Here is a 64,196-nt window from a genome sequence, read left to right as displayed (position 1 = left end):
TAAATTATTATATTAACTTGTATTTAATTTTTTTATAACTAGCTTTTTAAAATTTGCATTACATATATTTTGTACTCATTGTACATACTATAATATAATATTTTTATATACACTTTTTAATAATTTTTAATATGATAACTATTATTATAATATATTTTTTTATTATTATGAAAATATAATAATTTTTCATATTTTATGATATGTATGTACACTTATTACTTTTAAATTAAGTTAATAAAAATAAATATATATCAATAAAATAAAAAATTATAGAGGTAAAATTTATTATAAAATATTTATTATTATAATATAATTTTATAATTGTAAGTGTTTTATAAATATATAAATTTAACTATTTATTATTTTGATAGTTAGTATATTTTCACATTAAATTTTTTCAATAATAAAATACATGAATTTATCAAACTAATTAGCTTTTAAAATTATATAATTTTTTATAAAATATGTATAACTAGAGTGAAAATTTTGAATTTTTACTAACAGTTTATATATATAATAATAAAATAAACTCAATTTAGTATAGTTTCTATTAAATTTCTAGTTATTTTTAATTTTATTTGATAAGATTAATTATGAACAATTGTATCAATAAGTATCAATTTTATTAATTTTTATTTGATATATAATATTTTACATAGCTTTATATTTTCTTATGATATAAAGAAAAAACTTAGAAAATAATATTGATAAATATATTAACACTAATAATTATTTATAAATAATAAATTAATAATTAAAATTTTATTTTGATATAAAAAATAAAAAATCAATGCTAATAGAATAAAAAATTAATAATGTTAGTATATTATTATTTTTAATTATAATGATTATATTAAAAAATATATGGACAATTATTCAATTTATAATAAAATATTTTATCAAACTAATTTATAATATATTTTTAAATTAAATTTTTTATAATTATTTTTCTACAAGTAAATATCAAATTTTAATAAAGAAAGTTGTTAAATTCAAATAAATAAAAAATTTATTAAATAATATTTTTATTTTGTATTCATATGAAAATTAGATTATTTTTAAATTAAAATATTATTTTATGTTTATATTTAAATATAAATTTATTTAATTGAAATAATAATTTTATATTCAAAGTATATTTTCTAATTCTTTTTATATGTATTTACTATTTACCACGTTAAGATAAGACTGTAATATTAAAAAATTAAAAATATTATTTTTTATATGTACACAAATTTAGCATTTTTTAAAACGTTTAATAATGTACTATTTTAAAATAAAGAAGTCAGTATTATAAATTTTAATCATTCTATTAATTCTATTAATTTTATAATTAAACTCAAACTTAACCTATTATGTTAATTATTAATTTTTAAATAATACAATTTTCTATTTAATTTTTTTCTCTATATGTAATTTGTTTTATATGCTTTGTATGTAATTATATAATATTTAAAAATTTTAAATTCATATAATTTTATTTTATATTACATACTAATTAAATATTTTTCATAAATCAATAAATATGAATTTTTTTATAATATTTTTCCGTTGTTATATATATATAAAGCTTATTAATAAATGTAATATAAGATTTACAAATTCAATTTTAATTAGAACTAACTTATATATTAATGCAATAATTAAAAATTTTAGAAATATATCTATAATTAAAAGAATATAAAATTATTCTATATAAAATATTTTTGAAATAAACTTATAAGAAATTAAAATAAAATTTTAAAAATATTAATAAAAGAATTCATATGTTTGAGAGGCAAATTTAATTGAGTTTCTTGTTCATTTATATAAATTCAAATATAATTATATTAAAATGTTTTTACTTAAATAATTATAAGATAGAGATAGAAATTTATTTGGATTCATTAAAAAAATGACTTATGTAAATAAAATGTCTTTTCATTTTTATAAATAATATAAATCATAAAGATATTTTTATAAAATTTTATTTTGGATTATATTATAATAAAAATTCAATTAAGTATAATTTAAAAAGATATAGGACTTAAAATTTTAGATTTATATAACTCTAAAATTATATAAATAATTAAATTTTAAGTTTTAAAAATTTTAAATTTATATAAATTATAAAACAAAATTAAATAATAAAAAATATAATTATAAATATTATAAACAATAAAAGACAATTTAGGTAAAACTAATATTCCTCTTTCCTTCACGCATTTATATATTATATAGGTTATATAATTACTATAAATGAAAATTTAATTTATACATATAAAGTTAAAATAATTTATTTTTAATTAAGCTTTTTTATTTATTTAATAACAACAAAATAATTTTAATGTACTAATTTAATCCATAATTTATAATTTATAAATTATAAATTATTAAGAAGCCAATAAAAAATTTGAGGTAGCCAATTAACACAACTAAAAATTTACCATTCCTATTTAATTTTTTTTATATAAATAATTAGAGAAACCATTAATAAAAACTCAAATTTTAGTACGAGTACAAAAATAATTTTTGCAAATCTTCTCCATCGCCGCTTCTCCCATTCTAAATTTTCGAAACTCACTCTAATAATAACATATTATTATTTTTAGTAAAAATTAATTTATTTTTATATTTAAATATTTAATTTTTAATAAAAATATAATATTTAAAATTTATATAATAATAAATTAAAATAAAAAAATAAAATTCTCACAAAAAACTCACTTCACCTACTCTGAAAAATTTAACTAATTATTAAATACACATAAGATATTAAAACATAATATTTTTTTTATAAAAAAATAAAATCTTTTTATAATATAAAAATTAAATATCTTATAATTATTAAAAATAATATATATATATATATATAAATCAGATACACCTAATAATTTCACCCTCACCTCACTTGATCCTCAATGGGTGGAGATAGGATAGTGATAACCCGCCTATTGTCATTCCAACATGCCTATCGAATGGGCAATACTGTAATTGAATGATGAAGTGGAATGAATAATTTGGTGGCGGAATAATTGAAAATGACAGTTCCACAAGGACCCCATACGAGTCTCACGTGGGCCAACCATGTCTTGGTTGTGCGCATACATGGAGAAGATTGTGATGTTACATGTGAACCTCTCCAATCCACAATTTTAATTCTTTTTTCAATAATAATTTAAAAAAAAAGTCTTTTCAATAACAATATTATTAATTTATTATTATAATAAAAAAATTAATTTTCTAGGTCATTAATTCAACTAGCATAATTTTTTTATTTGATTTTTTAATTATTTAATTTAATTCTAATTATACTTTAAAGCAAATTTGACTTTTTAATTCAATTTAAATAATTTAACTAACAAAATAAATAGTAAATTTGCATGTATTATATATATATATTATTTCACATCATAAAATATATGTAAACGGTAAAAAATAAAGTAAATAAATAAAATATTAATATTTATATATTTAATTTCTTTGATATGTCATCTTTTATTATTATGAAAGTTTTAAATTCAGATGTTAGTAAAATCAAATAAATAATAATAGCTTTATGATATGTAATAAATCAAAATTTGTTTAATGTTTTAAAATTAAAAAAAAAATGTTAAAATTAAAGTATAAAATGAATTAAAATTTAATTATAATATGCATAAATATAAATTATACAAAAATGTCTGTTTTATATTTCAGATATATAGAATTATATATTTTTAAGACAAGTAACTATAAATATAAAAAATAAATTTTAATTTTTTAAAAAATATGAAATGCTCCGAGACTTTATTAAGATGACAATCAATTTAATGTTTTCCATGCAAATGCATGTGATGCATGCTTATACAGGCGTCGACTGCGTTCCATGATCATCTTCTTGGACCACATGACCACGTAGGGATGAAAATGGACAGATATTCATAAAAATTATCCTATTAAAATTAAATTTAATTATTATTATTAAAATTTAAATTTATTTTAAAATTATTTAAAATTTATTCTCAACTATACGAATCCGTCACAAATTCAATTATTATTACTATTGAAAAAATTTCAAACCCGTTTAATTTTATATATTTTAATTAATATTTTACATAAAAAATTATTTTAATTAATAATTTATATTTTAAATTTTTAATAATTTCATAAAATATTTTAATTCCATTCTATATAAAATAAAATATATAAAAATTTATAAATATTATTATAAAAATATATATTTTATATTTAATTAAGTATTTATATAAACGAATTCGGATAATGAATATCCAACATGTAAAACTCGAATCCGAACCGAACTCATCACAAGTATTATTTTTTAATTCCGAATTTATTTCAAAACTAATTATATAATACCCAAACTCATCTGATTAGAATTAGATCGAAAGTATCCGTAAAAATTTGATATACTGTCATCCTAACCACATCCTTATCTTCACCCTATGTTTCTTTGTCTATATGTATGTATATATAAGATGTGAACCGATGAGCAATGAATTTTAGATTGATAATACTGAAATTGCTTTATAAAGTTATGAGATTATGAATATAAATTATGGTAGGAAAAAAATAATTTTAATAATTTAAATAAATCAAAATTATTAAAAAATGTAAAAAATTTGGGAAGTTATATCACTGGTCTTGAAGATTTTTTGGTGAGGAAAACTGATAGTATATTTGTGGTCTCAGATCATCAGGGGGATAGAGTTGGTTTGTCAGAACTTGAGTCGAATGGGTCCATAGGTTGGAAAAGCTCAATTAGCTAAAATCGGAAAATATTGATGCATAAGATTGGTCTTGAATCAAAGCAGGATGAAGCCTTTTGAGCCATCGGCAAATGTGGCCACATTGCAAGAAAGCTTCCATTAGCAACCAATCAGACTACAAGCCCCACCAGTCTGCTCCCTTCTTCCATCCTTTCTTTTCTATTCTTTTTAATCAAGTCCCAAACCCCAAGGTTACAAACTTCCAATTGAAACCCTTGCAACATGCCAAAACCAATTTGAAATGACTAATCACAGAGAAGTGCCTCCAAACAAGATACACACCAGCCACGCAAAGGTATTATCGTTGCAATTACTTTTAAAAAATTAGCATAATTTTATAAGAACACGAATTCATCATTATTTACATCTGTGAAAGTATTATCATTGCAATTATTTTTAAGATATGGTCGTAATTGAAATTTTAGCAATTAACATTATGTATTTCTCCTAAAACTCAATTGGGATTGGTCATTTTTCCCATCCCATAAAACTTTTATCGGTGAAGCTTATTGCGATAGCGTGCAAGAGGACTCAGGAAGCTCCATTTTCCCTTCAGTCTCTGAAGACTCAGGAAGCAATTGAATAACTGCAAAATTTTCCAAAAGCACAAGGGTTCTGTGTGAGATGTATGTAGGGCAATATTTAGATTTTTCAGTGGTGGATGCATGCTATGCCACCGAAATCATGTTGTAATTTTTTTAATCCCCAGAGTTAAATGGACAAAATTTACAAATAGTTTGAGATGAATTTTAATTAGGTTTAAGATGAGGGATTTGAGTTTTCTAATATGATTTCGCAAGCAAAAAGAACGAGAGAAATTCATGCATGGTGTCAAACAAGGTGAAGAGGAAATTAAATGGTTGGAAGGAAAGGCTGCAATCACTAGGTGGAATTTGCATGGAATTAATTTTTCTAAATCCCGTAGTAATTAGGGTTGCAGAACACTATAAATAGGGCCTGAGATTTGCACACATTTAAAGATTTTATTAAAGTAAATTATAATTTAGTTCTTAAAATTTGATAAAATTTATAATTTAATTTTTATATTTTAAAAATCTAATAATTTAATTTTTAAATTTTGATAAAACTTATAACTTAGTCTCATTAAAAATTTAATTAAGTTAATGTTAATTTTAGCAAAAATTTAAACCCATCATCAAAAATAAAATAATTAGATTTCTAATCCCGACATAATCAAAATTATTGATTAAATAGTAATGCAGTGATTGAATGCTAGATTCATAATAATAATAATAAAAAAAAAGATTCCTTTTAAAAGTATTTTATGTATAGAAAAAGAAAGTTTGAATGCCAAAAGTGGAAACAGAGGACTTGCTCACAACTGATTTTAGGGTCCACAAACCTATAATATAATCACCAAACATTTGATTGAACTAATTAATTAGTGACCAACCACCTTCCTGAAGGCCAAAACAATCACAAAAGTGCTTACAGACAGCAACTTCATTCCTTGTTTGGATTCCCACATTATATGCAGACATAGCATACCAGCAAAGGAGCAGGTGAAAATTTTAAAGAGTAGGCCCCATGGACATAAGCAATGAAAACCATAACCTTAATTCCAACAGCTGTGAAAGCTGTTACAAGCAAAAAACAATTAATTTCTAGTCCACAAGTTGACATAAATGAAGAAATTTAACCCCAAAGTGGAAAAAAAAATGAACAAAAAACCCTAAATGTAGCCATTGATATGCCTTAATATTGCGTTGGGAGAAATCAAGCAACAAATGTTCAGAATTAAACCATGGCACAAGTATGAACATATCATACCCCTCAGTATGATGTTCCTCTCTGGGAAAAAAGAATGCAGATGATAAGAATGGATGCATCTCTTAGTTTATATGTATATTTTTGGTACCCTCACATGTATGCATGGTTGAGTGGGCAAGGAGCTGATATGATGAGAACTAATATCAAATTTCAAGTGTGGTCATGAATTAGAGGCCTTTGCTAATTAAAATTTTAAGAAAAAGGGTTTCGATAGCTCATGAACAAGGCTTTTTCGAGTTGAATTAGACTGAAAAAGTAAATAAAAGTCTAGAATTTTAGTTTTGACTAGGTTTGGGCTTAGACTCAAGACCACAGGCTAAAGCTTGCTCTAAAGCCTCACAAGGCCCACAATTTGGACCATGGAAGTGGTCAAGCCTTAAACTCACTCCGAGGCCCATTCGGCCACCTAGGGCTAGAGGTGTGGACATGGCTCTTACCATGTCACTCACATGCCCAAAAGAGCTCAAGGAAGGTTGAAAATATAAGGGGAAAGGTCTCGCACCAAATGGGAAGGAAGGCCATAATTTTATTTTCAGGGTGACAATGTTGTTTCTCCACTTTTGTGGCGAACTCTCAAGCACTGGAGTAATGTTGGAAAAAATAATGCTAAATAGATTGAGGTCAGGACACGTCGCTCACACTTGGTGTATTCCCAAGCATTTGTTTTTATTTGGACAGAAAGCTCAATTGGGCGAAACAGACCTTGGCTGATCTCATAGCAGAAGCATAGCATTACAGCAAAGAACAATTATAGATCATTACTATCCTAGCTACGACTAATTACCAAACACCATTGAGCAGAAAAATGCAAGACGATGCATAAATTAGTAACATGAAAATGAGCAACACTCAAAATACATCAGAACCCACTACTGGAAGATATACTGCTTGATCTCTGAGTGCCTGTAGGGCCATTACTGGTTTTGCTAATGATTCCTTTTCCAAAATACTCAGCAATCACAGAAAACCCGTCCTTAGAGCTCTTCACTTGCTGAAAAAATTGATCGTCATCTCTGGAAGTCTGCTCCAAACTTCTCTTCATTTCCAGAACAGACCTGTACTCAGGAGCGCACTCAGGACATTCCTTTTCGTTATCACCAAGGCAACGCTGATGGAATGAATGCATGCACATAAAGTGTACAGCAGGAAGATCAAGGGTGAAAGTGCAAGCAGTGCACTTGCTGAGCTGAAAGATCCTTGCATTAGTCCTAAGATCCTGAATTTCTTTTCTCATTGCCAACACATCCTCCTGCACAGTTTAAAGATCGTTGGATTAGTTCTTACTTCCAAAGTAATAAACACTTGAGGTTTTGAATGAAGTAAACATCTATACCATTTGAAGTGTGAAGAAAGAAACAAATATAAATTATTTTGTTCTGTCCATTGTCATTGAGAACCAAAAATTTAGTTAGTGGTTCTATAATGATTATTAGAACTTAGAAACGTAACACATGCATAACAAGTGAAACAATCCCCAAGCAGAATTGATTCAAGACAAAAAAGCCTCAAAAAAGCCCCGAGTATTGAATCATAGCTACATTTTACAATTGATTGGTGGGATTAAGCTATAAAATATAAGTTGCAAAAGAGTGCATTACAACCTGATACTTATCAATTGCTCGTCGATCCTCTTCAATCAGCTTTGACTCTTGTTCAAGTTTCCGAGCTATATAATCCTTGATGACAGAGAGTGTGAGGCATGGATTTCTGGACAAGGTCTGAAGAACAATAATAGGAGGCAGGATGTCATCTCTTTCTATATAAGTCAAAACTTCCTTGACTTCTTTGGAGCAATCTTCTCCCAGTTCACCAAAATATTTCAGCAGATCTGCCCATAGAGATGGGTCACCTCCCTTACCTGAATCCCCCAGCCTTTTGCAGCACGCAATTAAACCCTCATGATCATGAGCCTGCATGTAGCAAGCAATAACCTCTTTATATAGTTTCATCTTCTCATATAGATATAAAAGCCCTTTTTTAAATCCATTCATCTCACATAGAATTATAGCAAGATCAACATCATAAAGTGGATTCTCCAGGTCAGATGGCCATGCACTCTTAAGCAAGCATAGTCCTTTCTCACGCCTTTCTGTGCTATCTTTTTCCTTATTTGTATCTTTGTGATTGGCAATTAATTTCCCATTGGATTCCGCTTTTGATTTCCTAGGCGCTCCTGATTTTGCTCTGAGAGAAAGATCTATACCATTGCTAGCTTGTGATATTGATGGAAAGTTCAAATCGTTAGACAGGTACAGTTCCAAGAGAGTATTGTTAATTTCTATTTGAGCAGGAGGGTCCTTTATCTGGTCAGTATATTTTTCAAGAAAATCCATAAGAGACTGCGGGTGATGCATGAAAATGTTGAGAAAATCAACAGGAGATGGCAACATAGACAAGTATGCACCACTTGAAGATTCTCTCTTTGCTGAGTCCCCATCCTCAGTACAAAGCCTCATGAGTATTTCAATTGTCTCAACTGACTTGTGCTCTATGAGAATTTTACCATATTCTTTCACAGTAACACCAGCCTGACTTGGTTCAAGGCTTGAAATATACTGCAAGGCCTCATCATATCTACCAAGGTCTTCAAGTAAGATCTTTAGATACAGTTCATGCCTCCCAGCCTTCTTAGCAACATACATTGCATGCTCATGGTAATTGGCAGCACGGCACACCCTTATTGCAGTCTCCACATCAAACTTATGTTCCCCAACACCATCCTCACTTTTAATAAATACATTCAGCTTGTCAACATCTTTCAATTTGGTATAGCAGTTTAAGAGAAGAGTAGTATGATCTTTAGAAGCAAGACCCTTCTCGTGTAAATTTTCCAAGTAGTTTGTAAGGTTGTATATTCTTTGTGCGTCCAGAAACTTCTGTATCACATATGAAGGTTCAAGGTGACCAATAGTGTTGATGTACTGGGCCATAGCCTCATCATAATCCTGTTTGCTATATAGATGATCTCCATATTTCCTAAGCACTTCTGCTGTGGCAGCAGCATCAGCTTGCTGACTTTGAACAAGATTGATTGCCACGGTATAAAGATTTTTCTTGAAGAGCATATCCAGCTTGCTTTCCATATCCTTCTCCCCAATACACAAAGCTGATTTGTCAGTTAGTATAAGTATTATGTTACCCCATTCACAAAGCATGTGAGAAACTTGTTTCACTGCTAGACTGTGGGCTATTAATCGGTTCTTCAGGTCATAAACATTGAAAGTATCTTTGCCACTTCTTTGATCTGCAATAACGCATAAAAGGTAACCACGAAACCACCCTAGGAATTTCTTCTCTCCCTCAAATGCCCAACAGGGACCACGCCCATCAACTTCATAAAAATAAACAGCTTCAGGTCGACCAATTATTAACTCCTGATAATAAAATATGTAAAAAAAAAAATGATAAACATTTACTGAGCAACATAAGAATTGCAAGGTGAAGAATTCCCAGGCTCCTTACCGAGCGATCACTCATTGTTACACTATTGACATTGCTTCCTATCTGATCTAGTGTTTGACGCCTGGGTGGTTGATTGTGCAAGCTGAACAAACTCACAGAATTCGGAGTTACAGCAAATAACTGAAGGGCTTGACCGTCCACCCTGAATCCAAGACCCGTAATGGATGCATGGCTTTTGTCTGAAATATTATCCACCTGAAGCTTGAAGCGCGTGATACGTTCCCTCGCAATGTCCCCTTTGATGCAGTAAATGCACCCATTGTCTAAGCCAATAGCTATGAGCAGTATCGGTGGAGCTTCCTCTAGTACTAAAAAGGATGTTATCTGCGGCATATCATAATTTCCATATTTCTTTTAAGATGCATAGAAAATCAGAATCAAATATTTAGCAAGGTGACCTTTTGCTATGCTAGTTTTGTCTAAGTCCTTGAGATGGCACAGAGCAATTAAACACAGGAGCACATAAATTATAAGAAATTGAAGAGTAGAGATCAATACCTTTGCTTGAGGAAACTGATTAGTGAAAATTCGCAGTATCCCAATACAATCAGGTATAGATGAGCTTGTGCCCTCTGGCTGCATCTTATCAAGGTCAAAAACCTTGAGGCACATGGCAGATTGCTGCGGAGATATTTGCTCATCCTCCCCAATGGTCACAAGGAAGTTGCGTTGCTGATTCATCCCACATGAAAAAAGGGAAATAAAAATGAAATACAATTCCAGCCATGATTTAGCTTTAATAGATGCTTGATGATACGAACGTAGTTGAGAATTTAGTAATGAAATTATAGGATTAAGATCTTCTTTCTACATTCTCAAATACAAAACTTCAGATTTCATCAACACTAAACATTAAGTTTGATTTTCTTAGTAAAGAGAATATAAACAATATTGTAATGATAAACAAATCCTACCCGTCAATAGAAAGCTCTTCTATTCAAAGCTTCCTATAATTTAGCTACATTTTTCTCAACCATCAGCAGCAAAACATTCTAAAATATGAAGCAAAACCAAAAACTAAATACTGAGTGTCCAAAAAGACCAACAATAAAAGAGTAAACTCATTTCAAAATTGAATTTCAACCCAAATACTGCTTTAACTAAAATAAAACTTCCATTCTTTTTAATGCATTGGAAATTTTTGAAAGGAACAGATGTTTCAGGGTTAAAATAACTAAACTTTTGCACAATGAGACAAGAACTTAGACACTCGACCAATGGCTTAGGATCAAAGGCTTCAATTTCCATTTCTTCAATATCAGTTTTCACTTCTTCATGTCATTACTAGATGGTCCTCTTCAAATTCAGTTTTTTAGCTTGCAATTTTGGGATAAGTATATACATTCGCTTCTCAATTTATGAACATTTAAAAGCAACCTAACAGGAAAAGAGGAAAAACTTCAAACCAGAAGAATCGAAACTTATTCCTCAAGCTTGCTAAGAAAGCAAAATTAAGCTTCAAAAAAAAAAAAAAAACATTCCTTTTAACAACGAAAAATAATTTGTAAAAGAAGAATCATACTTTGAGCTGCTGGAGAAAAAGGACGGAGGAAGAATGAGCTGGAAAGGCGAAATTGAAGTTAAGGCCTCGATCGAGTAAGCTGACGGTGCCGTCGTCGGAGCCGATCACCACTTTACCTCTGCCGCTGGAGCAGCACTCGATCTTTCCACTAACGTCTTCGGGAATCTTGCTTTTTCCCCCATATTTCTCCTCGAAAAACTCGAATTTCCTCCACTGATACATCTCTCCTCTATTGAAACACAGCCGGCGAGAGAGAAATTAAAAGAAAAAATTATGAAAAATAATGCAACAAGAATTTCGAGTTCTAAACTATGGATCGTAAAGCTTAAAGCGACAGTGATCCAAAACGGAAACTCCATCTCTGCAACTTACAGTGGAGATCGTATTGCAGTCAGGAAGGTGCGAGGGAAAACAGAAAACGACAATGCGTTTGATGTGATCTTAAACGATGTCGGTTAATGCAATGGTCTTTCTTTAAGGATCTAATCGATATATGGGTTTCGCGCAAAATCTTTATAGTTCAACTGATGACTCAAATTGGGCCAAACTTTCGCTGTCTACTCAGCAAAAACCTTTGTTTTGATAACAAGATTTAATGAAAGAGTGTCTCCATGGAGAGTTTAAATATATATTTTAATTAAATAAAAATATTTAATTTAATAATAATTAAATTTATTTTTATATAATTTTAAATTTATATTAGATACATTTTTAATTAAATATAAAATTTAAAAAAGTGAGTTAATTAAATTTTAAAATATAAATTTAATCAATTTATCTCGAATTCTAGCATATGTAATTAGCGCACCGCATAAAGAATCAATACGATATTTTAAAAATTTATAATTTATTTTTTAAAATTTATAAATAAAAAAAAAATAATTTAATCTTATTTCCATATGTTTTTTTTTTTGTAATATCGTTTATTTCTATGCTAAAATTGGTGGAAAGAATTATGTTTATTATTTGTATTGATTTCTAACTTCACCGAGGAAATTCAGATTTAATTATTTTGAAAAAAATAATAATCGACACGTAGGCGATGAAATGTCTGCATCCTACAGGATTGCAACAGAAATCCAACGGCGGAGGATGATTGCAGGATGGATAAGATTGGTGTGAGGATAAGGAAGCAAAAAAAATCCCCAGCTGCTTGTGTTGCTGTTGTTTTGTTTCTGAACCACATGTTGTCTGGAAAAAGCTACAAATGATATGTGAAATTACACGTGGACTAGTCATCATAAAATGTGTAAACCCATTTTCACATCTAAATCTTATTTCCTTTTACACTGTATTTTAAATGAAGCTTTTACAGTAAAATATAAAATTTTATATATATATATATATCATAAAATTTATTTGAGAGTAAATTAAAAAAAAAAAAAAGATTTCTAAGGATTTTTAAAATTGTAATTTTTTTAATATTTTAAATTAATAAAATTTAGTATTTTAAAATTTAATTTCTTTTATCCCCTTAATGTATTTTAAAATTTAAATTTTTATCATTATTTAAATATTAAAATATATTTCTTCACACTCTAGTAAATATAATTTTTTTATTATAAAAACAAAAATTCATTAATAATATTAAATTTTTAAGCATTTTAAATAATTACAGAGAAATAACACTCACTATTATAGAATAGATATAAAATATATGAGTTTCCGTCATTATTCATCAATGAAATAATAAATTCATACAAATTTTAGATCTTATATATATATACTTTAGTAAAATGAAATAGACAGAACTTTTCTTTCTTATTTGATGACATGAATTCACCTTTATTATTGGATTTATGAACCTTCACATGAACTTCATGAGATCCACTAATCCAATGGCGAATGCGAACTCGGATTTTACATGAATTCATGTGAAAAGTTATTCTTTAATTTTCTTTTTTAATTCGATTGTTTATTTCAGTTAAACTCATATTTAGAATTAAAGAAATTAATTTTTTAATTTAAATACAATTATTTATAAATAAATAAAAATAAAAATAATTATATGACAATTCAATTAATTTTTTTAAATAATTTATTACACAATAAGTTTTGTAAGAAAAATAAATACTCATAAATTAATAAATTATTTTTTTATATTTTAAATATAAAATAAATTTTTTAAAAATAAATATTTAAATTTTATAAATAATTTTATAGAGAATACTTATTTAAAATATTTATATTAATATATTTTAGAAAAACGATATATTTAAATTTATTATGAATAAAGGAAAAACCCAGTGGCCATTTTTCTAATATAAACAAAAAATTAATTAAAGAAAAAAAATTAATTTTTAGAGATACATAATATGATGGGCAAAGATTTTTAATACTTGAAATGGTAAACTTAAAAATTTTTTATATATATTATTTTTGTGAGATAACATCTAAATAATTAAAATTTAAAAATATTTAAATTAAAAATTAGTATTTAATACAATATATATATGAAGCACATGAATTAATATTTAATACAATTTCATGGACATGCCCATCGAAATTAATTAAAGATTGTTGAATAAGAACAACAAAACAAGCAATCATATTCCTACCTTCATTTTCATTTATTAAACTTGTCTGATTATGCCAATCAGGATAGCTGGTTGGTGGGTCAAATTTGGGTCTTTCTAAAATTATCATTTTTAAATACTTAAAAATATTTAAGATGTATAAATTTAATAAATATAACATTAATTATATGTTTTTAAAATTATTTAAAAATTAATTTTAATTAATATATGATTATATATGAAAATAATTTACTTAAAAGAAAACAAAAAAATCTCTAAAATAAATTCGTAAATTTAATTTGATGGTGTTGGTGTCCTTTTATGAGATCTTCAAGTTTTTCAAATTATAATTTAATATTTTGTAAAATTATAATATAAAATTTTGTTAATACTAAAATTTTAAATTAATTATGTTGAATACAATTTTAAATAATTATATATCTAATTATTTTGATTTCTTTATAAATATTTAATATTTTTAATTGTAATTAAAATAATTTTTATTTGATAAAATGTATAAAAATATATACTTTTTACTTTTAAATTTTGAAATGAATTGATTAACAGATTATATATATTAATTTTAAATTATATCAATTTTAATTTTTTAATATATTATAACGATTATGATATATAATTTTTAAATTTAAATTTAAAAATTTATTTTTCTTAATTATCTCAAATATTATCACTTTCTATTTCAATTAACAATCTAATCTTCTTTTAATCCGCCAGTTCAACCTATACTCTACACCGCACCGTAAAAAAAAAAAAAAAATCCATATACCGCTGAAAATAGAAAAGACGTTGAAATCTCACCGGTTAGCTTACAGTTAGAGTTTATCCCACTTTTCTAGCCGGTTGAACCGGTCACCGTGATCACCGAAAAATCACACTTTTTTCCATTACTGCCCTTCATTTTCCTAAAATTACCATTTACCCCCTCTATATTATTTTTTTAAATTTCGCCGCCAATCAGGGAGAACTGAACTGGTACAAGAACTAGTACTACAGTATGATGCCACGTAGGACAACCACGGTTGGTGTGGAGCCCACGTTTGTATATATATATACAGTAAATAAAGCTCGTGGTCATGGTTCCATACTTAATCCGTATATAGTAACCGCTTGGGAAAAGATTGTAACTCGCTGACAGATTGCCACGTGGCGAACATGCAATTACATTTGAAGCTGAAAATCACAGCCGTTAACGTTCATCTTCTTGTACACATGGGGATGGGCCCACAGTTGATTTGCATGATTGCCATCTATGTTAACAGACGGTTTTCAGACAGCGAAAGAATAGAGAAAGTAATCCGACGGTGGATTTTTAATCACGAACAGACAGGCAGACAGACGGAGAGCTATGTTGTTCATCAGTTGCCAAAAGAAGCAAGGCCAGCCACATAGATATTTCCGAAAATGTTTATTTTTTTTTCAATTGAAGGAAGGGTAATAATGTCATTTTCCATGAATTACAGTTTAGGAAATCCAAGCAAGTCGGCGCAATTTTCTCCAACTAGATTACAACCTGTAAATTGTAAATTTTTTTTAATATTTTTTAACAAAATATTATTATTATTATCATTGGAAAATTTTTTAAATTAAATAAATAATGGAAGAAATAAAAAAAATATATAAAAATTTCTCTTTCAAGTAACATGTTAGAGAGAGAGTGTTGTGTATATTTAAGCCAGAGTTGATTTGAACTACAGATAAGGCGCCCTTTAAAGTTATCATTTCCGTCATTTTGCCCTTTTTTTTTAAATTAATTTTTTTTAGTAATGTCTATTTTTGCTGAGAATGAATAGAAGGAGACATAAAGGTTACCAAAGGAAACAGAGTAAAGGGAGAGAAACAGAGACAGAGAGTAAGAGGGTGAGAGATATAGAGAGAGAATTCAGTGAATCCATGGTTATGGAAGAGAAGCTGTTTGAAGCCTTGGGTTGGTTCGTCTGACTTTGCTTCTTCATCTTTCAGGGGACATATGTGTTAGATTTTTTTGGGTAGGTCTGGTCTTGGTGCTTTTTGCTTGAAAGAATTTTGTTTGTGGTGAATTGTTGCAAAGTTCCTTTTTTTTTTTTTTTTCGATGTGTGTATTTTTTGAAATGTTTCAAAATTGGAAGTTTTAGTGTCTAAAATGACTGCAGAGTGTTATTTTGTGTCTGTCCAGGTTCTGCTTCTTTAATTCTTGGATTTTCAACTTAGTGTGATTCCGGTGTCAGTTCTAAATTCATTTCAACAATCATAGTTCTGGATTTATATGAACTCTTTTGAAATTTCTGATGGTCAAATTTAGAGTGAAATTATGAGGAGAAACTTCGATTTTCTTGTTCTTTCCTTTTTCATCTTTGTATTGGTCAATTTCCTGAAATTAGACGTCAGAGTCTTCAAGAATGTAGCAAAGCAATGATTGGGTGTTTTAAGATGTTGGGTTTTACTCGAACGTTGAAAATTTTGACTTCTTTGTTTCTTTGATATTTATTTAATTTTTCTTAAGAAAAAAAAAGAAGTTTCTTTTCCTGTAGAAGAAGAAGAAGAAGAAGAAGGAGGAGGAGGAGGAGGAGGAGGGTTTTTCTATTTTTCCCTCAAATGGTTTCCTCTGGCTTTTTAGCAGAAACATCTGTTTTGCAGTTGAGATTATGGCAACTGTCTCCTTTTCTTTTGTGGGAGGAAAATGTCTTTTTGAATTTCAGTATTTCTTTGAGTCTTGTGAAACATAATTTTTCTGGTTTAGTTTCTCTTCTGGAAAGCTAAAAATATGTGATGTTTTCCAGTATTCTCTGTTCAATGACTAATTTTTTGTTTGTTTGTTTGTTTTTTTTTGTTTTTTTTTTTTTGTTTATACCTTTTTATTTGACTGTTTAAAGTCTAAAGTATACTATTTTCTCTGCTAAATAAAGAAACAAATGTATATATTTTAAGCGATTATTTTCCAGCTATAATCTGTGTCACACTAGGCTCTGATTTGGCTGTCAACTCTTCCTGTTTTGAACATGGCGTTTGGATCAGCTCTCCTTTTGTGGCTGTAGTTTTGTTGATAATTAGCATGGAAAATGGTGGTATCAATCCAGAAGAGATTCAAAATGCCTTGTGTTTTGATAAATTTTCATGAATATTAATGTTCTCATCTTCTTGGTCTGTTAGATCTGCATTTAATTGTGTTAGAGGTTATGTAAGAATTGTCCTTGTCTTTGTTTTATCATTTTCTATCTGTCAAATAGCAAATTTTGAATGTTTATAGTTTGCAGAATTCCCATATATGTCATAACCATGTGTTCTTGGATTGCATTTTGCAGGGTTGAGAAATTTTGAAATGGATTTTACAGAATCCACAAAGGTTGTATACAACAGAATTCAGAAGCTAGAGCCTGAAAATGTGTCGAAGATCATTGGGTATCTTCTGTTACAAGACCATGGCGAGCGAGAAATGATCCGGCTAGCATTTAGCCCGGATAATTTGATTTATTCATTGATTAACAAAGCCAAGTCTGACCTTGGGCTAAACAAACCAGCAGTTTCTGTTCCAATCTCACCATCTCAGGTGAATTCAGGACCTACTTCTGACATCCCTCCACAATTCACTCCCTTTTCGCCGGCTTCTTCCCATCCAGTTTCGTCTCCAGTAGGTTTACATAGGGCTGAAAGTTCTTACTGGGATGCTCAGGTGACTGGTGAGCAGCAACAGGTGCATAACTTGGAGTTTGGTACGCCAGGGTTCTCAGAGTCGGTTGTTGAAGATTATCGGCTTCAGAACCAAATGCAGTACTTGACTTTGGATGATCAATTAGAGTTTGCTAATTCTATGAATTCTGATTTTTCTAGCAATTACTTTTATCCAGAACCTGCACTGGGTCCTAGGACTAATAGAAGGTCTCCAAGTTTGCCTGACTTTCCTGTTAAGGTTTGTCATTATTTCAACAAGGGGTTTTGTAAACATGGAAACAACTGTAGGTATTTCCATGGCAATCCCATGCCAGAAAGCTTTTCACAGATTTTCAGCCCGAAATCGAATGAGATTTCAAACGAAGAACATGTTATCTCATCTGGGTCTCTTGAAAAGCTTGAGATGGAGCTTACTGAGCTTCTATTATCAAGACGAGGGATGCCTGTTTCCATTGCCTCTTTGCCAATGATGTACTATGAGAAATATGGGAAGACCCTCCAGGCAGAAGGTTATCTTACAGAAAGCCAGAGACATGGTAAGACTGGTTATAGTCTGACAAAGCTTTTAGCTCGATTGAAGAACAGCATTCGCGTCATTGACAGGTGCAATATGTGAATATTCATTCATCCTTTTTTTTATCTTGTTAGTTAAATTCTCTTGACTTTAAGCATAATTTTCAATTGTAATTCATTTGATTCAGACCTCACGGGCAGCATTCAGTGATTCTGGCAGAAGATGTTCCCAAGTACTTGGAGTATGCTGGTGAAAGAAATGACCCTGGTGGAATTGTTACTGGTTCTAGGCAGATCTATCTTACCTTTCCAGCTGAAAGTACCTTTACAGAGCAAGATGTTTCCAACTACTTCAGGTGAGTATACTTGAGTATTTTTATTTGGATGGTTCTCATTTTCATTTAATTCTCTTTTAAATTTTTTAATATTCTAATGATTTTCCATTTTATTTTTATAGCAAATTTGGGCCTGTTCAAGATGTTAGGATTCCATGCCAACAGAAGAGGATGTTTGGATTTGTCACTTTTGTTTTCGTGGAGACTGTCAAGCAAATATTGGCAAAGGGGAATCCTCATTTTGTATGCGGGGCTCGTGTTCTGGTGAAACCTTATAGAGAAAAGTCAAGGCTTGTTGATAGGTAAATATTTTTTTGTTTGTTTGCAGGTGCAGCATCTGCAACATCCTCATCTTCTATTGCATTTGTGGTTAGATTCTAGCTTTATACTTAATGTTTGTTTCCTTTCGGTTTAAATATTCATCAAGTCCTAAAGTTTCGAAACATGGTTATTGCTTCCATAGTTTGGTGATCTGAAATGGCAAAGAGATTCTGAGCAAAATAATTGTGGCCTATTAAAAAGACTTCTCTCTTATAATTATAGTCATGTCATTTTCATCTCTATTATTAGCTCCTTTAATGCGTACTGGCATTAACTTTTGACTAATGGTGCCGATACTTTCCTTTGAAGTGGTCTCAAATTTTCTCCGGGGGATTTTTGCCCCATTATACTTCATGTTTTGCTTGTTGACATCTGTAAATTAGCTAAATTATGATATTGCTTTCCTTTAATCTATCAACTTCTGAGTCGTAGAAGGGCTCGAAATGCAACTGATATAGAATAGACCCATTATTTTCTAAATCCTGAACTAATGGAGTCTGCCAAAGATGGACATGGTTGTATTCTTAGATATTTTCTCCCTTTGGAATTTGCTATGTGAAGAACAGAATGATGCTATGGTAGTCTATTTTTGAGAATTTTTTGATACGCTTATCGTGCTTTCTTGCAATCATCAACATCAATAATACATAAAGATTCCAGCTGGCTTGTGACCCTTTGTTGACAAAACTTAGTGCTTTTTTATTCTCCTCTTGCTTTTAAAAATAAATAAAGAATCCCTTGTTTCATTTTTTGTTTTCTTCTCACCTTTAGAAGGTGTGAATGAAAAATTATGATTCTAGCATTTTTTTTAAGAATCTTGTGTGTGAAGCAATGTTCCTCTGCCTGCTTTTCATTTTGTATGACTTTCAGAAATTTGACGCTTTTTGGAAGAATCTTGATTTCTCGAACCAGAAACATGATGATCTTTTGTTTTTGAGTCTGCTTTTAGAGTTGCACATTTCATTTTTAATGTCTATTTTTTAGATTTGTATTTATTGTTTCAAGAAAATTTTGATGCAGGAAGTATTCTGAGAAAATACACCACCCGATGTATTACAGCCCACACTTTATAGATGGAGATTCTGATCTTTATTCAAGTGAGTGTAACCTTCAAATTTAAAATATATATATATATATATATATATATATATATATATATATATATATATGTATATATATATATATGAAGTCAACGGTCTTTTTATTTTTCCTGATTAATTTTTGCAGTGCCAAGAGTTTGTGATAATTCAAGAATAATCAGGAAGCAGCTAATGGAGGAACATGAGACTGCACTTGAACTTCAGAGAAGGCGTTTCTTGGAGTTGAAATTAGGCCCCAAATCCCTTAACCATCAATCTTATTTTGGCTACTCAATGGATGAGTTGAAGTTCTCAGAAGGTGTAACATTCTTACCATTTCAGTTTTATTTTCTTTTTCTTTATGTTTTCCTGCTTCTTGACTGAAGCTTTTGTGTCCATACAAACTGTTTAGCCACTGCAGAACAAGCAGAGTTCCCGTCTGCACAACGTATCAATCATTTTCTGGATGTTTTGAACAACGGTTCATCCAGCGAGGACAAACTCAGGCGTATAAACACCAATTACAGTGATCAGGATAGGTATTAAAATGAACATTCATTGTTGTGGTATTATAAGAGCTCAACATTTTCCCTCTGGTGCATTTCTGATTCAGATTTCTTGGCTTCTTGTTTCGGTGCTGTGAGCAGCCAAGGACTTGACCTTCCAGAGAGCCCATTTGCATCAATGGGGAGTGGCATTTCAACGGTTATATAGAGAAAATACAATACAGGTAATCATTAGAGGTTGAGACGAGGATCATATTAGAAGACTATTTCAAGGGTATGATCAAACAGGAGTTTCTTTTTCTTCTTAAATTACCTCAACTTTGATCGGTCAGCTTCGTAGTCATCATACATACCAACCGAAGGAGAGAGAGAAAAAAAAAAAAACTAGATGAACTAATTCTCCATGTTATCTTCTTCTTGGTGGAGGAGATTGCAAAGAAGACAGAATACAGCAAAAGCTAATATGTGACAGGTTTCTAAGCTTTCTTTTTTTTTTTTGTTTTTTCCATTTAATGTAATCACAGAAAAGCAAGCAAGCAAGCCAGACAGCTTGTTGATCTTTAGAAAGAACATGTAATATAGAGTCACCTTTTTAGTTAAAGAAGAAGTAGAAAAATATTGTGCAGAGTTCAGAGAAAAAAAAAATGATAAAAGTTGTAGAGCTTTCTGTCAACATTGAGGATTTATTATTATTATTATATTTTTTTTTTCTGGGTAATATTATAAATGTAATAAAGTTCAATGGTTTTTTTTTTTTTTTTAATTAACCACAACTGCATATGCTTGCATGTTCTTAAAAGCAGTTTTGACAAGGAAATGTGGGTCCTTTCTTGTGATTTATTTAGGATTTGTGGACACTACTTGTCCATCCCTAGACCACTAACTTTGAATTTGAGTTTTGTATGGTACAGCTAAGCTTTGATATTTTTTTTTAAATATTGCAACTTGACCATAATTTCATGACTAGCTCTTGTAAAAAAAAAAAAAAAGAAAATTGAAAATGTTAATATAAAATCAACTTTTTTTTATTAAACTTAGTAAATATAAATTTTTTAACATAATCTGAAAATTATACATTAAGCTAGAATAATAATTTAATTTTTCAAATTTTTTAATGATATATATTAATTAAATTAAAAAAAATATTGTCATTTTCTAGATAATGTAAAGATTTTGGAGTGAAAGAATTCAGTTTAAATTATAAGTTAATTTTTGAATATATATATATATATATATATATATATATATAATACACTTCTATTTTTTTTTATATTTAAAAAAAATAATTTAATTTTTAAAATTTCATCTTATTAACAAAATATTCTTCCATTCAAATTACTATTAAATTAAAATAATTTCATCGCTTAAATTTTATTTTAAATAATTGTTTATATTTAAGTATAAAATTTTAGAATATTTATAATTATATAATATATTATTGAACAATTATGCAATGCATATAGCTAATTACTTAAATATAAAATATTAAAAAAATTTAATTAGAAAATAATGTGCTTTTCTAACTTTTAATTGCTACTATTTCAAATTATTTGAAATTAACGATAATTTAACAAAAATAATTGTTTACAGAATAAAAGACTAAATTATTTTTGATAAAAAATATAAAAACTAACCTGTATTTTTTACATTTTTCAAGAATTAATTTGCACAGAAAATTGTCTGCTCTTTTGAACTAATGGAATCCTATTCTATACTCGAAGCCGAAGGAAAGAAGGTGCAAAGCAAAGAAAGATATTCTGTCTAAAGATTGAATTGATAGGTCTGCTTGGAGCATAAGCACCCACCAACTGACACTGAACTTCAGTTTGTGGCCATTAGTAGGCCCTTAATATGCTATCAACGTCATGAGATGGAGCAGATTGTCTAATTAAACAATGTCATTTTAAAGGAAATAATATGGCCATTTGCTAATTTGCAAAGCTAGTTAGCTCAGAAGCTGTAACTTGTGACCTAGGATTCATGAATCATTAAAGATTTCCAGTCTCACTCTCCATCTTCGTGATTTGCAACCACAAATAGAGAAGCAATGCAGAGTAAACACAGAAGATAATTAAGAAAGCAGCAAGACGCACATTACAAAAAAGTACACACGCACTCTAAGAATGAGCAATAACCACAAACTCAAGGACTCAGGAGGCTAGCAATTGAATTGCACAGAGCCTAGCAATTCTTTGGCACTGAATAATGGTCCGACATACAAAGATTACACTTTCTGTCGAGTTCGCTATCAGTTGTAACTACTCAATAAATGTTACAACAGCCTCATTGAACAGAAGAAAATTACTGTCAAGAAGCTGATGGACTCAGAATTTCAGGCACGACCTTCCTCAGTAAACATCAAATTATCTAAAACCATATGCAGTTGATGTTGCATTGATCTTGAACCAAGTGTGAAATATTGTACAGTCAACCTAAAAATTTTCTATAAAAATTGATAAATATAACTCCAAACAATTATGCTTTCCTGCCTAACTGTGTTTAGCTAAGCCTTTGCTTCTGCAGCATGAAGCAGCTCATCTGGAGTTGCAGCTGGGTCTAGATCCCAACACTTATCTGGCAAATTCCTTGCTTCTCCTTCAAGTGACCAAGATGGTACCTGGTGAGAAAAGCGTAACATCTCTTTCCTTGGAATCCATCTAATGGCATCCTTGTTAGTGTTCCTCTGGTAAACTGTCTTGAAACCTGCCAATTTGATGAGCGGAGTGACACAAACTCCAAGCTCGTCAGAGTAATCATCAAGAACCTCAACCATCTCATATTGATGCCTTAAATGATCTGGGGTTGATCTGCTCCAATCAGGTGACCAGTTTCGATAAACAGCCCAAATATCTCCACTTTTGGGGTATATCCGCACACAACCACCCCTCCCAGCTTTCTCCCCTTTCAAAAGATGAGAGAAAATGTTCACTTGATCAACGATATCAGTATTCCATGCTCTGAAGTGCCCACAAGATTTCGTAAACCCAGAATATATCCAATTCACCAGCCCAAATTCACTATCGGTCTTAGAGTTTAAGTAAGTGATGAGAATCTTGAAGGGTTTAACTGAGACCACCTGGCGTATCAAACAGTACAAGCGAGGCATGCCGTCATCTTCATCATATAAAGCCCATATTTGCTTTGGCTTGAAGCATTCCTCTGATCTATCTTTGTCAAAATCATGGAAATCAGAATCAGGGACTGTTATTGAGATTGGCTCAGTTATAGTTGGCTTTGTTTGATGGCCAGAAACATCTGAATTATCACATTTAGGAGCAGCTGCTGCCGTTCTGGATTGATCTTGTGCTTTCTCTTTCACAGCCACAGCTGCAGCAGCAGATCTCATCTCTTCTAATTTCTTACGAATTTCAGTCCTTGCCTTGTCAATCAACAACTTCCTAGCATCAAAAGCAGGTGCAATTGAGATGCGTCTAGCTGGGGGTTCATTTGGATTGGAAAGCTTGGGGCTGTGCTCAACGCTGGCATTTCCATTAGCCAATCCCACTTCTGGAGCAGAATTCAATCCCTTTCCTTCATATTCATTCTTAAAGCTGGGTCCAACAACAACCTTCCTTTTCTTATCAGGTCTACCAGCCTTGGCACCTGAAGATTCATTGTAGCTAGAAGAGACATTTGAATTCATGTTATTGATGGCAGTTTTCATTGAATGCTTTCCATTGGCTGCTGATTTAAAATTAGCTCTTGCACGTGTAGCATTTCCATTAACCTGATAAACAGCATCAGTGGATACAGCGGATGATCCATTGTGACCCACAACTGCTGCAGAAGTTCCAGAGAATGAGCTCCACTGAAATGACACATTTGAAACATACTCATATCCATGTCCACTGTGTAATCCTGAAATCCCATTGCCTGCAAATACAGTAGCAGTGGTTGGGACATATGGAACTCCATCATATCCATGACTTCCATACCCACTACCAGGAACATACGACCACGGACAGTAAGGAAAAGAACCATTAACTGGAGCTGTCCCAGTTTCCACAGCAATGAAAGTACCTCGACAGTTCTTACATGAAAGTCTCTTATTCACATACTTCCGTAGATACTCATATTGAACTTTACAAGAAGTACAAACAGTCCAAAAGGTATCAAGTCCATGAGAACTTGAAGAATTGGAAAATTTGTTATATCCTGTGACCCCAGCAGTATGAACTGAAGATAAGTTTGTCTGAACAACACAAGTTGCCATCTGTTTGTTTCTCTTGAGATCATAAGAGCTCCTCTTAAGATTATCCGACAACATGGTCCATGCTTCAGATACAAGTTTAAATGCCCCATCAGCTCCCACAGTTTTATTCTTATCAGGGTGAAGCAACACAGCCATTTTCCTATACTGCTTTTTGACTGCATCTCTGTCTGCAGAAGGCTTCAATCCAAGAACTGAGTAATAATCAATTTCACCATTGCACGTGACCTCAGATGCAATATAAACATCAAAAGTGGCCACCATCTGAGATATGCCCTCCAGTCCAGGACACAGAGTTTTTGCCTTTAAAGCATAATTCTTTGCACCAGCAAAGTCTTTTTCAGCGAATCGCTTCTCAGCAATCTCTTTTGCCCTAAGGGCCTCCTCTATATTGGCTTCCATGTAGAAATTCAACTCACTTAGAAAGCCAAAATCTTGATACAAAAGCTATGACCAGCTCAGGATGCATAATGGCATGAGAAATCCAATTCTCATGCATTACCACATTTTTCTTACCTGCAAATATTTTGTCCGAATGTTTAGCTCCTTTTAGCATCAGGCTTCATGAACCTTAAAAGTAAAACCTTAATTGACCAAATCCAAAATTTTTCAAAAAGATGAATCTACTGTAGTGGCAATCAAAGATGTATGAACCTTTTTTTTAATTTGAATTTACTCTCAGAAGATTTTAAAATCAACTTTGAGCATTGATTGATTTGTGAGAAATGGAAGGGGGAAAAAAAAAGGCCATAAATTCAGACCCATAATGCCTCATTCCTTGTGCTTTACTAAAATTAGAAATTATAAGCAAAAATAAAATATGCAAGAATGAGTCACCAGAATTTATCATCTCTTCAATTTCCAAGCAATGACATAGAAAAGACAGCTTTATATTCCACTTTCCTTCATTTTCCTCAATTTTCACGCTAACCAAACAGAGATAGCTCCATTTAAAAAAAAAATCATTGGACAGATACTAAATCAAATCTTGGATCACCATAAATACCCAAAAGAACACAATTCAACTACAATTCCCAGATAAAGCCCCAAATTTCACTGAATTAACATCTCAAAGAAATGCACATAGATCGAACCTTAATAAACGTTATATTATCCATTATTAATTCCAAATACACAGAATCAAAGTGCACACTCATACAGTAACAACTAATTTACACACAAATAAAGTAAACCCAAAAACAAACACCAGAAAACGAGAGAGAAAAGAACTCACTGAGATTTGAACAGTGAAATGGGAAGTGAAGCAAGACCCAGATCGCCACGTGTACTTGGAAGCTCGAGAAAATCAAGATAGTGACCCTAATTCGTGAATCTCAGTGTACTGTGAAGTCTCTCACACACACACAAACACAAACTACTTTTTTGCTGCTTATTTTATAGACGAAAACAAAGTGGAGATAGTACAAAAATTACTAGGGATTAGGGTTTCTAAGAGGATAATTAATGTATTGGGTCTTGGGTTGGCTTGTGGGTCAGTCCGTGTGGTAATTTTGGAGAATCGGCGGCGAGGATTTGGGAGGCTCCTGTCGATCGCCGATCGGAAATGAGGGAAAATTAATAAATAAAAATGATAATTCAGTGAAAGTAAACGGTGTGTTAATAGTATTTAATGGTGGATGTTGCTATATTGCGCAGGAGCGTATTCTATATAATAATAATAATAATAATAATTTTCTTAGTTTTATAATATAAATTATTATTATTATTATTATTATTATGGTTAGAACTTACAATAAAGTTGGCCAAGAGCCTAAGAGTAGAAAATGGTTTTTTTTTTATTGTTTTCCTAATAATTTTTATTTTTATGTGACTTAAATTTTTTAATATATTTTTATAGATTTTATTTGTGATCTGGTCCAATATTGTGACTTTATTATTTTTCTTTTTTTTTATATATTATGTATTTATATAATTATATGTGCTTTAAATTTGTGTGGCTATTATAAGAATAATTATATTAATTTATTTGCTTTTTTTTAAAGAAAGAAATTTATCTATTTTTCATTTTTCAAAAGAATTTTAAAATTTATCAAGCATTTTTTTTCTTTTGTATTTTCTAAATATTAAAAAAAATTAAAAGCCAAAAATCCTTTTTTTCTTTATTTTTTTTAAATATTTGTTTAGAATGGTTAAAAGGGACATAGGACCTCAATAATGGAAAGGAGGAGGTACAAAAATTTTAAGAGTTTTTTTTTTTATTTTACAAATTTTTAATTAATGTTAAAATTTAAAATGGATACCTTTTACATGCCATTTGAAATGACTCTCTCTCAAGCTAGCAATTTAGTATCATTTTTATATTTATAAAAAATGATGATGTTGTATTCAAGAGAGAAATTTATTAATTAAATTTTGAAATTTTGACGTCAAAATTAAATGATGTTATATATATAAAACCTTCATCATTCAAGCAATAATTAATGATTTTTTTTATAAAAAGAATAGCATGTGAAACTTTTCTTTTTTTTACATTTTATAAATAAAAAATATTTTAGATAATGAAACGGAAGTTTTGCTCTTCATGGAAATAATTGTTTAATTAACAAAATTTATAAATATTTAAGTTAAAAAGTAAATTGGGTTGTTGGGACGTCATTCATTAAGATTTAATTGGCCAATTCATCAAATTTTATCCCTCGAGTTTTATTTCATCTATTTATAATTTTTTTATTAGAAAGATAAATATTTAAGAAATTACTATAAAAAAAATTCTAACAAAACTTATTCAAACTAATCATAAAAAAATTAAAAAAATATATACTTTAATATCGTATACTTTGATAATTTTGGCATTGAGGATATGTATTTTATTTTGTTATAATTGATTATATCAACTTTATTGCTACTTTGAAGAAAAATGGATAACTGTGTTAAATATCGTTGATGTGGCCATATGATATGCATGATGATATGATGGCACGTACGATGTAATGCTGATGTTAGTGCCACATTAATAACATTTATTTTGTTATCTAAGTACAAAAATATTGAAAGTACATATATTAAATTGTAAAAAAATAATAATAATAAAGTTCAAGCCTTGAATATTAAGAGCATAAAATCTTATAAGTACATGAAAAAATAAGAAAGAGAGAGACACAAATAAGAGAGGAAAGACCATTAGAGAAAAAGGGAGAGAGGCATGGGAGAGTCTCTCTCCATATCTCTCATTATCTCTCTCTATAATTTTTTATCTCTCAATTACTCGAAGCAAAAGAGAAAAGGGAAGAGTTGGATAAAAAATTAACATTAGAGGGAGAGAGGTAGAGAAAGAGGCAAATAGGAGAGAGAAACATAAAAAGAGAGAGACAATGAGATAGTGATAGAGTGACTCTTATACGCCTCTCTCCTCATCTCTCTTTCTCTCTCTCTCCCCTTAATTTTTTATGTAATTTAAAAATTTTTGCATATCTTAACATTAGGGTTTAAATCTTTTTTTTTTTTATGCATTTTCACATTTTTGCACTTAGGTTATAAAAATAAAATGATGGCATGAAAATTGATAACATGGTGACATCAGCATACCATGTCAACACCATTTCGCACATAGTATCATGTCACATGCCATGTCAATGCTATTTAACATTATTAATGATTTGCCCTTAAAGTGTTAACAACATTAAAGCTTATACCCTTAATTATAATAAATAAAATATATGTCCTTAATACTAAAAATGCTAAAGCAAATGGTGCTAAGATTTACTTTTCCTTAAAAAATACATAGCCTTACAACACATGGCCGTAAAAAAAGAGAAGGAAAAGATCATAATTTGTTCACTAACTTGATTAAATAAAACAACAAATAATTTACCCTTATCTGTAAATAAAACAAATTCCTAAATGTAGTAGCTTTGGGTTTGGGTTTAGGATTGAGAGAGCTTATTTATTTATTTTTCAATAAGTTAAAGGTATTTTATCATATAGTTGGACTAAGTAAATTTAAGTTAATTCTTGAAATCTTAGGCATGGCAGAAAGTGATATAATAATAAAAAAAAATTATGTAATTCATGAAAGATGAATTTTAAAATCAAGCATTTCAAATTGCTTGGCCATCTTCAAAGAGGAGGAACTTGGCCACCCCACAAAGCATTTTGTTAATGCATTCAAAACTCTTTATTTGTCAAATGTAAGTGAAGGATGTACTGAATTGTTAGCGGGACTTCTATCAGCACCATTTTCTTATGAGCTTTTTTCTTTTAGTGCTTCTATTTATTTATTTATTTTTTTGAGTTTCATCGTCTTTGGTAGAAGCACTTCTCTGCTTCTTGGGAGCGGAGACTCCTAGCAAAATTTGACATTTAGTGGTCACAAGCCTGTCTTTCCTTGTCCTCGTGATAATGGCCGCAAACCCATATGGGTTTTGTCTCTTCATTTTCTTTGTCAACAAACCAATCACAAAATTAGAAAGTAAAATTAAGGGTAATTATCACACATAATTATTTAATTTTATAAATATTTTTATAAAAATTATAAAAATTTATTTATTTTATAAAATTTATTAAATTTTAATCTAATTTTATAAAAATTATTACAACTAAAAATTAAATATTTTTGAATTAATTTATGGATTTGTCAATTATTTTATAAATAAAATAATTTTTATAAAATTAAATTAAAATTTAATAAATTTTATAAAAAAAAATTAAACTTCAATAATTTTTACTAAAATGCCATATGTGATATTTACCCTAAAATTAAGTAAAAATTGATTAGAGTGATATAAAAATTAAAGATTTGAATAAATGGTGAGAGAGGACAGCTCAAAGAAAAGTGTCGTTGCAACTTGGGTTGGGGTGAGGGAAGGGACAAGGAGTGGGGAGAGACAGAAAATATTTTTAAAATATTTTTTTATTTTTATTAATAATATATTTTTTAATTTTTATAAATAAATCTCATAAATTAATATATATGTTTTAATTTAATAAATAATACTAAGATTCAAGAGATAACAATGGGTCAAGTGTTTACGAGCTGTGTATTATTCTTGGAGGTCTCAAATCAAATTGAAAAATCGTATCGAACTGATAAAAAGTATACCAAATTGAAGTTATTTTGATATTTTAATTTAGTTCTGATTCTTCACTAAAAACTTGTAACGCCCCTACTCCAACAACTAGAGGAATTGTTCACTTTGGCCTACCCCACCATGAGTCTTACGGTTTTATCCCATAGGTGGAATGAAGAACTTTTCAGGCGGTCACCCATCCTAGGATTTCTCTCAAGCTAGCATGCTTAATTTCGGAATTTTTCAAACTCTCTAGGTCATTCCACCAAAAGGCGCTTCTAGTGATTAGTTTTCTCCTTTTTAATGTATGATTCGACTCATTTCTGCTCCCCCCAATTTCGTCAAGGTCTCAAGCGAGGCCCTGCCTTTAGCGTAGATTATTTTTCCTTACCACATGAGATGTTACAGGCCCACCAGTGTTTGCCTGGTTCATCCCCAAACCATACATCTACTAGAAGGGGTCTGGCTCTGATACCATCTGTAACACCCCTGCTTCAACCACTAGAGGAATTGTCCACTTTGGCCCACCCCATTCTGAGTCTCACGGTTTTGTCTCATAGGTAGAATGGAGAACTTCCCATGAGGTCACCCATCCTAGGGTTTCTTTCAAGCGAACACACTTAACCCTGGAGTTCTTTTCTTTATGCCATTCCACCAAAAGACACCTCTAGTGATTAGTTTTCTCCATTTCAATGTATGATTTAATTCATTCCTACCCCCCATTTTGTTAAGGTCCTAAGCGAGGCCCGGCCTCCAGCCATAGATTATTTTCCCTTACCGCACGGAATGTTACAGAACTGAACTAGAACTGTACCGAAACTGAATTAGAATTGAACTGAAAATCTAATTTATACATGTGTTTTTTTTTTTATTTTTTTAGATGTATTATATACTTTTAATATATATATATATATATGTATATTTAATTATAAATTAAATACAAACTAATATTAAATTTCATTTCTCTATATTTTCTTAATAATTTTAGTTAAGTAAATTAAACTACCTTATAATTTTTAATTATGAATGTACTATTATACTATATATATGTTAATTCATAATTATATTAGTATCTTATTGTTAAATATTATATAATTAATAAATAATTAAAATGTATATTATATGATATACTTATGCTATTATATTATATAATATACTTAATTATAAATTACATATGCATAGTTAAAAATTATATATTTAGAAATAACTAAAAAATATATTATATGACATATTATATATTAATAACCTAATTCAAAACTTAAATATCAATTCAAATATGACTTTTTTCAATGAAATAATTATATAAAATTACTTCAAGAATCGAATTGAATCGAAATCGTACAAAATTGAACCGAAACTGAAAAATTGAGAATCACATCGAACTAAAATCAAAACCGAAACAACGAAGAATCAAACTGAAACCGTATTGAAATTTCAATTTGGTTTCAGTTCATAAATAGATTTCGAATCGAATTGGAACTACACACTCTATTTACGAGTATCCAACCCGACTGAATTCCAATAAGATGAGTTTAAAACATATTTGAATTTGAAAAATAATAATTATAATGGTTTAAGTTTGGTATATTGAGTACTGTTATCCAAATTTATTTATATAAATAATTAATTAAATATAAAATATATTTTTTATAATAATATTCATATATTATATATATTATATTTAAATAAATAGAATTTAAATATTTTATAGAGTTATTAAATTTTTTAAAATATAAATTATTAATTAAAAATATATTTTTTTATTTAGATTATAAATTAAAACATATAAAATTAAACAAATTTAAATATCATTTAGATAATAATAATTAGATTTGAGATGATTAAATAATTGAGAATAAATTTTAATTAAAATTAAAATAAATTTAATTAATAAAAAAATTAATTAAATTTAAATTTGTATAGGATGATTTTTATGAATTTCTATCTTACCAAAATTGTACGACATTTATTAAAATGAGGAGTAAGAAGAAAAAAATAAAAAGAAAAAAGAAAAAGCAAACAACATTATTTGAAGTAGGTCAAATGGACCCCCCCACCTGGTGTAGCCTAACTAGGACTAAGTGTTATAGGCTTAATTAGGAAAGTTAAAATAAAATTACAAATTTTCTCTGGACAAAAGCACAATGTGAATCCCATTGTAGGTTCCACTGGTTACTTGATGCTACCATTACATCACTCTACAGTCCATTGCTACCTTGTTGGTTCAAAATGCCCTAATTTTAAAGAATATTTTTAAAAAATATATTTATAAAAAAATTATTTAAAAATATAATATAAATATATTTAATATATAAATTAAATTTTTAAAAAGTAATTTATTTTTATATATAAAATAATAATATTTATAAAATAATTTAAAATATAATAAATTATACTTAATTAGAGAAGTAAAACTTATCAAATTTTATTTACCTGATAAATTATTTTTCTTGCACTAATGCTCTACTTTCCGTAACTTCATTTTATTTAATAATTAAAAATATATTACTTGATATATTTAAATTTAATCTATGTTTCTTTAATTCTTATTAAAATAAAAAAAATTCCCTTCATATATATATTTTTTAATATACATACTAAGCCTCCACAATTTGGAGCCAATAAAAAACTTTGATTTTATTGGGCATAATTTTCTTCAAAATTAGAACTTAAAATATCATTTTAATAAATAAATAAATAAAATATAGTGAATAATAATGAAGATTGACATAAAAAGAATATCTCACTTTTGCTTTTTTTTTTTTTTTTTGGAATTAAATAAATTTATAAACATATTAGTATCCTAAGACTATCCTAAAACTCACTCACGGACTTCTTATTATTCGCCATGACCACAGATGATAATCTCTAACTCAACAAAAACGCCAACAGTTCAGACGTTCACGGGCTTGCACAGAAACATGAGCGACGCTGCAGATGTATCACCACCCCCGCCGCCGCCGCCGCTGCCACCACCACCGCCACCAAGCCTCCCAAGCCTCTCATAATAATCAACACAGAACAAAGAAAGTGAGAGTTGCACCTCGTCCCGAGTCCATACTCTCCCAACCCGGTCAGAGTCACCGAGTCTCAACCGCCGACCGAGTCGACTCAGTACGGGACGAACACAAACCATGTAGAGCCTCTTGTAGCCGCCTAGAGCGACAACGACGGCACGTACGCCCGAAGGTGGAGGAGAGACATGGCGGAAGCAGAGGTCCTCCCAAAGAGAGTCATTGCGGGCAATAGTGCACCAGAGGCGACAAACGCAGGCGGCGACACCGAGTGAGCGGCCATCGAGGCGTTTGAGTATTTCGATGAGAATGTCGATGTGGTCGTTGATGCAGAACTTGAGTCTCTTTTGTGTAGCGTGCGGTGAAGAAACGTGTGGATGGTGGTGGTGGTGGTGCATGGTGGAGAGAGATAGAGAAAGAGATAGCGGTTGGTGGGGGATGTTGCCCTTTGTCTTGGGCTCAAGTTTTAGGGAGGGAGACAAGGAAGAGTGTTGAGATAGATCAACTTGCTTGGTATATATATATGCACTTTTGCTTTAGCCAAGCCATGGGTTGACACTTGCCTCCACTGTTATAATAATTGAATTATTCTTATAATATATACAAGAAAATTCAACATTAAAACTCAAAGTAAAGGAAAGAGAAGGGTTAGCGTAAGAGAGGTAGGAGACTTGAAAAAGAGGTAGAGAGAGAGAGAAATAGTGGGGGGGTATCGAGGGAAGAGAAGAAGGGGCCAAAGGAAAAGGGCCAAGGCAAAAGAACTGGAACCGATGCCATTGCCCTTTTATTTTAATTGCTTTTGGACATTGTTTTGGAGTTTAAGAGGCTTTGTTGTTTGTTGTTTTTGTTTTTGTTGTTGTGTGCATATTTCGAGACTTTGGTTCTGAACCGTTGAGCTCTAAATTTCGCTCTCTTACTCACCACTGGCTCCATTTTTCTTTCTGTGTGAAACAGTAACTCTATGTAATTTCTATGCAAAGCTGTGCCCTAATCAAGGTTACTAGTGTGCCGTTCTATTAGAGACTAGCCTCCTATGCATTCCCTCATTTTTTTAACCCTTTCCTAGGGTAGCTAGGTTTTGTACCTTAGCAATTCTTATTCATTTTTGCAATGATTTCGTTTGCTAGTTTTTCAAAAGCCAAATTATTAAAGTTTTTGAGATTTTATTTAATATTATATATATTTTTAATATTTTTAAAAAACCCTATAAAATTATTTAATATATTACATTTTCATTTTGCGAATTTGAATGATTTCTCAACATATGAAATTATCAAATTAATAAAAGCTCAAATTCCTTGTTGCTATCATGTAATGTTTGACTTACTTTATTGTTGCCTTGATGATGTATCATTCTTGTTGCTGTCTTCTTTTGGAGAGGTTTTTCCATCAGCTATGGGGTTAATTATTAGATGAGTGTAATTGGGTGGATCTGTTAGTCTGGATCCCTTGTAGCTGATTTTTCCTCTGGATTCCTGGGTTCTCGATTAATAAAATTTGTTTGCTTATAAAAAGTTGGTTTTTCCTATTTCTGTTTTCTTATTTAATAAAAAATTCTGACTTAAAAAAAAATATATGAAAGCTTCAATTAATGTAATTTGCTGTGTACAGCTTACTCAAGTAAGAGAAAGAACAAATATACCTCTTGCAAGCAAAGCAAAGCAAAGCAAGAGAGAAGAGAGAGCCACAAAAATCATGGTGAGGGAAGAAGAATTCAGTTGTCTTAAGGTGTTGGAATTTGGCCTAGAAAGGAAACCCCCAACTCCTCTGAGACAGAAAGCACATAATAAAATATCATAAAGATAAAGAGTTGAAATTGACATTAGATTTGTGGGAGAGAGAGCAATACCCCACATATTATTTGTAGAGATTCAATTCATTCTGTATTGTGTTGGACTGATTTGGAAGAAAGCACTGTTTCCTTTTGTTGGTTGGAGGAATTTTATAATTGCAAAATTACAAAGAGAAACCCAATGGAATAATTTGGTCAAATTTTTTCACATTTTCACTCATTCACTCAACGACTATCTCTTTTGTAGTTTGTGCTTTGTAAAATATGCGCCACTTGCTCTATTAAATCAACTTGTGTACAAATCTTTTCACCATTTCTATACATTACATACACATGGACCATTTCATTTTGACTCTTTATATTTTGCTTAATTATTTTAATTTCATCTTATTAATTTGTATGATTTAATTATTATATTAATTTTAGCATCCAATGTGTAAGTAAATGATTGTTTTGTGAACCCAATACATACATTTTTTCAACTATGCCAAAAATCCAAATACAAAACCTTTCTGTTCGGACTCATGTACTTGTTTTGGTCCCATTTGTTACCATTCTTTTTCATTTAATAGGCTCATTATTGTCCATTTAATTAATACGGATAGAAGGTCTCAAGATTTTACATATTATAATATATTCACTATATGACCTGCATTTTCTCCTTATTATACTTTCCGTCACTGATTAAGTTAAATCAGGCTGATATCTTCTACTTTATTATTTAAGAAATATTTTATGGGCGTTAACTGTAAAAACTGAGTTTAGAATAATTGATGGTGCACAATTACTCAACTACGTACGTAGAACTCAAATTAAGTTTTGCAATTATATTTTTCACATTAAATTACAGAATTTAATATTTTTATTTAATGTTGTCTAATATTGATTTGAAATAAAATATTTGAACAATAAACTTGGACAAAGGTCCTCTCTCTGAATTAGTTTTTGAGGTTGAGTTAAGTCTAATCTATTTTTCTGTATGGTACTAGAACCTATTTTACTTTAATGTTGGGTCACTCGTATATGTGTTTACCAGCAAATTTTACACTCTAAATGTTTGTACCTGAACATAAAGAGTGTGTTTAAGGTTGAGCATTTGGTTTAAATCAAATCGAACCGTTCTAATTTGATTTGGTTTGAACTGATTAGTTTTAATAGATTTTTTTTAGATTTGATTTTCAAATTATTTAGTTTGATTTTGACCTTAATTTGGACATAATAATCATTAATCAATAAAATTAAACAATTTATATATATAAAAATACATATAATTCATAAATTCTCCATAAAAATAAAGCAATTTAAAAAACAATAAATCAATTTGGTTCAACCAATTTTTTTCTCAAAACCGAACCAAACTGAAATTCTTAAAATTTAAAATTGAACCAAACTGAATTACCTTAAAAATTAAACCAAATTATTGAATAATAATGATTTAGTTTAGTTTATTCAGTTCAAACTGAATAGTGCTCACCCATGGGTGTATAGTCCCACATTAATATGGGATAAGGTGTTTGGACTATATATAATACTTGAGTAATATAATACTTGAACAAACCTTCTCCTTTTGAACTAGTTTTCGGAGTGGAGTTAGACCCGATATATTTTCTATACATTTAAAATATATATATAAAGTAACTTTTCAAGAAATTGCTCTTAAAATTGTAATGCTATCGCGTTTACTTGTAATTTACTTATTTTTTAAAATTTATAAGTCGTCTTTCTATTAGATTATGAGAAAGTAAACAAAATTGAAATAGATTACCACAATACTAATTTTAGTCTCAATATATCTTATAAATATATAAATACATATATATTATGAAATGAAATTTGTCATAATGACCATAATAATATAAAATATAACTATTATGAAAAAATACTATACAAATATCATATTCTTTATTTAAAATTAATAAAAGTAAAAAAGTTGGAATTAACTATGCAAAATCAACCAAAAGATTGAAAAGTTCTTGTAGCTTACTCATTATCTTAATTTTTTTAATCAATAGAAAAGATTTATTTAATTATTTTTTATAAATATTATTATTTCTTTCAAATATCCATTTTTAAAATTATAAGAAAATTAGTATAATGTGCAATATTATTATTATTATTATTATTATTATTATTATTATTATTATTATTATTTAAATTAATGCTAGAAATTAGGAATATTTTTTTGACATGAATTAATGTTGTTCAATCTGTCTAATATTTAAATATCTCTTTACATAACATGGGCCAAAGAGGACAAGATTTTAATCCAAGCACAATAAAACAATGAAAGCCATGAAACAAGGAAACAAATAAGTAAGAGGTAAACAGAATAGGACCTATAAATCCAAACAATTTAATTGAAGACATCTTTTGCAACTGCTTTCTTAGCTTCAAGTGAGTGATTATGGAATCTATGTATAGAGTTTAATTCTCTTTTATCTTAGCTACAAATGCTTGTTTCTATTACACCATTTAGTCCTCTTTTTCTTTCTGGGCTTTGGGGATTTGTTGCCCTTTTCTTGCTTTTTCAGGCTGTTTTTTCCAAGAAACTTCTATTGATGTGTTTAGGCTGTGATTAGGGAGTTTAAAAACTGTTTTTTTTATTTATTATTTTTTATTCTAAATATCATTTAAAGAGGTATTTGATTTGATTTATAAGCCAGTCAAACTCCCTTATAAGTAAAAAATTATAAGTAGAGTAGTATTTATTTTGGCTTATAAGTTTAATTATTTAAAATAAGTCAGAAATTATAAGTAAAATATACTTTATATATGATTTATTTTTTTATTTTAAAATTATTTTTTAATCAAATAAAAGACTATGTTATCCTCTTATAATTTTTTTAAAAAAATCAATATCATGCTCGTTTTAACAACGCTCAATTATATATTTTTTTGATATTTTTATAAATTAATTTTTTTTTCAATGGAAACTCAATGGATTGAATAACAACTAATAAGCTATATAACGGGAGACAAGCATATCTCTTTTTTCACTATAAAAGTGATTTATCTTAGAATAAGTAAATAGAGAGACACTCAAACTTGAAACCTTCCACTATCTACAGCTTAGGTGAAGGAAGACTAAGCAAGTTAGTCTTTGATTGACAAATTAAGTTGCTTATAAACACATTTTAATTAGAAACTTAAATTACATAAAAGTTAATTTTAAATTAACTATTCATTTTTAAATTTCTTTAAGTTAAAAATGCATTTTAAGTCAAAACCAAATCAAACACCCTAATATTGTTAAAAAGATAATTTAGTTATGTTAAAAAAAATAATTTAGCTATTTTAAAATCTTTATAGTTAAAGTATGTCAAATTAATTTAAAATAAATTTTAATATTACTTAAGAGAACTAAAATAAAATTTTAATATTACTTAAGAGAACTTCATCATCATTTGATAAAATTTAATTTTACTTTAGATTCAAAATTATTATGTTATAAAATGTTTATATTTTTGTACATTAAAATATAAATGTACGTTAGATTTGAAATTGGAATATGAGGATTAGAATAGTTAATATAAAATTAATAAATTTTAATTCAGTTGTATTAGAAATATCTCTATGATATTTGGAATTTAAATATTAGAATCAGCCAATTGTAAAAAACAAAGCTAATACAAAAGAATTGTTCCTTCATCCTTAAAAAAATAAAAAATAAAATAAAATAAAATAATTGTTTGCGTGACCCATGGTCCAGACAGTGCGCCTGTTTAGATATTGTTACAACATTGGCCCATGATAAATTTTAAACAATTACCATCTGTAACTGTAATTCTTTGTGATCTAAAAAAAAACTTCTATTTTACTAATTTGCAGAGGATTAAGAAAATAGTCATGTTTCTAAAAAAAAAAAAGTCATTAATAGAATTAACTAGGCATTTTATTGCAAATTATTTTTTAATTTTATAATATAATTTATATTTTTTTATGTTTTATATTTTTAAAATTACACTAACATTTTATTATTGTTAAAATTTTTAATTAATTATTTTAAATGTAATTTAAATTTGTTTTAAAATTTTGAATAATTATATGACTATCAAAATTAAATTAAATTTTTTATTTCTTAAATGATTACTTTTTTTTCTTTAATTTTTTTTATAGAAATGATACAAAATAATATATGATATTTTTAATAGCAACTAATATAATTTTGTATTTGGTAAGTACTATAAAGATATATACAATTTAATTTTAAATTTTGAAATAAGTTGATAAATGTTAAAAATAGCTTGCAAGTTATATAACATAGAGATAAATAATTTTTACATTGTTAAAATACAAAAAAAAGGAAGAAGTAGAAAAAAAAATATAAAATTATATATGAATATATATTATTCTATGGTGAAACTTAGTACGTATGTATGTGAAATAAAATAATTATTTTATTTTAATTTTTATAAATAAATTATGATCAGATATATTTGTTAACAAGTTAATGTGTATGTTAATAAATAAATATATTTATTACACACAAATAATCACAACTATTAGAACAAGTGTTATAACAGATGTATCTGTTAATAAATGAATATAGTTATATTCATTAAAAAATGAGGTGATTTAAAGTAAATAATTATGTTTGTTGAAAATAGATAGTTGTGTCTGCTTACAAAAGGTACTATGACTCTTCACTCTATAAATATGAAAGAGTTGTTCAAATCATATATACTATTTTTATTTTTTTTTCTCTTCTAATCTCTCGAAATTCTGTTTGAAAAAAGTTTTTAATGAAAATTTTCAAAAATTACTGTTTACATATTTCAAACTTTATTATATTCTAGAGATTTATAATATTATAACAATCTAATATGGACAATTAATACCTTAAAAATAATAATTTATCATGCTTCAAAATCTGTTCAGCCCTACTATCTCAAACAATAAATTGATTAATAGGTTATTTTTATTATTTTTCTTAATTATATTAAGTTAAATATTTTAATATGCTATTTAATAATTTTTAAAGAATTTAAAGCAGCTTTTTATGCGCTCTTTTGTGTGTGTGTGAATATATATGTATACACTTACCATTTTGCCCACTACAGAAAACCCTTTTTCTGTACCATCAAACACTAACCATTGTGAAGTGAAGATATATAAATGGAAAAAATAAGAAAGAAAAGGTTAAATTTTCCTCTAATGAGGGCCAAATAAGTTCAATTTTAAGCTTTCCTTCAAGTCAACCTATAACTTCTATTTTAAGGCCAAAACAACCCTTCTGTTATCTGAAGTCCAGCGTTTGAAAGAGATGCAGAATAATTAAAAAACTTTCTATCCAAGGTTTCATCTAGGATCCATAGCTATTTAGTGTTCGTTCGATAAAATGGGTATTATTAGTTCTTTGCATTGTTGAATTCAGAAAAACTGTGGACGAAATCAAGTATTAGATTAGTTGGAATTAATCTGTATTTATAAATTGAAACCCAAACTTGTTATTAAAAAGTATTAAATTTAATGAATATTATATTAAAAAAAAAAGGTAAATAAGATGTTTCTCCAGCACACAAAAGTAGTGGGTGCAAAGAATAACTTTGGAGCCATGATCGATCAAGTACTAGATGGTGGGGATGGCAGCTTGGATCCCGACATCATCAGTAATAATGAAGTTATCATCCAAAGGGACGTTGAGATCCACCCTCACAAACACCCTCTTCCCCTTCAAATCAGTGCATATATACTAGGTAGTAGTGAGAGAAAGGAGCATAAACAAGTTAAGATCAGGGACAGTTTCTAGGTGAGATGAAGAACAAGACGAAAGTAGTGAAAAACGAAGGTGATTTTAGAAAGGAATTACTATTATAAAATTAATTAATTTTTCAATCATAATCCTCAGCTATGCCTGTGAAATAGGCACTGAAATTCTAACATGAGAGAGATTAATTTGACCTTAAAATAAAAATTATGAGTTGATTTAGACCAAAACTTAAAATTGAGCTTATTTAGCGTTTGTCTTAAAGTTTAAGAACGGATTTGACAATTTTTTTGAAAAATAAAGACAACTGGATGATAATTAAGATTGCCAAACTGATGAAAAATGAAAGGTTTTCAGAGAAATGAAGAACGAAAATAAGAAATGCGATGAGGAGAATCACTTACATATTTTTGCAACAAATTCAGGATATATAATTGTCTTGAAGAAGTTCAAAACCTTTCTTTGTTGCATTATGGAGCTCCCTTTCTTGGTGGGTAAAAGAAGTGATCTTGGGATCATTAACTTGGAGAATTACAGATGCATCACCAGGCTTGGAACCCAGCTTTTGAATACCCTTCTCCATCAGTTGAGTTCAGGGTAATTATCAACTTTATAGTTACGTAATTTTTCATTTGTAAAAATGATGCCAATTTAAACTGAAAACCTTTTATATCCGGTGATAATAACTTTAATTATACTCAAATTGAGGTGGAATGAGTTTTAAAAAAAAAAATTAAAGTTGAGTGACCTTTATGAAATAATTTATAAAATTGAGTGATCTTAAATGAAAATTACTTATTTGTTGAATTTAGAGATAGCAACGGATCAAATTTTTTTGGATATCTAATTCAATTCAACTTTGTAAAAACATGTTCAATTAGTATATAATCGGGTTTAGAATGTGTTTGGATTTAGCAAATAATATTAATATTGGGTTCAGATTTTATGTGTTAGGTACTCGTTATCAGAACTAATTTATATGAATAATTAATTAAATATTAAATATATATATTTTTATAATAATATTAATAATTTTTTTACATAATATATTTTAAAAAAATAAAATTTAAATGAATTATAGAATTTTTTAAATATCTTATAAAATTTAAATATTTTATAGAATTATACGGAGGGATCTTTGCGCTGGGGGTGGGTTTTGTGATTGATTGCCATTCGAGTAGGGGTGTGCAGTTTTCGGTTTTAACCGAAAAACCGAACCGAACCGATTAATTCGGTTCAATCGGTTCGGTTTTAAAATTTAATCGGTTCGGTTCGGTTTATAATTTTGATAATTTCGGTTAAATCGGTTCGGTTATTTTCATAAAAAAATCAAAAAAACCGAACCGAACCGAAATTATTAATATATATAGGAAATCAAAAAAATCGAATCAAATTGAATCGAACCGAATCGAACCGAACCAAAATCAAAGGAAACCGAACCGAACCTAAAGATTTTTGAGTTTTGATTTCTAATTTTTTTTGTTTTTATGTTTTTATTATTTAGATTTAATGTTAAAAATATGAAATTTTATAAATTTCGGTTTGATCGATTTAAAACCGAACCGAACCGAAATTTATCGGTTCGATTCGGTTCGGTTTTCTCCTATCAATCGGTTCGGTTCGGTTCTTAAAATTTTCGATTTTCGGTTTTCGGTTTTATCGGTTCGGTTCGGTTCGGAACCGAACCGACCGTTTGCACACCCCTACATTCGAGGAATAATTTTCAATTCATTTTTTTAACATCAAAGGGGATAGTTATGTCATTTTCCATAAATAAACAGTAAATTGTATTTAGTCTTTGGGATTTAATTTGTTGACAATTTTTATCATTAAATTGACTATTAAATCTACTATTTTCTTTTCAATTTGAAATAATTTACTCTCTATAATTTTATTTTATTAACAAAATAGTCTTTGTTAAATTTTATGTTTAAATAATAATATGTTTTATCGAAATATTAAATATTTTTTTTCATAATTTTGATTATTAAGATATAAATATTAAAAAATAGTTAATTAGATAATAATATAAATTTTCAAACATTAAAATATAGTTAACAATAAGCTATATGTTTTACTAAATTAAATTAAATTTTATTTTGAATAAAAAGTAATTGAAAATGAAAAACAAAAAATAAATTTTTTTATTAATTTTTTAGAATTAATTTAAAATTTGAATTATAATTAGAAAAATATTTAAGTACTTTTATAAATTTTATATTTAAATGATTATAAGCTTTATATTTAGTAATTACAACCTTTATTCTATATTTCAAGAATTATAATTATATAAAATAGTTCAATACTTTATAAAGTATACGATTATTTAAATATAAAATAAATTATCACTTATATATATAATTTCATGAGATTATTTTATTCATAAAATCAATTTTAAGAGATTAAATTATTTAAGATTGACTAAAGTTAACAGCATAATAATAAAATTGATAAAAATATTCTTGATAATATCTCCAAGTTTTTTATATTTAATTTATATATATATATATATATATATATATATATAATAATAATAATAATAATAATCACATTGCATTAGCTTATATCTTGTACAGTGTGAAACCGAGTCCCGAGCGTATTGAACATTGAAATGAGAAAAAAAAAAAAAAGGCTACGTAAAGCAAAGGAAAGAAAAATAACAAAAAGAACATTAAACTTCTATTTCTCCTGCTTTTCATTCATTGCCTTCCAATCATATTTTTTTCTGGTGACTTTGTGCCCAACAACCACGCCAAATATGAATCCACTTCCATAGCCCATCAAAACTATCATCACCTTAAATTTAATTTCATCATCTTCTACAACATTTGAATGCTCTTGTGGTGGTGCCTCAGAATTTTCACATTTCTTTTTCAAAGGAACTCCACATAATCCCTTATTTCCCTCATACTGATTGCTCTCAAATGTATCGAATTGTTTCCCTCGTGGAATGGGTCCTTCAAGCTGATTATAAGAAACATTAAAGGAAGAAAGGAAGGTGAGCTTATTTAGCTCTAGAGGTAACTTTCCTGAGAGCATGTTCCTTGATAGGTCCAAACATTCTAATGCTTTCAAATTTGATAAAGATGATGGTATATGACCATTCAAAAAGTTATTGGAAAGGTTAAGCAAATAAAACCCTTGAATATTCCCGATGATATCTGGTATCTCTCCTTCAAATTTGTTGTAGGAGAAATCAATGGCAGTTAAAATATCTGGGATCTTTGCAAATATACATAACCATCGAGTAATCATATTGGCCATAACATGTAAAGACGTGATAGCCGAAAGGGTGCATTCTATCTTCCATATATGTCTTGTGGCTTGCCTTTATAACTTTCATGGCATCCCATATTTTAAAGTACATTGATGGCAACTTTCCAGTGAAATTGTTGTGAGATAAGTCAATGATTCGAAGATTTGAGAATCCTTTGGTTTGTGGTTTGTCTATCACACCATAGAAACTGTTGGATCGTAGAATGAGAATTCTCAAGTCTTCAGGATTTCCTATCCAAGAAGGAAAGCTATCAATTATAAGGTTGTTACCAAAATCAATCAACTCTAATGATGAACACTTGGCTAAGGATTTTGGTACTTGCCCTTGTAATTGATTATAACCGATGCTAATCATTTTCAGTTTGCATCCAGTTCTCCATGTTGAAGCAATACTTCAATTGAAGTTGTTTCTTCTTAAATCTAACAATGATAGGGAATCACTTAAATTGCCCAAACAATGGGGAAGGCTACCACTCAAATTGTTGAAGGACAAATCCAGAGTTTCAAGAGCACTTAAATTGCAAAGCATTGCTGAAACTTCACCTACCAATTTGTTGTGTGAAATTAGGTAGGAAGAGGTGGATGATGGTGGAAGTGGGAAAGATCCGCGGAGCTTATTAGACCTGAGGTCCAACGTGTGTATTCGAGCCCATTGAAGAACGGTTGGATCTTTTTCAAAACCAGTTAAAAGGTTATGAGAAAGGTTCAAATATTCCAAGGAATTTTGTACTTATGGTACACATCCATGAAGGAATTTTGCCCGGTATGTTGTTGGAAGAGAGGTCTAGAAAACGCAACAGATCTTGGTTGTGCAAGAACCTGGGGAACTCAGTTAGATTGCAGAATGCTAATCCTAACACTCGAAAATTTGGAATACTCTCATTTGTACTAGTTTTGGTGATCAACGTCAAGTTATTAAATGATAAAGTCAATATTCTCAACTTTTTGAGCTGCGAGAATGCGCTCATCTCAACTGAGCCAACCAAGTTGTTTGAATGAAGGTCAAGAACTTCAAGATTTTTTAGTAGAGAAACATTGCTTGGAATTGAGCCTTGCAATTCATTTGATGAAAATATTAAGTCGGTTAGTGAGGATAAATTGTATATTTGGAATGGCATTTGACCATACAATTGGTTGTTCCGGAAATTTAAAATTTGAAGTTTGCTCAATTTGGTAAGGCTGGATGGGATAGGACCAGTGAGTTGGTTGAAGCTCACAAATACTCCGGAAAGATGAGTAAAGTTCATGAGCCAAGATGGGACCTCACCTTTCAAGTTGAAACCAGCAAGTCCCAAAGTAGTGATCTTGGTTAAATTGCCAACCCAAGACAATGAAGAAAAACTTGGGCTATGAAAGCTCAAGTGATTATATGATAAGTCAAGATGAACGAGCTTGCTAAGGTTACTGAATGAGTATGGAAGTTGGCCTGTGAAATTGCAATTGTGGATGTCAAGTTCTTCCAAGTAGGCAAGGTTTCCAAACGAGGAAGGTAACTCTCCAACAAAATTCGTTACAGAAAGGATCAATGATTTGAGGGGACTTTTCAATTGGAAAGGGGGCAAATAACCTTTTAGATCTCGGTTGTAGCTTAGATCAAGCATCTTTAAGTTTGGAAGCTGAAAAATACCAACTGGGAATTCACCTTCTAGTCTACAACCACTGAGACGAAGAGATTCCGAAGGTGGAATTTTGCCAAGAGTTCAGGTACCCTTGAAGAAATGTTAATGGATGAGAGGTGAAGTACTTTCAAGTTGGTTAAGTGTTGAACTAGATCTTTGAAACTAGGTTTGTGGAGCTTCAATTTGAAATCAAGTATCAAATTGGTAGAGTAATAACTGGATAAATCGAGGGAAATCAACCTGGATAAGTTAAAAATTTGTTGTGGGATTTGGCCAGAAAGGTTTGAAAAGGAGAGATTGAGACGAGTTAGCCTTGAGAGGCGGCCTATTTGGGATGGTATTTGAGATAAGTTGAAGTTATTGTAGGAAAGATTAAGGCTTTGAAGCTGAAGAAGGCGGAAGAGGGTGCTGTTGGAGTTGATGGAGCCATAGAGACAACTATCAGAAAGGTCAAGGCTAATAACATGATTAGTTTCCTCATCACATTCCACCCCATCCCATGAGCAGCAGTCACCTCTTTCTCCTTTGACAAGTTTCCAAGATTCATCCTTTGGATAACAACCATCAATGGTATTATCGATGATAAGCTTTCCTTGAATTGCAACAAAGCAGAGCACTCATCATCATGGCAACGTGGCTGCAATGGAGAATGAAAAGAGTGAGAAAATGGTATAATATGGCATAACAAGAGAATCGAAAGCAAGCATACAGAAATAGAAGATTCCATAATCAAAATATTTGTGTGAACAACTCAGTTTAGTACTCTAATGGCAAGAGAGAACTCTAATTTATAGCCAGAAATTGTCTCCTGCGCAAATCCTTTGATGAATTTCGTATTTATCAATAATTAATTATTAAAAAATTCCAAATTTGATACTTCTATGGTTTTCAACTTACATAATATACATCATAAAAATCATATATTTGTCTAGAAGCGTGTTAAAAAATTTAGAGGAAATTACATAAAATCCCTCAACATATAATCATGTTTTCAATTTAAACCCCAATCAATATATATATATATATATATATATATATATATTAACAATGCTTCAATCTCCATGAGGTAAAGTACTATTGGCTAAAATTTTATTAAAATAAAAATATAATCTTTTATGGGGAAAAATATAACATTTAGTTTATCTTATAAAATATCAACAAATATACATATATAACCAAAATTTCATATTCTATTATTATTATTATTATTTCATTTAAAAGAGTCAACTAATTGATATACCGTTTAAAAAAAATTATTGAAATAAAAATTTACAATAAAAATAAATGAAAAAGAAAATGCTTGAATCATATAATTAATTCTTATATAATTAAAAAATAAAATTACTATACTAAAATTTAAACTAAAAAAATTCACACAAGAAAGACTCTTTAAAATAATAAGAATAATATTATTAAAAAAATATAATTATAGTAAGAAGAAAAATCTTGAAATTTTAAATTAACAAAATTAAAAATTGTAGTGTTAGTAATATTTTAATTTTATGAAAAATATCAACAATAGAGTCTTGCCATGTGATTTATGAAGATTAAAGGTAAAATTGCAAGAAAATTTTGGTTGGGGTGTGAATTTAAAACATGTTTATATGTTGGGGGACTTAATGCAATTTTCCAAAAAATATATTTATCATCCTTGTTGAGGAAACTCCAAAATTGTTTTGTCCATATAATCTGTTGGACGCTGTTTGAATTATTGATTGTTTTTGGCAATATAATCTGTTGGTGTTTTCATTATGTCCAAAAACATTTCATTCTACCAACTACTACCCAATATATATATATCCTCAATTATTGAGGCGGCCAAGGGCCGATTTGGCCCTGAATCATATTAAAATTGATTTGGTTTAAATTTAGAATCGATTCGGTGTTAATAGTTTTAACTTGAATTAACTATAGGAGATCAGTTAGGAATTTTCTTTTGAGAAATCGAAGCCAAAAATTAAATCAAAATAGACTGTTTGAATCACTAATTTTGCTAGCTCAAATAATTTTTTTTTTTTTTAAAATTTTTTTGAGCAAAATGTTTAATCTAATCCCTGAAAAAATTTAATTTAGTCTAATTTTAATTTTTATTCTAAATTAATTTAAAAATTTTAATTGACGGTTAATTTAGTTCAAAAAAATAAAATTTATGAGTTAAATTTTTTAATTTCTTAATTTAAATAAAAAATTAAGAAGTTTAATTTATTAATTTTGAAATTATTATTTTTAATTTAAATTAAAAAAATTAAGATACTCAACTTTTTTTAATTTTTGAGTTAAATTAAATGATACTTTATCAAACTTTGTTGGTAAATGAGCATCGTTATTGAATTGAAACGCGGCCTGTAATGACGTTTCTTTTATTTTTTATTATTTTTTTTTATTTTTGTAATGTGTAATGCCGTTTCTAGGCACAGTAACTTTTTATAAAGTATTTTTTATTTCAATCAAAATTAAATATAGAGGAATTGAAAATTAAATGATTTTGTAATTATTATAATAAGTAAAAAATCTATAAAATGATAATTTATCAAACTTTGTTTTTTATAAATTATATATTTTATTAATTTTAAATAATTAAGAATAATTTAATAAAAAATTCATAAATTATAATCAATATTTATTTCAATGTTTTTCTGGCCATCTATTAGGAAGTTGCTCCCTTCATCCATTTCAAGTGATGTTTTAGAAAAAATTTTTGTCCCATGCTAATGTTATTTGCTATTTTAGAAAATTAAGGAAGTATTAATAAATTTTTTTTCAACTTTATTTTTATCTATTACTATTTTTAATGTATTTATTTTTTTCTTATTACTTTTTTTATCAAGGATACTATAAAGATATTTTGATCAATTATTAGTATTCTTTTATAAAAATGAGTTTATTCAATTATTTTCTTTATTTTTATGAAAAAAACTTAAAAAGAATTTGAAATGGGGCAGCATCAATAATTTTTATAGAAATTAATTTAGAGTTTAAGAAATAAAGAGTTAAAAAAATTAAATTTAAATTTTAAGAGTTTAAGTGTGTATAAAGATATCTTTAAATTAATTAATTTTAAAATAATAATTTGTAATTATTATTGTGAATAGTAACTAAAAGTTTTAACTCTATAGGATAAAATAAATAGAGATAAATTTTTATATCATAAAAAATTAATTTTTTTCTTCAATCTTTATTTTATTTTCATAATTAGTGATAAAATTAATTTAAATATTAAAGTGGATAAAGTTATTATTCCTAAATGTGGGAGAGAAATTTTGAAAGACAAATTAATAAATTAGTAGCTAAAATTAAAATTTTAATAAATGTAAAAATTATTAAAGTTTATATTTAATATTTATATTTATTAAAATTAAAAAGGGGTCAATTTATTTTAAAAAAAGGAAAATTTACTTTTTAGTCCCTAACTTATATCATAATTAATACATATGTACCTTTATTTTTAAAAATCAATGGTTTGGTCCTTTGAGTTTACTTCCGTCAAAATAAAAGTTTTTAAATCAACACTTGTCATTAATTAAGCAGCAAATAACCTTATTAGTCTCCTCTCATTCTTGCCATCCTCTCTCAAACCAACTACACATTATTTTCCACCCAACCAAAATAGAAATCCTCTCAATCTCTCCTGCACACCCTTACCTTCACACAGAACCACTCCACAAATACTCTTACCCACACCCACACACTCAGAGGCAGAGCAAAAAAATTTAGTGAATATATAAAACAGTAAATTATTTAATGAGAGATAAAAAAAAAATAATGCGTATAAATTTTTTTTATATATTTAATGAGAGATAAAAAAATAATGCGTATAAATTTTTTTTATATATAAAAATCCAAATAAAAATAATTTCATAAAATACTAAATTCTTGCAATAATCTTAAATTTAAAATTATGCTCAATGAATTTTTATTTTTTGAAAGTATTGTATGATTGCTTCGTTATCAATATTATCAAAAATATTTTTTTCAATATATTTAATCAAATAATTATTAAAAAAAAGTTAATTCATGAAAAATGAAATAAAAAACATAAAAAAAAGGAAAAATGCGGAAAAAAAAATTGATTCTTAGATAAAATTTCATACAAATATAGAAAATTTATTTATTGTATTTTTTCACTTGATGATACTTCACCTTTTATATCACTAGTTATATATATATATATATATATATATATATATATATATATATATATATATATATATATATATATATATATATATATATACACACACAACCATTTGCTCTAATTTTCCCTTTTACTCTCACTTTATACACTTGCTCGGCACCATCACAAATCCAAATCCTTCTTTTCAACATCACTTTCTACACCAGTCTGCTCCAATTTCCCCTTTGGTCTTCTCGTTTGGCTTCTTTTGCATTCCAGTTGGGCAATCCTTAGTAGCTCCATTACCATACCTTGGAGGAGTTTTCTGGTGGGTATTATGAGTTTAGGTTTCATTTTGTGTGTTGTAGGTTCAGTGGGTTAAAGATTATGGCATTGAAGATCCTTTTTTATACTATTTCTCTTGATTAGCACTTTTGTGTGTTGTGGATTCAGTGGGTTGTATTTGAGAGTGTTGAGTAATGCTTTTCTTTCGTTGATGAGATGGCTAAGAGAATGTTGTGTAATGCATTTCCCAACAGGACCCTCATCAACCAATCTTAATCCTCAATTGCAAAGTAGGAGCACCAAAAGGGTTCTAGCTCCTTCATTGCAGAACAGGAGCAACAATACCCTAGAAAAGAAGTGTGAAACAAGCAAATGATGGAAAGAAGGGATTGTCCAACTAGGCAATTGTCCTTAGTGATTGTGCAATTTCATAGGTAGGCGATTGTGTATTTTTATCTCAATTTGTTCATATGATAGTTGAGTACTTTATTAATGTTCAAAATGTGAAATCAAATTTTAGTTTTTGATGCTATTGTGAGTCTCTGAAGACCAGTTAAAATGCTAAAACAGCTTGTAAAAAAAGAAAAATAGTGAGGTTAGTGGCTTATTAGTCAGCCACTCCGACACTCAAGTTAGAGGTTTTGATTGAGAATGAAAGGTTGACTAGCAGAAAGTTTTAGTAATCAATTTGGCAGAGTAAGCGTACTTGAATAATACCCGATTCTCATATTTATATAATGAAGGCTAGATAGTCATTGTAGCTTACTGCAAGAATCCTAAATACTCGGCTGCTGCTTTGAGATTCCTGTCTATAAATTTGCCATTAATTATTGACTGGAATTGATGATGCCAAGTAAGATTGATGCTAAGCTTGCTTAGGCGAGCATTACCTAGCACTGATATGTCTTTCTTGCAAATGATTAGATTTTCTAAACCAAGCATCCGATAGCTCGAATCGATTGGTCCGAGCCATGTGATGCTTGAATCGCTCTTTAGTCATAACTTCTTTACTTTTGACCTTTTAACTGAGGTTTTACTCTTTGACTACCATATTACATTCTATTAGATTTATGACCCAAAATCATAGTAGATTTGGAAGACACTTTTCTAATTTGAGTGGCAGAAATATTCCTCAATAGGATGGAGGAATATTTTCTATATATTAAAACTCTTATTTATAGTATTACTTCTCTCAATCTTAATTTGATTAAATAAGAATTTTAAATAGAAGAAAGATGAAAAGGTTATTTAGCTTTGCCAATAGAAAGTGACTTTGTCTATTGAAGAGAGTGACTTTCAGTTCATGAAGTGGGTTGTCGCCCATTATAGAGAGAGGTTTTGTCAATTACTAAGGACTTAGCTCTGCCAATGATAAGAGACTCTTACCCATTGCAGTCTTATAGAGAAAAAGAGATTTCAGCCTAAAGTGGAGAAATGACATAATCTAAAAGGAAGGGATTATTGTCTATTATAGTTAAAGACATACTTTTTGGTGTAGCAGTCAAAGTTGCTACTCCATATGCGAAACACAAACTTGCTCCCCGTTCCTCTCCTTGAATTTTTATGGGTGATAGCAAATTGCATAAAGGCTATTATTATATGGACTCTTACACTGGTAAATTTTACATCTCACGCCATGTGATTTCTTTGAGCAGGTGTTCCCTTTCAAGAATGGTCCAGCTAGTAAATGCTCCATGTCCCAGTCTACGTCGCACGGGTCCCATCTTTTGCCAACACCGCAAAATTTGCCTCCTACAAATACTCTCACATGTCTACCATTGCCAAGCATTCTTGGCCAACCACATGTCTCCGCACCGTCCAACACACAACCACACCAAGTGTCCTCATTGTCTAATTCACCGCCACCAAGTGCCTAACCTCATTCTCCTTTATCTACACGTAGCTTGTCTCATGCAAATCTCATCTCTCATGCAACGTCTTTAGCTCAACCAACTTCCTCATCACAAGAACCTCTTTCGTCAATTGCCCGACGTCCCACTACTCCAGCTACAGCCTCTCACAATGACCTTTCCCTTGTAATTGATTTATCCAATTCTCCCACCGCACAACAACCTCCAACCTCCAGCCTAGCCTACTCAACCAGTTTTATCCTTATCTCCTTCTTATTCTCAGTCTGTTATTTCTACCTCAACTAATACCCATCCCATGCAGACCCGCTCTAAGACTGGTAACCTTAAACCTCGCACATTTGTGGCTTCTGATGACTCTCCTATTGTGCCAACATGTTACTCTCAAGCTGTTCTACATAAGCATTGGCATCAAGCCATGGATGATGAATTCACAGCTCTTATGCAACTGGAACATGGAACCTCGTTCCTCGGTCCACAACAGGGGCGGATCCAGATGTAGCGGTCCTTGAAAATTTGCTCAAGAGTTTGCATGTGTGCTACAGGGTTGGCCCCTCAAATTTTTATCTTCTTGCCCCCTCAACATGGGTTCTAAGATTATGAGTTAGTCTTTATAAATAATGGGCTAAATAATTTTAATATCTGCAGCTTGTTATAACCCAATTTTTAACTTCAATCCATTATTGAACCCAGCCCAAGAGATCAAATAAAGCCTAATACAGTGCTTTTTTATTTTTTTCCTCTTTTGCCTGCTGCAAATCCAACACCAAACTAGATTATTTTTTCTATTTTGATCTCTTGGACTGAATTCAATAATGGATTGAAGTTATTTCACTTTCTTTAAAGTTGGTTTATGATAGGCTACAGATGTTAAAATTATTTAGCCCATTATTTATAAAGACTAACTCATAATCTTGGAGCCCATATTGGGGGCAAGATAAAAATTTGAGGAGAGGCGAACGCTGTAGCACACATGCAAACTCTTGGACAAATTTTCAAGGTTGGGGGGCGATGGCCCCTCCACCATTACATGTGGAGCCGCCTCTGGCCTGTATCATTATCTTCTACAACATTTGAACGTTCTTGCGGTGATGCCTCAAAATTTTCACATTTCTTTTTCAAAGGAACTCCACATAATCCCCTGTTTCCCTCACATTGATTGCTCTCAAATGTATCAAACCGTTTCCCTCGTGGAATGGGTCCTTCAAGCTGATTATAAGAAACATTAAAAGAAGAAAGGAAGGTGAGCTTACTTAGTTCTGGGGGTAACTTTCCTGACAGCATATTCCTTGATAGGCCCAAACATTCTAACTCTTTCAAATTTGCTAAAGATGATGGTATATGACCATTCAACAAGTTGTTGGAAAGATTAAGCAAATAAAGTCGTTGAAGATTCCCAATGATATCTGGTATCTCTCCTTCAAATTTTTTGAAGGAGAAATCAATGGCAGTTATAATATCTGGGATCTTTCTATATTCCAATTCCAATCCTTTGTTATATATAATCATTGAGTAATCATATTGACCATAATATGTAAAGCGGTAGTACTGCTCTGGCCTCATACTATCTCCCATATATGTCGTGGCTTGCATTTGTAACCTTCATGGAATTCCATATTTCAAAGTACACCGATGGCAACTTTCCAATGAAACTGCTGTGAGAAATTGATGATTCGAAAGTTTGAGAATCCTTTGGTTTGTGGTTTTGTCTATCACACCATAAAAACCATTGGATCGCAGAATGAGAATTCTCAAAGTCTTCAAGATTTCCCAGCCAAGAAGGAAAGCTATCAATTATATGGTTGTTACCAAAATCAATCAACTCTAATGATGAACAGTAGACCAAAGATCTTGGTACTTCCCCTTGTAATTGATTATAGCCGATGCTAATCATTGAGAAAGATTCAGATAGTCCAAGGAATTTGTACTTATGCTACATATCCATGAAGGAATTTTGCCTCGTATGCTGTTTGGAAGAGAGGTCTAGAAATATCAACTTACCTTGGTTGTGCAAGAGCCTGGGGAACTCAGTTAGATTACAGAAGGCTAATCCTAACACTTCGAATTTTGGAATAATGGCGCTTGTGCTAGTTTGGTAATCAAAGTCAAGCTATTAAATGATATAAGTCAATGTTCTCAACTTTTTGAGCTGCAAGAATGCGCTCAGCTCAACCAAGCCAACCAAGAGCTTTTTACCATATGGGTGGAAGGAGAAAAAGAATTAACAAGAAGGTGGTTTATTTGAGAAAAACTATGAATTGAGGGTGAGTAGAAAAAAGAAATGTTAGTCATATTGGCTTTAATTAAGTAGGATACTAATATTAATAGCATCTTGAATGAAGAGAATGTAAAATTACATTTCTTTTGAACATTGGACTCTATCATAATTAGCATCAAAGTGCTTAGATGCTATTATAATTAATACTTCATACTTGTGTGGTTTTCAATCCAATCGAATCTTAATAGGACGAATTTGAATAGTATATAATCCAGTTTGGAATAGCTTTGAGTTTGAAAAAATGATACCTGTTACAAATTCAGGTTTTATATATTGAGTATCTGTTATTCGAATATGTTTATATAAATATTTAATTAAATATATAATATATGTTTTTATAATAATATTTATGAATGTTTATATATTTTATTTCACAAAATATAAAATTTAAATATTTTATAAAATTATTACATTTTTAAAATACAAATTATTAATAAAAAATATTTTTCTTATAGATTAATAATTCAAATATATAAAATTAGGTATTTTTTGGGTAATAATTATTGGGTTTAAAACGAATTTAAGTAATTAAAAATAAATTTTAATCATGATTAAGAAAATTAATCATGATCAGATTCGGATATTGTGATTTTCACGGTTACGTTGCCCATTGCCTTTCTTATACGCTTTGGTGCTATTATAATTAGCATTCTCATGGTTTTCTTTTTTTTTTTTTTTCATGGGATGCCAGTAAAAATAGTGTCCATGTAACTAGCGTCCATGTAACAATGAAAAGCCATCCTTCACCCATTTATGTTCACCTTTTCTTTAATGTTCTCTGGATTGGTCAATATCTCTCTCGTTCATCTCTATTTCATGTTGTTTTAAGATATGTTAATTAGTTTTTTTTCGCTAACATCTACTGCTACCACTATTATTATTATTATTATTATTATTATTATTATTATTATTTAACATTCATTATTATTATTATTCAAGGAATTTTTTTTAAATATTTTTAGAAATACATTAATTTATAGAATTTAAACATGATAATTTTTATAATTTTCACTAGTATATATCGTATCGATAACAAGAAAGAATCTGAGTGTACGGCAGATATGTCAAATTTTGTATGTTGGTATATTAAAAATATATTAATTATATATTTTAAGTATACATGTTATAAAATATTGTTTTGAAAAAAAAAGGTTAATTTTTAAGATGAATTGGTGATAAAATCCATATAAAAATGCTGCAACTCATTTCAAAATCAGCCATTTTTTTTTTATCAATGTAACATTTTATAACATGTATATTTAAAATATATCAATTAATATATTTTTAATAAATCAGTATGGACATATCTTTCCGTACATAGTGATTAAATAAATCATCCCTTATTGCTCTTATGATGTGTTAGTGAAAATCGTAATAATTAACATGTTTAAATTCTATAAACTAACATATTTCTAAAAATATTAAAAAAATCTCTTTAATAATAATAATAATAATAATAATAATAATAATAATAATAATAATAATAATAATAGATGCTAGTTAAAAAAGACTAATTAACGTACCTTTAAAAGATATGAAATGAAGATGGACAAAAGAAATGACTGACCAATCAGGAAAATATTAGAGTAAAAGTGAATATAAATAGGTAAAGGATGCTTTTTTATTGTTACGTGGATGCTATTCTTACTAGTGCCCATGAAAAAAAAAAATGAAAACCATGAGAATGCTAATTATAATAGCATTCGAGCATGAAGTATTGATTATAATGGCTTGGATGCTAATTATAATAGCGTCCAATTTGCTGCCAACCCTTAACGATTCTCTTCATTTAAAATACTACTAATGTTAGCGTCTTGCTTAATTAATTTCAATATGACTAGCGTTCTTTTTTTACACTCACCTCTAATCCGTAATTTATCTCAAACAAACCCCCTTCTTATTAATTATTTTTCTCTTTCCACCCCTATGGTAAAAAGCTCGCCAACCAAGTTGTTTGAATGAAGAGCAAGAACTTCAAGATTTTTGAGTTGAGAAACATTGCTTGGAATTGAGCCTTGCAGTTCATTTGATGAAAGTATTAAATTGGGTAAATTGTAAATTTGGAATGGGATTGGACCAGATAATTGGATGTTGCTGAAATATATAAATTTAAGTCTGCTCAGTTTGGCAAGGCTAGATGGGATAGAACTGGTGAGTTGGTTGAATTCTAAATATAATATGGATAGTTGAGTAAGGTTCATGAGCCAAGATGGGATCTCGCCTTTCATGTTGAGACCAGCTAGTCCCACAGTAGTGATCTTGGTTAGATTGCCAACCCAAGAGAATGAAGAAATACTTGGCTATGAAAGCTAAAGTGATTATATGAGAGGTCAAAGTAAACAAGTTTGCTAAGGTTACTGAATGAGTATGGAATCTGACCTCTGAAATTGCAACCATAGATGTGGAGTTCTTCCAAGTAGGCAAGGTTTCGAAAAGAGAAAGGCAACTCTCCAACAAAATTCGTTCCAGAAAGGATCAAAGATTTAAGGGCACTTTTCAATTGGAAAGGGGGCAAATAACCTTTGAGATTAGGGCTGTTTTTAGATCAAGTGTCTTTAGGTTTGGAAGCTGAAACATGCCAATTGGAAATTCACCTTGCAGTCCACAATCATTGAGACGGAGAGATTCCAAAGGTGAAAATTTTGCCAAGAGTTCAAGTACCTTTGAGAAAATGTTCATGGATGAAAGGTGAAGTACTTTCAAATTGGTTATGTTCAACTAGATCTTTGAAACTAGGCTTTTGACGCTTCAATCCATGGGAATAACGAGATAGATCGAGGGAAATCAACCTGGACAGATTAAAAATTTGTCAGAGGATTTGGCCTTAAAGGAATGAAAAGGAGAGGTTGAGATGAGTAAGCCTTCAGAGGAGGCCCATTTGGGATGGTATTGCAGATAAGTTGAAGTTATTGTAGGCTAAATTAAGGCTATGGAGGTGAATAAGGTGGAAGAGGGTGCTGTTGGAGTTGATAGACCCATAGAGACAACTATCAACAAGATCAAGGGTAACAACATGATTAGCCTCCTCATCACACTCCACACCTTCCCACGAGCAGTAATCACCTCTTTCTTCTTCAAAAAGTTTCTAAGATTCAACCCTTGGATAACAACAATCATGAATAGTATCCTCGAGGATAAAGCTTTCCTTGAATTGTGACAAAGCAGAGCTCTCATCGACATGGCAGCGTGGCTGGAATGAGGAATTCAAAGAGTGAGTAAATGGACTAATATGGTAGAACAGGAAAATCGAAAGCAAGCATACAGAATTACAAGATTCCATACCCAAATATTTTTGTCAACAACTCGGTTTAGTACTCCCAATGACGAGAGGTGATGTGGCGAATCCGCAAGTATACGGGTCATCTCAAGTAATAAAGTGATGAATCAAGTATCGTTCCCATGAGGATTTGCCGTTTGAGTACCAAACTATGAATGAAGCGATTATTTGGGCTAATGATTAATGAATAAATGGAAAATGTAAATGAGCAAGGTAAATTGATTAATCTAATTGGAATGGGTAAAGAGCAAACAAATAAATTCTAAATCTAGTTTGCAATTAAACTAAATTAACAATGGGCAATTCAAATCAAAGTCTAATAATGTTAACAGTGATTCCAGAGTTGGGGGTTTATGCATAAATTAATTGGGATTTGTCTTGCGCATTTCAATTTTAAGGGAAAAATAGAGTTTGAAGGAAATTGATTCTAAATTCCTTTGATATCTTCTTCAAGCAAACCAAAGTGTGTTCTAAAATAACCAAACCTACTTTTGTAATATGAACATTGTAATAGTCAATTAGTGACCATTTGAATGTGTGTGAGGAGGGAATAAAGTGAGTTGAGGCTTGGTATTTGTGTATGGGTGGGCTGCCCATGGTGACCTGTAGAATTGGACATGAGTCCAGTAGGTTTGGGCAGACATAACTTGAATTTTACAGGTTTAATTGGTGTTTGGCTAATTGGACATGAAACTAGACACATAATGGCACAACTTTGGTGAAGAAACCATGCCCATAAGACCAAACCAAGTGGACCAAAAGCTTGCCCCAATCCGGGTGACCTGCAGTCTGTTTCTGCAGAATGACCAAATAACCAGTGTTTGGTCATTTGGCCATAACTCAGTGTAGAATGGTCCAATTGACCTAAAATTTTACCCACAACAAGATGAGATATAGACCAACAACTTTCATGAAGAAACCTAACCCAAATTATGACCAGAACCTATCCAACAAGTGAGTTGAAGACACTGTTCACTGCACTGTAGATATGGTCAGTCCAGAAAAATTTCAATCCGGCCAGTTGTGGTTTTTGGACCATAACTTGAGCTACAAAACTCCAAATGGAGTGATTCAAAAAAGGAAATTCAACTAGACAAAATAAGGAACAACTTTCATGTTGATCATTTTGCCAAATTCCCACTGCAAAATTGACCAATGAAACAGTAAATACAAGGCATAAAAACTGAAAATTCTGCCCAACTAACTTTAAGCTTAGAAATGGTATTGGCAACCAATACCAACAAATTTTGAATGCAAAATGTGGTATGTTGATGATATTAAATCCAATATACCTATTGCCTATGCAAAAGTCAACATTTTTTTTGACCAATGAATGGAATAGTAACACTAAAACTTAAATTCCAAAAATTGTGAAGCTTAAAAGTGTGAAATGTCCTAGTATACCTAACAAGATTGGTTTGGATAGCTTGGCATGCCAATAGGGTTTAGTTAGCAGTACTGCACATGGCATTATGCCATTCTGTGATTTCATGGCTTTTAGCCATTCTGACATTGTGTTGATATTTGGCCTTGTGCCTATTGTTATTACAGCTTATTAGCTGTTCTGTTGCACACCGGGAGATGCATATGTGACCGATGGTGTGACGGCCCGAGGTACTAGATACCCAGTACCAGTTTACCCGTTTATCCAGTACCAGTTTACTCGTTTATCCAGTCCAGTCATCCAATATAGGTTACTTGGGCACCCAAAAAAAAAAAAAAATGAAAGTGAACAAATTTAATGAAATAATGAATAGAACAAGTACAAAATAAATAAGATTACCAATAATGATCGAAAAATTGTTTGCATAAGACATCAGAACATACACTGCATATTTATTTTTTGTTATTTCTTTTTATTTTATTATTGGCACCACTAAGCATTATTGCTTAGCGCGTTGCTCTTGCCACGCGTAGGTTCTGGAGATACTGACCGAGAGCCCAGTAGACCACAGACTGGGTGAAACCTCTTGCAGCTCTGCATAGTGTCTGTGTCACCTCACCATCTTCAGTGCATTGGTAGGACACTAGGTTTCATTTTGGTATTTTGTAACTAACTTTTATTTTCTCATGTGTAATTGAGACTTATGTAATGTATTTTGATGTTAATGTAAATAGTAGAAATTATGTTTATGAATGAAAAATTGAGTATTTATTCATTGCTTGTATATGAATACCATGAGAAATGAATGATTGAGAAATGGAAATGTTGTTGAAAAATATTGAGATTTTGATGATGAAATGGAGTTTGGGATTGGTTGAAAATTTTGGAAGTGTTTTTCATAGGTTCCGAAGAACTGTTTTCTCCATTTTTAGCCGGTACTCTGCCGGATTTTCTATAAAATTTGCGGAACCTCAAATAAATTTATGACTTCAATAAATGACTGAAATGAATTATATTTCACAAATTATACTCCATAACTATGAAAAATAAATAAATTAGGAAGAATAAAAATGATTGAATTAAAATAGGGTGTTCCGGTACACTGTGTGATATATCTTGCTTGGCTACACTGTAGACGGGTAAGGGGTGTCACATTTATTGGTATCAGAGCACGGTTTATTTGTTTCTGGGCCTAGATTGAGTCCATACCATGCATTGCATTTGTAAGAGTCGAGGTGACACTAATGCAGATCTGTTTGTCTTTGTTATTTTGAATAGGATATGGACCCTACATCACAGAGAGCAGTTGAGGAGGAAGTGGAGAGTCATGCTCCACCTGCACCAGCTGAGACTAGGGGTAGGGGAGAACCTGCTCCGCTAGCTCCATCAGAGCCTGCTCAACCTCCACAGGCCATGTTCCAGCAAATAGCCGAATTCTTCAAACAAATGGCTGGGGTAATGCCACCACCACCACCTCCACAACCGAAATCACACCTGGAAAGATTGAGAAAATTTAGAGTAGTGGACTTCTTTGGCAAGAGAGAAGATGATTCTGTTGCAGCCGAAAATTGGTTGAACAGAACAGACAGAGTTTTAAAACAACTCCACTGCACTCCTGAACAAAATCTAGAAGCTGCTGTATCTCTGTTGCAAGATGATGCATATGAATGGTGGGATACGGTGTCCAGTGAAGTACAGTCAGAAGTAATAACTTGGGACTTCTTCCTCTCCGAATTCAAGAAGAAATATGTGGGTAGTGTATACCTAGAAGAGAGAAGAAGGGAATTCATTAACCTGAGACAGAGATAGTTCACAGTGGCCGAGTATGAAAAGGAATTTGTTAGATTGAGCCGCTACGGAAGGGAGATAGTCCCTAATGAGGCCGAAAGGTGTAAGAGATTTGAAGAGGGATTAAATGACAACATAACGATCATGATCACTGCCTTGGGAATCACAGACTTCACCAAGTTAGTGGAAGCTGCAATAAAAGTTGAAAAAGTAAGAATAAGTGAGCAGACCAAAAGAGAGAGACAGCAGAAGAGGGGCCCGAGTCAGTCTAGTTCATCTCCTACACCTGGAAAGAAGTTTAAAGGTCCACCTATATAGAGTTCAGGTCAACCATAAGGTCAGGGTCAGTCTCAGGGGCCCAGGCCACAGTTTACCCCTAGGAGAGGTCAGTCCACACCATCAGTGGGCAGCTCTCCAGGGATGGGGTTCAGGGGACCAGCCCTTGCATCTTCTGCATGTCCACATTGCCTGAAGTGGCATAAGGGGGAGTGTTGGAGAGTGACTGGTGCCTGCTTAAGGTGTGGGTCAACAGAGCATCAGTTGAGGAACTGTCCACGCAGAACTACTACAGCTGCTCCAACACAAGCAGATAGACCTGCTCCTGCACCACAAAGGGGTAGGAAATCTGGCAAATCTGAGGCAGTGGGACCATCACAGAGGCCTGCAACTGAGCAAGTAGAGAGGCCTGAGGGTAGACCACCTGCTAGAGCCTATGCCATGAGAGCTCAGGAGGAGCAAGATGCCCTGGACGTCATCAGGGGTACGTTCTCCCTCTACAATACATCTGTGCATGCATTGGTGGATCCAGGATCCACTCATTCATATATCTGTATCAACCTACCTATAGAAAGGGGGATACTAGTAGGGGAGAGTGACCAAGACATTCTGGTCACTAATCCATTGGGCCACAGTGTAGTGGTGAACAAAGTGTACAAGTGTTGCCCGTTAAGGATTCAGGGGTATGAATTCTTAGCAGACTTGATTGAGTTGCCTTTCCATGAGTTTGACGTGATTTTGGGAATGGACTGGTTGTCACGTCATCAGGCAATAGTTGATTGTAAATTGAAGAGAATTTCTTTGAAAACTCCTGAGGGTAATGAGATTACAGTTGTGGGGGAAAGGACAGATTTCTTGTCCAATGTCATCTCAGCCACAGTTGCAAGAAAAGCCCGATGAAAAGGTGTGAAGCCTACCTAGCACATGTGGTGGATACTAGGCGAGCTAAGCCGGATCATGTGACATACCCACAGTAAAAGACTTCCCAGATGTGTTCCCTGAAGAATTGCCTGGTTTGCCACCAGAAAGGGAAGTTGAATTTGCTATTGAGATACTGCCGAATACAGCACCAATCTCTATTACTCCTTATAGGATGGCACCCACAGAATTGAAAGAATTGAAAATGCAGTTACAGGAGTTACTGGATAAGGGGTTCATACCCCCCAGTGTGTCACCATGGGAGCTCCAGTGCTGTTTATAAAGAAGAAAGATGGGACTTTGAGGTTATGCATTGATTACCGGCAGTTAAATAAAGTGACAGTGAAGAATAAGTATCCGTTGCCTAGAATTGATGATCTGTTTGATCAGTTGAAGGGAGCAGGAGTATTTTCTAAGATTAATCTCAGATCAGGGTATCATCAGTTGAGGGTAAAGGATGTAGATGTGCCAAAGACTGTATTCAGGACTCGGTATGTGCATTATGAGTTTCTGGTTATGCCCTTTGGCCTAACAAATGCACCAGCGGCATTCATGGACCTTATGAACAGTATCTTCCATCCATACCTAGATCAGTTCGTAGTGGTCTTTATTGATGATATTTTGGTGTATTCCAAGACCAGTGAAGAACATGATGAGCATTTGAGGATTGTTCTGCAAACCCTTAGAGAAAAGAAGCTGTATGCTAAGTTGTCCAAGTATGACTTTTGGTTGAATGAGATTGCATTCCTTGGACATATAGTGTCAGCTGATGAGATTAGGGTGGATCCCAAGAAAATAGAAGCAGTGATGGAATGGAAGCCTCCCAGAAATACAACTGAGGTCAGAAGCTTCTTGGGGCTAGCTGGGTATTACAGGAGATTTGTGAAGGGATTTTCCTTAATAGCTGCTCCAATGACCAAGTTGTTACATAAGAATATCAGATTTGACTGGAATGACAAGTGTCAGACTAGTTTTGAGAAGTTGAAGGCTATGTTGACAGAGGCACCAGTTTTAACACAGCCAGTATCAGGAAAGGACTTTGTGGTATACAGTGATGCCTCTCATAATGGGTTAGGGTGTGTATTGATGCAAGAGGGGAAGGTGGTCGCTTATGCTTCCAGGCAGCTAAGGCCACATGAACAGAATTACCCTACCCATGATCTAGACCTTGCAGCAATTATCTTCGCACTGAAGATATGGAGGCACTACTTATATGGTGAAAAGTGTTACATTTACACAGACCACAAAAGTCTAAAATATTTGCCAACTCATAAGGAGCTCAACCTTAGACAGAGGCGATGGATTGAGTTCCTGAAGGACTATGATTGTGTAATTGACTACCATCCTGGGAAGGCAAATGTAGTTGCTGATGCTTTGAGCAGAAAATCCATCACAGCTTTGAGATCATTGAATGCCCGTCTATCTTTGGTTCGAGATGGAGCTATTTTGGCTGAGTTACAAGTGAGGCCAAACACATTCTGATAGATTTTATATGGGCAGAAGGTAGATGAGAAGCTAAAGGCTATTATGAGAAAAATCCTAGAAGGGAAAGAAACTGACTATGAAGTGAAAACAGATGGGTGTCTGTACTACAAAGGAAGACTGTGTGTACCAGATGATGGGGAATTGAAGGCCAGTATTCTAAAAGAGGCACACACCAGTGTGTATGCTATGCACCCAGGAAGTACAAAAATGTATCATGATCTGAAGCTTCAGTATTGGTGGCCTGGAATGAAGAAGGACATAGCTGACTATGTGACTAAATGCTTGACATGTCAGCAAGTCAAGGCAGAACATCGAGTTCCATCAAGATTGCTACAGCCTATACGCATACCTGAATGGAAATGGGATCGGGTCACCATGGATTTTGTAAGTGGTCTACCTCTCACCCAGAAGAAACATGATGCAGTATGGGTGATAGTAGATAGATTGACGAAGTCAGCACACTTCTCGCCGATTAGGACTGACTACTCACTGGAGAAGTTAGCAGAATTGTATATCAGTGAGATAGTTAGATTGCATGGAATTCCACTTTCCATCATATCTGATCGAGACCCAAGGTTTACATCGAGATTTTAGAAGAAGTTACATGAATCCTTGGGTACACAACTCCACTTCAGCACAGCTTTCCATCCTCAAACGGATGGGCAATCAGAAAGAGTAATCCAGGTCCTTGAGGATATGCTGAGGAGTTGTGTCATTGAGTTAGAGGGAAGTTAGGATAGATACCTCCCACTGGCAGAATTTGCATACAATAATAGCTACCAAGCTAGCATCCAAATGGCCCCGTATGAAGCACTGTATGGGAGAAAATGTAGAACTCCAGTGTGCTGGACTGAATTGGGCGAAGACAAACTGGTAGGCCCAGACTTGGTGAAACAGACTGAAGAGAAGGTAAAACTAATCAAAGCCAATCTGAAGGTTGCTTCAGATAGACAGAAATCTTATGCCGACCTGAAGAGAAAAGAAATAGAGTATGCGGTTGGCGACAAAGTGTTCCTCAAGGTGTCACCGTGAAAGAAGGTACTAAGGTTTGGAAGAAAAGGTAAGTTGAGCCCTAGGTTCATTGGCCCATATAAAGTCATTGAACGTGTGGGACCAGTAGCCTACAGGCTAGCTTTACCACCAGAGCTGGACAAGATCCACAATGTGTTCCATGTGTCTATGTTAAGAAGATACCGCTCAGATCTTTCACATGTCATCTCCATGGAAGAAATTGAAGTACAACCGGATTTGACATATGAAGAAGAACCCATACGGATCCTGGCTCGGGAAGTGAAAGAGTTGAGGAATAAGTAGATTCCACTGGTGAAAGTGCTTTGGAGGCACCACAATACTGAGGAGGCAACTTGGGAAAGTGAAGAGACGATGAGGCAACAGTTCCCTCAACTGTTTGCATCAGGT

General features: G+C 30.7%; 5 protein-coding genes and 1 long non-coding RNA gene across 6 annotated transcripts; 2 read left to right on the top strand and 4 right to left on the bottom strand.

The window, feature by feature from the left end:
• Positions 1 to 4,688: 4,688 nt before the first annotated feature.
• LOC131181654 (uncharacterized) lies at positions 4,689 to 5,516 on the top strand. The gene is made up of 2 exons (XR_009150150.1): positions 4,689 to 5,043; positions 5,254 to 5,516. It is a non-coding gene; the product is annotated as an uncharacterized LOC131181654 (long non-coding RNA).
• Positions 5,517 to 7,186: 1,670 nt separating this feature from the next.
• On the bottom strand, positions 7,187 to 12,094 carry LOC110650659 (vacuolar protein-sorting-associated protein 11 homolog). Its single transcript, XM_058149984.1, has 6 exons — positions 11,896 to 12,094; positions 11,524 to 11,752; positions 10,500 to 10,673; positions 10,002 to 10,325; positions 8,141 to 9,913; positions 7,187 to 7,788 (listed from the first exon to the last, which is right to left on the bottom strand). The coding sequence occupies exons 2-6, from the start codon at positions 11,743 to 11,745 to the stop codon at positions 7,399 to 7,401; spliced, it is 2,883 nt and encodes a 960-aa protein (XP_058005967.1). The 5' UTR covers positions 11,746 to 11,752; positions 11,896 to 12,094; the 3' UTR covers positions 7,187 to 7,398.
• Positions 12,095 to 15,681: 3,587 nt separating this feature from the next.
• LOC110650657 (zinc finger CCCH domain-containing protein 18) lies at positions 15,682 to 20,168 on the top strand. The gene is given in 7 exon segments (XM_058149983.1): positions 15,682 to 16,045; positions 17,339 to 18,308; positions 18,407 to 18,574; positions 18,676 to 18,781; positions 18,783 to 18,855; positions 19,895 to 19,971; positions 20,102 to 20,168. Coding segments are annotated over 4 exon segments (1,266 nt in total). The 5' UTR covers positions 15,682 to 16,045; positions 17,339 to 17,355; the 3' UTR covers positions 18,822 to 18,855; positions 19,895 to 19,971; positions 20,102 to 20,168.
• A 2,422-nt stretch (positions 20,169 to 22,590) lies between these two features.
• Positions 22,591 to 26,286, bottom strand: LOC110650658 (uncharacterized). The gene is made up of 2 exons (XM_058149982.1): positions 25,904 to 26,286; positions 22,591 to 25,185 (listed from the first exon to the last, which is right to left on the bottom strand). Exon 2 carries the CDS (start codon positions 25,069 to 25,071, stop codon positions 22,963 to 22,965), a length of 2,109 nt encoding a protein of 702 aa, XP_058005965.1. The 5' UTR covers positions 25,072 to 25,185; positions 25,904 to 26,286; the 3' UTR covers positions 22,591 to 22,962.
• A 6,142-nt stretch (positions 26,287 to 32,428) lies between these two features.
• On the bottom strand, positions 32,429 to 33,620 carry LOC110650660 (F-box protein SNE). The gene has a single exon (XM_021805731.2). It carries the CDS (start codon positions 33,106 to 33,108, stop codon positions 32,590 to 32,592), a length of 519 nt encoding a protein of 172 aa, XP_021661423.2. The 5' UTR covers positions 33,109 to 33,620; the 3' UTR covers positions 32,429 to 32,589.
• A 9,268-nt stretch (positions 33,621 to 42,888) lies between these two features.
• LOC131181331 (receptor-like protein 53) lies at positions 42,889 to 52,946 on the bottom strand. The gene is made up of 6 exons (XM_058149362.1): positions 52,421 to 52,946; positions 45,194 to 45,696; positions 44,246 to 45,101; positions 43,957 to 44,154; positions 43,538 to 43,716; positions 42,889 to 43,431 (listed from the first exon to the last, which is right to left on the bottom strand). The coding sequence occupies exons 1-6, from the start codon at positions 52,944 to 52,946 to the stop codon at positions 42,889 to 42,891; spliced, it is 2,805 nt and encodes a 934-aa protein (XP_058005345.1).
• Positions 52,947 to 64,196: the final 11,250 nt, after the last annotated feature.

The sequence above is a fragment of the Hevea brasiliensis genome, chromosome 7, assembly GCF_030052815.1.
Source record: "Hevea brasiliensis isolate MT/VB/25A 57/8 chromosome 7, ASM3005281v1, whole genome shotgun sequence".
NCBI lineage: Eukaryota > Viridiplantae > Streptophyta > Magnoliopsida > Malpighiales > Euphorbiaceae > Hevea > Hevea brasiliensis.
Note: the sequence above shows the minus strand (reverse complement) of the source record. Positions and strands in the feature narration are given on the sequence as shown.

Bases quoted from the DNA above. Each gene is read 5' to 3' on its own strand.
- LOC131181331 (XM_058149362.1), bottom strand. From the start codon at position 52,946: ATGGGAGATAGTATGAGGCCAGAGCAGTACTACCGCTTTACATATTAT. The intron at 45,697-52,420 runs GCCAGAGGCGGC...TTGCAATTCAAG, and splicing joins TGTAGAAGATAATGATACAG to GAAAGCTTATCATCGATAAT. The intron at 45,102-45,193 runs GTACCTGAACTC...GGTATTTTTCAG, and splicing joins CCATTAACATTTCTTCAAGG to CTTCCAAACTTAAAGATGCT.
- LOC110650658 (XM_058149982.1), bottom strand. From the start codon at position 25,071: ATGGAAGCCAATATAGAGGAGGCCCTTAGGGCAAAAGAGATTGCTGAG.
- LOC110650660 (XM_021805731.2), bottom strand. From the start codon at position 33,108: ATGCACCACCACCACCACCATCCACACGTTTCTTCACCGCACGCTACA.
- LOC110650659 (XM_058149984.1), bottom strand. From the start codon at position 11,745: ATGTATCAGTGGAGGAAATTCGAGTTTTTCGAGGAGAAATATGGGGGA. The intron at 9,914-10,001 runs GTAAGGAGCCTG...TTTTATTATCAG, and splicing joins TAACAATGAGTGATCGCTCG to GAGTTAATAATTGGTCGACC. The intron at 7,789-8,140 runs GTTGTAATGCAC...TAAACTGTGCAG, and splicing joins GAGCAATTGATAAGTATCAG to GAGGATGTGTTGGCAATGAG.